General features: G+C 44.5%; 2 protein-coding genes across 8 annotated transcripts; one reads left to right on the top strand and one right to left on the bottom strand.

Annotated features, from left to right (window-relative positions):
- Positions 1-11,982: 11,982 nt before the first annotated feature.
- Positions 11,983-20,022, top strand: HSD3B2 (hydroxy-delta-5-steroid dehydrogenase, 3 beta- and steroid delta-isomerase 2). 2 transcript variants are annotated; one of them, NM_001308637.1, is made up of 4 exons: positions 11,983-12,013; positions 12,198-12,350; positions 16,082-16,246; positions 18,794-20,018. In NM_001308637.1, the coding sequence occupies exons 2-4, from the start codon at positions 12,206-12,208 to the stop codon at positions 19,603-19,605; spliced, it is 1,122 nt and encodes a 373-aa protein (NP_001295566.1). In that variant the 5' UTR covers positions 11,983-12,013; positions 12,198-12,205; the 3' UTR covers positions 19,606-20,018.
- An 11,321-nt stretch (positions 20,023-31,343) lies between these two features.
- ZNF697 (zinc finger protein 697) lies at positions 31,344-65,116 on the bottom strand. Of its 6 annotated transcripts, XM_070268448.1 has the most exons (6): positions 64,908-65,116; positions 60,265-60,382; positions 59,609-59,782; positions 57,363-57,408; positions 37,648-37,928; positions 31,344-36,229 (listed from the first exon to the last, which is right to left on the bottom strand). In XM_070268448.1, the coding sequence occupies exons 5-6, from the start codon at positions 37,889-37,891 to the stop codon at positions 34,821-34,823; spliced, it is 1,653 nt and encodes a 550-aa protein (XP_070124549.1). In that variant the 5' UTR covers positions 37,892-37,928; positions 57,363-57,408; positions 59,609-59,782; positions 60,265-60,382; positions 64,908-65,116; the 3' UTR covers positions 31,344-34,820. The 6 variants fall into 6 exon arrangements, with proteins under 6 accessions (XP_070124549.1, XP_023497094.1, XP_070124551.1 ...); XM_023641326.2 differs by having other exon boundaries at positions 59,609-60,382; XM_070268450.1 differs by lacking the exons at positions 57,363-57,408; positions 59,609-59,782; positions 60,265-60,382.
- Between the last annotated feature and the right edge of the window lie 6,466 nt (positions 65,117-71,582).

The following is a 71,582-nucleotide window of genomic DNA, read 5'->3' as shown; positions in this document are numbered from 1 at the left end:
CCAGGAACAGGAAGCACAGAGAGCACCAAACAAGAAGAACCCAAAGAAGCCCACATCGAGACACGTTATAATTAAAACATCAAGAATTAAAGATAAAGAGAGAATCCTAAAAGCCACAAGAGAAAGGCAACAAGTAACACACAAAGGAAACCCCATAAGGCGATCAGCTGACTTCTCAGCAGAAACTACACAAGCTGGAAGGGAGTGGCATGATATATTTGAAGTGGTGAAAGGAAAAAACCTGCATTGAAGAATACTATACCCAGCAACATTATCATTCAGAATGGAAGGAGAGAGAAAGAGTTTTCAAGACAAGCAAGAATTGAAGGAGTTTATCACCACTGAACAAGTCTTACAAGAAGTGTTAAAAAGACTTGTTTAAGTGGAAAAGAAAAGACCACAAATAGGAATAAGAAAATTATTAAATAAAAAAAATCATTGGTAAAGGCAAATATACAGTAAAGGTAGCAGATCAATCACCTATAAAGCTAATATGAAGGTCAAAAGACAAAAGTACTAAAATTATCTATTTCCATGATAAGAGGTTAAAGGATATATACAGACAAAATGAGGTTAAATACTACAAAGCTGCAGTAATCAAAACAGCATGACACTGGCAGAAAAACAGACACACATATCAAAGGAAAAGAACTGAAAGTCCAGAAATAAATACACACATCTATGGCCAGCTAATCTTTGACAAAGGAGCCAAGAACATAAAATGGAGAAAGGAAAGTCTCTTCAATAAATTGTCTTGGAAAAACTGGACAGCCACATGCAAAAGAATGAAAGTAGACTGTTATCTTACACCATACACAAAAATTAACTCAAAATGGACAAAAGACTTGAACGTAAGACCTGAAACCATAAAACTCCTAGAAGAAAATATAGGCAGTACACTCTTTGACATCGGTCTTAGTAGCACCTTTTCAAATGCTCTGTCTACTCAGGCAAGGGGGAAAAAAGAAAAAATAAACAAATGGGACTACATCAAACTAAAAAGCTGCTGCAAGGCAAAGAAAACCATCAACATAAAGAAAAGACAACCCTCCAACGGGGAGAAAATACTTGCAAATCGTATATGCAACAAGGGGTTAATTTCCAAAATATGTAAAGAACTCATACAATTCAACAACAACAACAAAAACAACCCGATTGAAAAGTGGGCAGAAGATATGAACAGACACTTTTCCAAAGAAGATATACAGATGGCCAACAGGCACTAGAAAAGATGTTCAACATCACGAATTATTAGGGAAAGGCAAATCAAAACCACAGTGAGATATCACCTTACACCTGTCTGAATAGCTATAATTAACCATTATAATTATAATTATAAATATATAATTATAATTAAGAAATAACAAGGGTTGCACAGGATGTGGAGAAAAGGGAACTCTCATACACTGCTGGTTGGAATGCAAACTGGTGCAGCCATTATGGAAAATAGTACAGAGATTTCTCAAAAAATTAAAAATAGAAATACCATATAATCCAGCTATCCCATTTGGATCAATATTGAGTATTTATCCAAAGAAGATGAAATCAACAATTCAATGAGATTTATGTATCCCTATGTTCATTGCAGCATTATTCACAACAGCCAAGATGTGGGAGCAACCCAAGTGCCCATCAATGGATGAATGGATAAAGAAAATGTGGTATATATATATATATATGTGTGTGTGTGTGTGTGTGTGTGTGTGTATACACATACATACAGTGGAATACTACTCAGCCATAAAATAGACAAAATTGTCCCATTTGAATCAGCATGAATGGACCTTGAGGGTGCAATGTTAAGAAAAATAAGCTAGACAAGACAAACACCATATGCTTTCACTCATATGCAGAAGATTAAAAAAACACATAGATAAGGAGAACAGATTAGTAGTTACCAGAGAGGAAGGGGATGGGGAGAGGTAAAAAGGGGTAAAGGGGCACATATGTATGGATAAAAACTAGACTATTGGTGGTGAACATAATGCAGTCATATAGAAAGTGATATATAATAATGTACACCTGCAATTTACACAATATTATAAGCCAATATCACCTCAATAAAGTCATTTTTTTTTAATCTGTAACAAGAGACAAAGAAGGGCACATTATACATGATAAAAGGAAAAATCCAACAAGAGCACATAACACTTGTAAATATCTATGTGCCCGACATAGAAGCACCTAAATACATAAAGCAATTATTAACAGACATAAAAGGAGAAATTGACAGTAACACAGTAACAGCAGGGGACTTTGACACTCCACTTAGATTAGTGGATAGATCATCCAAAACAAGTCTTCATAAATTTAAGGAGATTGAAATAATACCAAGCATCTTTTCTGACTACAACAGTATGAAACTAAAAATCAACTACAAGAAGAAAACCAGAAAAGCCACAAACATGTGGAGATTAAACACAATGCTATTGAACAACTATTGGGTCCATGAAGAAATCAAAGGAGAAATCAAAAAGTATCTGGAGACAAATGAAAATGAAAAATGACATATCAAAATTTATGGGATACAGCAAAAGTAGTACTAAGAGGGAAGTTTACAGCAATACAGGCCTACCTCAAAAAACAAGAAAAATCTCAAACAAACAATTCAACAATACACCTAAAGCAACTAGAAAGGAAGAACAAACAAAGCCCAGAATCAGTAGAAGGAAAGAAACAATAAAAATCAGTGTGGAAATAAACGAAATAGAGACTAAAAGAACCATAGAAAAAAATGAATGAACTAAGAGCTGGTTCTTTGAAAAGATAAACAAAATTGACAAACCTTTAGCTAGACCCACCAAGAAAAAAAGAGAGAAGGCTCAAACCAATAAAATTAGAAGTGAAAGAGGAGAAATTACCATGGACACCACAGAAATACAAAAGATTATAAGAGAATACTATAAAAAGCTCCACACCAACAAATTGGATAATCTGGAAGAATGGATAAATTCTTAGAATCATACAACCTTCCAAAACTGAATCAAGGAAAAATAGAGAATCTGAATAGACCGATCACTAGTAAGGAGATCAAAAGAGTAGTCAAAAACTTCCCAAAAAATAGAAGTCCAGGACCAGACAGCTTCCCCAGTGAGTTCTAGCAAACATTCAAAGGAGATTTAATACCTATCCTTCACAAACTCTTGCAAAAAACTGAAGAGGAGAGGATGCTTCCTAACTCATTCTACAAGGTCAACACTACCTTAATACCAAAACCAGACAAGGAAAACACAAAAAAAGAAAATTACAGGCCAATATCACTGATGAACATAAATGCAAAAATCATCAACAAAATACTAGCAAATCAAATACAACAATACATTAAAAGGATCATACACCATGACCAAGTGAGATTTTTTCCAGAGATGCAGGAATGGCTCAACATTTACAAATCAATCAATGTGATACACCACACTAACAAAATGAAGAATGAAAATCACATGATCATCGCAATAGATGCAGAGAAAGTATTCGACAAGATACAGCATTCATTTATGATAAAGAAAAAACACTCTGAGCAAAATGGGTACAAAAGGAAAGTACCTCAACATAATAAAGCCCACATATGACAAACCCACAGTTAACATCATACTGAATGGTGAAAAACTGAAAGCTATTCCTCTAAGATCAGGAACAAGACAAGGATGCCCCACTCACCACTGTTATTCAATATAGTATTCGAAGTCGTAGCCAGAACAATTAGTCAGGCAAAAAAAAGAAAAAAAGGGATCAAAATTGGAAAGGAAGAAGGAAAAGTGTCACTATTTGCAGATGAAATGATTTTACATATAGAAAACCCTAAAGAATCAACCAAAAAAACTGTTAGAAATAATTAATGAATACAGTAAAGCTGCAGGATACAAAATCAACGTACAAAAATCAGTTGTGTTTCTATACACCAACAATGAAACAGCAGAAAGAAATTAAGAATACAATCCCATTTACAATTGCAACAAAAGGAATAAAATACCCAGGAATAAATTTAACCAAAGAGGTGAAAGACTTGTACACTGAAAACTATAATACATCGTTGAGAGAAATTGAAGAAGACATAAAGAAATGTACAGATATTCTGTGCTCATGGATTTGAAGAATTGACACAGTTAAAATGTCCACACTTCCCAAAGCAATCTACATATTTGTCAATGTAAATAACCAGTAATCAATCTATAGATCAAAACTGGGCTGAGTTTAATATATGAGCCAATCCTGAGGACTATCTCCTGGGATAGCATCTTCCCCCAGGGAAGGAAACACTCCAGATAAGTGAGATGTACAGTGTGGTTATATACCATTTTGGAACAAGGAACATACATCAGATATGACAGGAATACTTTTTTTTTTCTTTTAGCTGCAATCACAAGATATTTGCCGTGTGCAGCAGGTCACAAGATGTACACAGCAGGTCAATCTGACCCTGGTGTTTAGGAAGGAGTGCTTATCTGTAAAGAAATGCTGATGTGGGTGGAGGCATTCATCCCTATGGTTAAAGGCAGTATTCCTTGCTTTGGGATACTGTAAGCATTTAAAGCAGATGTACATTGCATGCTTGAAAGACCACGTCAGGCCATTCTGGAAAAGCAAGGCCAAGCCAAATCAGTTTTAAACCAACATGGCTTCCTCACAATTAACTTTTCTTATTGCTTTTCATTTATCCCATCAGATTCAATGCAGTCTCTAACAAAATCCCAATGACTTTTTTCATGGAAATAGAACAAAGAATCCTAAAATTTACGTGGAACAACAAAAGACCCTGAATAGCCAAAACAATCCTGAGAAAAATGAACAAAGTTGAGGTATCACACTCTCTGACTTCAAATTATACACCAAGCTATAGTAACCAAAACAGCATGATGCTGACAGAAAACAGATACACACATCAATGGAACAGAATCGAGAGCCCAGAAATAAACCCACACATCTATGGACAGTTAATTTTCAGCAAGGGAGCCAAGAACATACAATGGAGAAAGGAAAGTCTCTCCAATAAATGGTATCAGAAAAACCGGACAGCCACAAGCAAAAGAATGAAAGTAGACCAATATCTTACACCATACACAAAAATTAACTCAAAATGGATTAAAGACTTGAATGCAAGACCTGAAATCATAAAACTCCGAGAAGAAAATATAAGCAGTATGCTCTTCAACATCAGTTCTTAGTAGTATCTTTTTGAATACCATGTCTCCCCAGGCAAGGGAAACAAAAGAAAAAATAAACCAATGGGACTATATCAAACTAAAAACTTCTGCAAGGCAAAGAAAGCCATCAACAAAACGAAAAGACAACCTGGTGATTGGGAGAAGATACTTGTAAATCATATGTCCTATAAGAGGTTAATATCCAAATATATAAAGAACTCATACAACTCAACAACAAAAACACACAAACAACCAGATCAAAAAATGGGCAGAAGATATGAACAGACATTTTTCCAAAGAAGATATACAGATGGCCAACAAGCACATGAAAAAATGTTCAACATCACTAATTATTAGGGAAATGCAAATCAAAACTACAGTGAGATATCACCTTACACCTGTCTGAATAGCTAGAATTAACAAGACAAGAAATAACAAGGGTTGGACAGGATGTGGAGAAAAGGGAACTCTCATACTCTGTTGATGGGAAAGCAAACTGGTGCAGCCACTATGGAAAACAGTATAGAGATTTCTCAAAAAATTAAAAATAGAAATACCATATGATTCAGCTATCCCACTACTGGGCATTTTATCCAAAGATGAAATCAACAATTCAAAGAGATTTATATATCCCTGTGTTCATCACAACATCATTCACAATAGCCCAGATGTAGAAGCAACCCAAGTGCCCATCAACAGATGAATGGATAAAGAAGAAGTGGTATATATATATATATATATATATATATATATATATATATATACACACATACACAGTGGAATACTACTCAGCTATAAAAAAGACAAAATCGTCCCATTTGCAACAACATGGACGGACCTGTTGGGGTATTATGCTAAGCGACGTAAGTCAGATGAAAAAACACAAATGCCATATGATTTCACTCATATGTGGAAAATTAAAAAAAGCAAACAACAAACACAAACACATAGACATAGAGAGTAGATTAGCAGTTACCAGAGGGGAAGGGGGGAAGGAGGAGGGCAAAAAGAGTAAAAGGGCACATGTGTACAGTGACAAATGATAATTAGTCTTTGGGTGGTGAACACGATATAGTCTACACAGAAATCGAAATATACTGATGTAAACCTGAAATTTATATGATGTTATAAGCCAATGCTACCTAGATAAGTAATAATAATAAATAAGACAATATAATGACCACAACAACAAACTCTTGACCCCACTGGCTTTCACATCTTTTTATTGAGATTTCATGGCACAACTTCTTGGACAGGTTTTTTTGTAGTCACTCTTCACTTCTTTTCATCCGTTCCTCGATGCATTCCAGTTGGACTTGCAACCCAACTTTCCATGGAAATCGCTCTTACCAAGTTATTTATGAACTTGATGTTGCCCAAACCTGTGGTCAACTATTTTCTTCATTGCATTTGATGCCTCAGCAACACCCAACACAGCTGACCACATCTTCCTTCTTGAAATACTTTCTCCGCTTGACTTTCATAATGCCATACTCTCCACCTGCCTCACACCACTCCTGCTCAGTCTCCTTAGCTGGCTCCTCCTCCTCGGTGCAACCTCTAAATGTTGTTATGTTTGTCCCAGTATTCAGTCCCAAGGCTTTTCTTTTATTCCCTAATACTCTCTCCCTATAGAATACTCTCTCCCTATAGAATTTAAAAATTATTGTATACTTCTGTTTCCCAAATCTACCTCTCTAGGACTGTGGCACAAGAAGCATAATTGTCCTAAAGTGACCCAAGAGTTTAACAAGGTAGCCAAGAAGGGGGATCCCTTCTCTTCAGGATGAGGGACTATACCCTGAATAGCTCCCTGTGGAATCAGTGGCTTTCTCCCCCAAAGGGAGGGAAACACTTCCCATGAGCCCCACAGACTCCAGGTGCTGGGCAACTGACTTTCCCATACAACTCTTGTAGACAGCTGGCACTCCAAATCCAGACTGTCTGGCACCAACAGCATGTGAGCTCCTCCATTGATAAAGCTGCTTTCTTGTGCTTACATGATACAAAAATAGAATAAAGGAGGCTCGTGTCCCTATACTGGAATGCAGACACACACTTTCAGCCCAGCAATTTCCCGACTACTTATGCATCGGTGGAGGATGGAAGGATGGGAAAATCACACTTTCTATTTTTTGGCCGACCCTTGGCCTTTGTGTGATTTCCTAACAGCATCTTATTTAACATGCTGTATCATGTGGAGCAATTCTTCCCAAACTCTGATGCCAACTGGCAGTGACCCAGATGAGTTCCACCTGACATAACACGCCCTGACCTTCCCTGAGCACGTAGACAATCCAATTGTTACAGCACCATTTGTTTGAAAGATTATCCTTTTCTCCCACTGAATTTACTTGGCACCTTTGTCAAAATCAATTGACTGTATAAATTTAGACCATTAACTCACACCACATGCAAAAATTCCCTCAAAATGGATCATAGACCTAAATGTAAGTGCCAAAATTATACAGCTCTTAGAAGAAAACACAGGTGAAAATCTTCACAACCTTGGGTTAGACAAAAACAGAAATGCTAGATGAAAAAAAAATTGAAAACCTCAGACTCCATCAAAATTAAAAATGTTTGTGCTTAAAAGACGTTATTAAGAAAATGGAAAGATAAGCCACAGACTGGGAAAAAATATTTTCAAATCATACATCTGTTAAAGCCACTCGAATCCAGAATATAAAGTATTCTGACAATTCAACAGTAAGATAAATAATCATTTAAAAATGGGGAAAAGATTTGTAAAGACACTTCACCTAAAAGGTATAGGTATAGGAATGTCCAATAAGCATTTGAAAAGATGTTCAGCATCATTAGTCCATTAGGGAAATTCAAATCAAAACTACAGTGAGACACCACTTCTTACCCACTAGAATGGCTATAATAAAAACGATGGACAATAGCAAGTGGAGGATGTGAAGAACAATGTTGAAAAACTGAAACATTCACTCGTTACTGGTGGAAAACACAGCCACTTTGGAAGTGTTCAGCAGCTTCTTAAGTCAAAGAGAAATTTACCATGTGACCCAGCAATTTTTCTCCTAGCTCTATACCCAAGAGAAATGAAAACATATGTCCACACAAACACTTGCATATGAATATTCATACCAGCTTTATCCATAATAGTCCCAAAAATAGAAACACTCAACTACCCATGAATTGCTGAATGAATAAACAAAATATGATATATTCAGACAATGGAATAGTATTCAGCACCTAAAAGGAGTGAAATACTGATACATGCTACAACATAGATGAACCTCAAAGGTATATTATGCTAAATAAAAGAAGCCAGATGCAAAAGACCATATGTTGTGTGTCTCCATTTATACGACATCAAGAAAAGGCAAATCTACAGAGTCAGTTGGTCAACTAGAGGTTGCCTAGAGCTTGGGAGTGGGAATGAGGAGCAGCTGCTAATGGGCAGGAGAGATCTTTTTGGGGGTGATAGAAATGTTCCAAAACAGGATTGTGGTGATGGTTACACAAGTCCATAATTTTACTTAAAATAGTTGAATTATACTGTCAACGAAAATAATCCATAACCAATCTATAAATGAAAATTTGGGCGAGTTTATTCTGAGCTTAAATCTGAGGATTATAACCCGGGAGAGTCTTTCCACAAAGGAACAGAGCACTCCAAAGAAGTGGGGGTATACAGGATGGTTATATACCCTCAAAGAGTATGTTTCACATATGATTGAAATGTCCCTTTTACAATAGTCACGAGGCTGCTCTGTCAGCACAGCGATTGATGGAAACAGCAGGTAGGTCTGCTGCCTCGGTGAACACAGCAGGGTGGCAGTCTGTTGTCTCCAGCTGAGTGGTCACAGGTGAGCGCCGCAATCGGTTCCCAGCCTAAAGAAAGATGCTTAATCTTTAAGGAGACGCCAACATTGGGAGGGGGAGAGAAGTTGCAGCTTTATCTCAAGGGCCTTTGCTCTTGCCATAGGGAATCTCTAAAGCAGATATACAATGCATGCTCAACGGCCTCGGTCAGGCCCTTTTGGAAAGACAAGGTCAGGCCGAATTACGTTTACACCAAACGGCTTCCTCACATACTCCAATATATCCTATTACTTGCCATTTTTATCTGTCAATACACTTAAAATAAGTGAATTTTATGGCATGTAAGTGATATCTCAGTAAAACTGTTTAGAAATAAAAGAAAGGTGATATTGTGGCCCCCATCAGCCTTGCCCTTTCTTTTATTTCTCACTTTCCATAGAGTTTATATTTAGCAGCTTCACTCAGAGACTCTGAACTCCTATCCTAGCGGCTTTTTAACTGAAGGCAATTCCCACTCCCAGCAGCTGGGGGAATGAGTACTCCAGTCCTGAAAGGGCTGGGGGATGTGTGTGGTTCACGTAGAGCATCACTATAGCAGGCAAAGCTCTACGATGCACCTTGGTAGTGACAAATAAAAATGGCAAGTAATAGGATATACTGGAGTACGTGAGGAAGCCACTTTGTGTAAACCTAATTTGGCCTGACCTTGTCTTTCCAAAAGGGCCTGACCGAGGCCGTTGAGCATGCATTGTATATCTGCTTTAGAGATTCCCTATGGCAAGAGCAAAGGCCCTTGAGATAAAGCTGCAACTTCTCTCCCCCTCCCAATGTTGGCGTCTCCTTAAAGATTAAGCATCTTTCTTTAGGCTGGGAACCGATTGCGGTGCTCACCTGTGACCACTCAGCTGGAGACAACAGACTGCCACCCTGCTGTGTTCACCGAGGCAGCAGACCTACCTGCTGTTTCCATCAATCGCTGTGCTGACAGAGCAGCCTCGTGACTATTGTAAAAGGGACATTTCAATCATATGTGAAACATACTCTTTGAGGGTATATAACCATCCTGTATACCCCCACTTCTTTGGAGTGCTCTGTTCCTTTGTGGAAAGACTCTCCCGGGTTATAATCCTCAGATTTAAGCTCAGAATAAACTCGCCCAAATTTTCATTTATAGATTGGTTATGGATTATTTTCATCCACAGTAGCCTCGGATAGGGCTCCACAGGTCTCAGCAAGACCAAAGGCCTGTAGGTAGTGCTGATAGCTTCAGAGAACAAGCTGCTACAACTCGGTGACCAAGGTCAACCTTTCCTAAGCAAGTGTGTTTGAGGCATTGGGAGTCAGGTCCCAAATGGGAAGTGGAGAATGTCCACAACATGGGGAGTGGGAGAGACACAGTAGGCTGTCAAACCCAATCTTTGTAGAGCACTGACTCCCAACAACTGCAGAAAACGTTGTTTTCAAGTGCATGTGGCATTTTCAGCAAGATAGACCATATGCTGGACCACAAAACAATTCTCAATAAATATCTAAGAATCAGAATCATATAGAGTATATACTCTGACCACAACAGTACTAAATTAGAAATCGATAACAATAAGATATCTAGAAAATCTCCAATTTTAGAAATTAAACAGCATACTTCTGAATAACTCATATCAAAGAAGAAATAACAAGGAAAGTTAGGAAAAATATTTTTACCTGAATGATGATAAAAATCCAATACATCAAAATTATTGGCTATAGATGACACAGTGCTTAGAGGGAAATTTACAGCTTTAAATGGGTGTAGTTGAAAAGAGGAAAAGCACAAAATCAATTATCTAAGATTTGACCATAAGAACGTTGAAAAAGAAGAGTAAATTAAACCCAAAGTAAATGAAAGGAAGCAAACAATTTTAAAAAACTAATGAAATAGAAAATAGACAATAGAGAAATATAACAGTAAGTTTTTCTGTACCCCATGCACATAACAATTTCAGATGGATTCTATATTTAAATACACATCCAGAACCATAAAGACTTTAGAAGAAAAAATTAGGAGAATATCTACGGGAATAAAAATCAGAAAGTAGTTGCTTCCACGGCAGATTGTGGGGCAGGGGTGGAAATTGACAGGGGGCAGGAAAGAACTTTCTGGAGTGAAGAAAATGTTCTATATCTTGTTTTGGGTGGTGGTTAAATGGGTGGCATAATTGCTAAGGTCCATTGAACTAAACATTTAAGATCTGGACATCTTAATGCTTGTAAATTACAATTCAATTTTTAAAAGTGGAGGAAAGACAGTATCTTGAGGAACTTATAGCGGTGGTGTCTGGGCAGCTCTGGGGCACAGGCTTCAGAAGCATCCACAGCCTCTTCAGTTCAGGCATCTGCTGCGAGTAGATTTGCAACCAAAACATGGGGTGAACACAAAGGCCTATAACAAGAGCCACTGTGGCCCACAACTACAGATCCCTACTCTCATTATTCAGGCCATAGAACTAGGTGGTTATCACTAGACAGCTTCCCTGAAGGAACCCAGAGTTCTCCAGGGGGAAACGGAAACTGAGGTTCTGGATATATTGGGTTGGTAAGATAGTCACTTCCTAAAAATCTTAATCACTCGAGCTGCCACCATTATCAATTTCTAAACTTTGCAAGATGGCAGCAATGTTTCAAACGACTCTGAGAGAGGAGACAACGGGCTAAAGTGGATTTTCCCCCCAGATGTATTTACTGCACAAGGCGAAAATTCACATTGCATTGGGAGATTTCTCCTGGTCTAGTTTAAGTTCACAGATTGTGGATCCCAGACAGCTAGCACCAACTGCCTGGTGTCCTATAGAGGCTAGAACCAAGAGTCTTTATTCACACTGTGACCTTGAAGCTCACTTTCTTGTCCCGTGCCTCAGAAGAATGAGAGATATAAGCTAAAGCTTACCATTTTTCTTGGGGGGAGGAATGCTGGAGGAGGAGCGAGGGTGGAGGTGAAGAGGCTGAGTCAGAAGGACAATACATAAAGCTCCAGTTCTGCCTTTGGGAGATAAGGAGACCAGAACCCAGGCTCTTTCATCTGGCTTGTGACACTCTAACAGGTTAGAGCTTCTGCTCCGGGGCAGTGACATGGGATTTTTGCAAAAATGCAGCGAAGGGAACAAAATGAGTTTTTGTGAGCCTGAACTACTTGATCTCTCTTTTTAGCTCTCTCCAGGGTCACTCTCTAATCCAATCTGCTTGCCTGCGTTTTCTGGTTCCTGGCGAGCATTTCTTGTTACTCAGGTTTACCCATGGCTGGGTGGAGCTGCCTTGTGACGGGAGCAGGAGGCTTTCTGGGTCAGAGGATTGTCCGCTTGCTGGTGGAGGAGAAGGAGGTACAGGAGATCAGAGCACTGGACAAAGTCTTCAGACCAGAATTGCGGGAAGAGTTTTCCAGTAAGTGAACTCGAGTCATGGGTGTGTGGCTCCATCTTAAACCCTGCATAGGTGTGGTTGTGATGGGGTGGGGGTGGTTCTTGTCTAGGGGATTAGAGAAAGTTGTAGCCAAATCAAAGCTAATCCCATGTCCAAAGTCATCAGAAAGGAAATCACAGATGGTGGGTATGAAAGACACTGAGTAGGTGTCAGGAGATTAGATTCTGGCCCTGATCCAGAACTAGAGAGGGTGACCATAGGCCAGCTACTTCAGCCTATAGGTCTCTTTTGTTCTCATCTAGAAAATCACATATAGGTTCTCTCCTTTGTCAACAACTCTTTAATGTTCAGAAGATTTTTGACTTGGCAATTACTGTGCAACATTTGCAAAGGGCAAGCAAATGCCATTAGCCTGGAGACCCCACCAGCAGGTCCCCGCTGCTCTTGATGGTCTTGGTCTTTTCACGGCTTCAGTTAGCATCTCCAGTGAAGGTGAAACAAAACGAAGTGAAGGTGAAGCTGAACGTGTGTGTGTGTGTGTGTGTGTGTGTGCGCGAGAGAGAGAGAGAGAGAATCAGAGATAGTGAGAAAAAATAAGAGAGAGAATTAGAGGGAAAGAGAAAATCGGAGACAGAAAGAGTGAGAAAGAAAGCATTAGAGGAAGAGAGAGGGAGAGAATGAGACAGAGGGAGGGGAAACTGGAGAGGGTGCATGAGTGTACAGGGCAGGAGCCAGAGACCGAGAGAGGCAGCATGAGTGGGGACATGCCTCAAGTGGAGTCCCTGTACATCTCTTTTTACCATTTGTCTCTGCTCCTCATCACCAAAAGGAAAGTGACTGCGGAATTTACTGTAGCAGCTCATTGCGCTTTTCCCAGATTGCTGCCCCAGTGCAAATGCAAAAGCTGGATTGATGGTATATTTTCCAACTTGTTTCACCCCCAGATCCTCAAAATAACCCTGTGAGGAAGGTAGGAAAGGGGTCCCACCCACTGGGACATGAGGCAATCGGGATCCACATAGGTAAAGTGACTTGCCGAGGCCCTCCGATTAATGGGTAGCAGAGCCCAGAACACAGCCCCATCACAGAGGCCCTGATCCCATGGCCCTAGGACTGACTCTTGGCAAAGTGAATCTTCAATCTCTCCCATTTCTCCCCTGTGTGCCTCCAAACCAATTCCCTGTCCCCCTCCTCAGCCCTGGTGGACTGGGTATCTACAGGCAAGCCATGGCTGCCCAGAAGTCGCCCCCTCCCCACACAGAAGGCCCCCACCTGCTCTCTGGACCTCCTCCATTGCTCTGCTCTTTTTTCCTCTTCTCTGACCTCTTCAAACATCCTATTTTCTCTAACCTCTGCTTCAAGAGTGTCTCTGATAAACAAATTCACAAATGATCAGCATCAACTCTTTCAATCCTTCCCTTCCAGCCATATTTGCAATCTGACAGCTGACGCCCAGAAAGGGGGATGCTCAACCTACAGGAACAGTTCCCCAATGTGACAAGTCAGGCGATGTCATGGAAGGGCAGAACCCTCTGTAAAGAACATCATAGAGAATCCTGACAGCGTTCTTTCTGTGCCTAGCACTGTGCTAAGTGTTTTACACGTGCTGCCTCATTTGCTCCGCATAACAACCCTATGGGACAGGTGACATTATCCTCCTTTCTTTAAAGATGAAAATACAGGCTCTAAGAGGCTGTCTTAGTTCATTCAGGCTGCTATAACAAAATACCACAGGCCAGGTAGCCTAAAGACATCGGAAATTCATTTCTCACCGTTCTGGAGTCTGGAAGTCCAAATTCAAGGCAGGGTCATGGGCTGCTGAAAGTGCTCTTCCTGATTCATAGCCTGCACCTTCACGCTGCATCCTCACACGGTGGAAGGGGCGAGGGACCTACCCTTGCAGAAGCTAATTCACTTGTTCGAGGTCCCACAGCTGGAAAATGGCAAAGCTGGATATGAACCCAGGCAGTCTAGCTGCAGCATCTGTCCTCTTAACTACTAGTTTGTCTAGAAGCTTCTCTCTGGACCTCCCTCCAACCCACATCACACAAGCACCTGCATATTCAGGATAGGCAAAACACTTGCCAAGTCCACAGAGCCTTAGGAGAAGGAGAGAGTGTGGCTCCACCACTGAGGCATCCATAGTGCCCCCTGCTGGTTTCTCTGCATCCCTGCAGACGAATGGAGTAAGTCCTTTTCTTGGCTTTGGACTTCTCCCCTCTGGACATATCAATTCCTTTGAGCCATTCTGTCTGAAGTTAGCAGCAAAGGAGAGGCAAAGGAAGAGAGGGAGGAGGGCAGACACAATCAGAGAAAATTCTACTCTCCTGCTGATTCCCAGCTGCTTCTCCCCTGCCTTTCTCCCACTTCAGGGCCTTCTTGGAGTTGTCTGACAGCAGGAAGAGACTGGGGGCAGAGCAAACTTGGCAGAGGCTTAAGGAGAGCAGATGGTTCTTCCAAGTTGTAACCCAGGAAGGAAATTCTCCAGCCTTGAATTTTTCACTCTGAGTTCCCCTCTCACTGTTCTCTGGCCTCCATTGCCAATTTCAGTTGAGTTGACTTATTCTTCCTCTGCCTCAGAAGAGTGCCAGTCCTGCATCTGGGTGACAGGGGAGTGTGAGCAAGGCTTGAAGGCAGGCACAGGCCTGAATCTATGCTAGAAATGTGACTTAGATCTGCCCCTTAGCTTCTCTGAGCCTCAGTTTCCTTGCCTGTAAAATGGAAATCAGAATACCCATCTCACGAGATACCATGAAAGGAAATCAGAAATCCATGAAGGTTGAGCACAAAGTACAAAGCACAAAATAAGTGTAGGGTGTTTATCCAAACTGCACATAGCACAGCTTTTATTCCATGAGCTAATCTGAGGTGATGAACTTACAGGCAGTGCCACTTCCCATGGACTTCAAAGGAGCCGAAGACCCTGAGGCTGTATCCGCTGCCCTTGGCTACATGGCCAGAATGTCAGGTCCTAGGTGGCTGACTCATTTTCAGCGCTGATATCTGCTTTTGATTATTTCTAATCAGAGTTTTTCAGTTAAATCCATCATTTGGCCCCATTCTAAATTCCCTGTTAATGGCTCCACTATCCTCCTGATCACCCAAGTGAAAAACTCGGGCTGACAGTGACTCTTCTGTGTCCTCTCAGCCCACCTCCAATAAGAACCAGGACCTGTCAAGGGAAGGTCTGAAAAGTCGAACCTTCTGTATCTCTCCCCTTCTCTGCTTCCACTGCGGGAACCTTGGTTCTGGTCCTCCTCGTCTGAACTTTGGCACAGGCATTCTGATTAATCTCCTTGCTTTCTATTATATCCCACACACAAATCCATTTTATATACTGCGGCCAGGCTTATTCCAAACCCATACACGATTCCTCATTCGCTATTGAATCAAATTCAAATTCTTTCCTCTTATATCCACTCTCCACAATCACCCTACTCTCCTTAATGAATTTTATGAACTTCCCATGAGTCTCTTTAACTGTTTTGTGTTCCAGGCTCACTTGACTCCTCACTGCTCCAATTCTGTTTTGGGAATGAGATGGGGTAGAAGCAGATGTTTGCTCTTCCCCTAAAAATGCTACGCATTCCGATTTCTGTAGCTTTCTTTACCTGTTCCCTTCATGGAATGTGTCCCCGTGCCCAACCTTCCCCAAGCCTGCCTCTCCTTAGAGACCTGGGTAAAATGCCACCTTTATCAGGAAACTTTCAGATCCAGAAAGCCTTCCAATGACCTGACTCATGTTCACACAGAACTCCAGAGCAAGGTCAAGCTGACCGTGCTGGAGGGAGACATTCTGGATGAGCAGTTCCTGAAGAGAGCTTGCCAGGGCGCCTCGGCTGTCATTCACACCGCCTCTATCATCGACGTCACGAACCTCTTTAACCCACAGGTCACCATGAATGTCAATGTGGAAGGTACAGTATCCTGGGGAGCAGATGGAGTGAGGTGGGCAAAAGAGGATGGGAAACAGGATAAGAAAGGGGAAGAAACCCCTATCACTGAACACCTGCTGAGCTCTGCACCAAGTGCTTTTGCTTAGCAGTACAAACTAAGAGATTCAAGGCTGCCATCCTCAGTGTTTTAAACGGGGAGACTAGGGCTAAGAAGGGCGAAGTAACTTGATCAAGGTCCCAGGGGTAGAAGAGGGAGAGCTGGGATCTAAACCCACCCCTGTGGACTCCAAAGGTCATGGAAGCTCTTTCTACTGTGACTCCAGTCAAGCATTGACTAAATTCCAACCTCAAACTCTTGACATCCAACCACCTCCTGCCTCTCCTGGGCTGGAAGCAGACCTTACAGGTGCCTCCTTAGCCGTCATTTTAGCCCTTCTGTGTGACTCTAAGGTGGTTGTCACACAGTAAGGCCAAGAACTAAGAGCTCTGTGATATGAGGTGCCCCCAAGTCAGTTACAAGTGATGAGCCACAGCTCTGGGCCCGTTTCCTTCAGGCAGGACCCCCTAGACAGGATCGCCAAGGGTAATGAGAGCATCTAGAGCCTTCCTGCTCACCTGAAAGAAGGATGCCTCTCGAGGATTCCTCTCAAAGCTGGTTCACAGGGGTCTGGCAGTACAGAATTATCCAGCACTTTCCTTCTCATAATACTCTCTTAACAATAATAGTCTCCCATTAACCATAATACCATTTCTTCAGCTCCACAGTGGGTCTACTATTAAAGAGTAGTTCCTGGCCAGGTGCCAAAGTACACCCTCCTTAGATCCCCATCCCATAAATGCCTGGTGGCTCTTTCGGAATTGAGGCTTTCCAATCTACTTTAAATCTAGACACATTCACTCAAGGGATTAGCTTAAATCGTTTATTAGCTTGCCATGTAATCTCATCACTCCGATCCCTGGAGGCCAGTCTCCCCAGTACCACAGGACCCCAACCCCCAAGCCCATCTGTCTTCCATGCCCTGCTCTACAAAGTTAGTCTACTCAGAGACTCCTTTTCTAAAGCAGCTCATTGTTTTTGGGTTTCCGGCCTAAAATAACACAATCTCAAAAAAGGCCCTTTTGGGGGCCGGCACTGTGGCTGAGTAGTTGAGTTCGCACGCTCTGCTTCGGCAGCCCAGGGTTTCACCAGTTCCGATCCTGGGGGCAGACATGGCACTGCTCATCAGGCCACGCTGAGGCGGCATCCCATATAGCACAGCCAGAAGGACCTACAACTATGTACGGGGGAGCTTTGGGGAAAAGAAGAAGAAGAAAAAAAGGCCCTTTCTGGTGTCTACTGAGCCACGCTAACACTGCCAGAAGGGTGCTAAGATTAACCAGTTGTTAGTTTTTAGTTCCTCTCTCATTATTCCTACTGTCCAAAGCTCCCAACAGCAGTGAATTTGAAAACCCTAAGAAGTGTTAGCAGCATCAGTTGACTAAAACCAGTATCACTCTCAGGTTTAGAAAATTCTTCACAACGATGGTCATTTTCCCCTCTGCAGGCAAATTAGCTCCAAATTTTCTCTGCCTCTAGATTTAATAAAAAATAAACAAAAAAACCACGAGGCTGTCTCTCCTGAAAATAAATTTCACAAAGATCTTAAAAGGGATTAAGAAATACAAGAAATAAAAAATAGTAATGAAGCTTTGCACAGGAAACTCCTTTCTTGTAGGGAAAGCACTCTGCATTACCTCTATGAGCTAAAGTCCTAGCCAGCGAAGGTATTACCACCAGAGGGCGCATTCCTCTGCCCGGTTCTCTCAACACACAAGGCCAGGGCAGGGCTCTGGAATGCTAAGTAAGAGGAAGGTTTGTCCCCACTACTTTTCATACCTGAGTACATGGAGTCACAGCCAGAATTAGGAGTGCGCTTTGTAGAGAACATACAATCAGGAATGGAGTCTGGATCTCCAACTTCTCCCCATAACTCACCAATCATTTGCTCAGTGACTCTCAAACAAGGTCCTTGTGACAAAGTTTTATTGGTCCTCAAAAAAAGAGAAAAATACAAACAATTCAATGTACATTTAAGAGTGTATAACCTATATACAACTCTGTGTGTGTGTGTGTGTGTGTGTGTGTATGATATGAGTCATTCAACTGTCCTCTTTTATCTAAGGACTAGGACTGCCCTTATTCTGAGAGTATGGCCTCCTAAGTTTTTTATTTAAAATAATCTTTCTTTAATGAGCTGGTAGGGATGATAAATGATAATTTTTTAATGTCCTTACGTGGCAAAATATAAAGTGGCAATCCTATGTCTTTTTCCAAAATTACAAGTATACACACAGGTCCATGAGTCCATCCAAAAGTCTAGAAATTCTTGCTCTCAAGAACCCAAATGTCAGTCTCTTTACATTTTTGCATTTTTCCTATGGCTATAGCACAGTCAGATCTCAGCCAGAATGCATCCTGATCTGCAATAACCACCTCACTTGCAGGGATAGTGGGGGAAGACAAGGTCTGTAGGCATGGTTGGCCTTTTGGGTTATTTCCTGATACTGACGGTGTGCTCCCCTGGGCAGGTACCCAGCTCCTATTGGAGGCCTGTTCCCAGGCTAGCGTGCCAATCTTCATCTACACCAGCTCCGTAGCGGTGGCTGGGCCCAACTCCTACAGGGAGATCATCCAGAATGGCCATGAAGAAGCACATCTCGAAACAAAATGGTCCTCTCCATACCCATACAGCAAAAAGCTTGCTGAGAAGGCTGTGCTGGCAGCTAATGGGTTGCCTCTTAAAAATGGTGGCACCTTATACACTTGTGCCTTAAGGCCCATGTTTATCTATGGGGAAGGAAGCCCAACCCTTTATTACCTTATGCATGAGGGCCTGAACAACAATGGCATCCTGACACACAACTGCAAGTTCTCCAGAGCCAACCCAGTCTATGTTGGCAACATAGCCTGGGCCCACATTATGGCCTTGAGGGCCCTGAGGGACCCCAAGAAGGCCCCAAGCATCCAAGGACAGTTCTACTACATCTCAGATGACACACCTCCCCAAAGCTATGATGACTTAACTTACACTTTGAGCAAAAAGTGGGGCTTCTGCCTTGATTCCAGAATGAGACTTCCCATATTTCTGAAGTACTGGCTTGCCTTCCTGCTGGAAATAGTGAGCTTCCTGCTCAGTCCAATTTACAAATATCGACCTCCCTTCGACCGCCACCTAGTGACATGGCAAAACAGTGTTTTTACCTTCTCCTATAAGAAAGCTCAGCGAGATATGGGATATGAGCCGCTCTTCAGCTGGGAGGAAGCCAAGAAGAGAACCACTGAGTGGATCGACGCCCTGGTAGAACCGCACCAGGAGGCCCTGAAAACAAAGACTCTCTGATCTACAGGTGACATGGATGCGGATGTTAGGAGATGTCTGCTAGACTCTCCCCTTCTGTCTTCAAACAGCAAATACCATGAGCACGAGCCCAGATCCTACTGCCTCTCTTTCACAAGATGCCCACGTTATCGTCTTCCTCTTGCCACTAGAAACTTTCCCAGTCACTCGCGCAGCCAGAATCTTCTGCCCTACCCACCTTCCAGAGGACAGACAAGATGATTTGCTGCAGCTGTTGGCACCAAAGTCTTAGTTGCTGATTCTGAGCTCTTCAGGCCTCTTTTAACTTAGAGTTTTGCCTGTTAGTTCCCGTTCCTTTGTTAAATGCAAAAGCATTTCCTATCTTTTAAAAATTCCTATTACTTCAGACAGCTCAATGAAAAGAATAATAAATGTTTTACTGCCTAACTGCCTAATCTGGAGGAAGCTGTGGTTTATGTGACTACATACCTTCCTCCTTTGCCCTCCATTTCCAGGTATCACCATCTTCTATTTAGAAAAGCAGCATGGAACTGGGGTGGGCAGAAAGTCCAGAAGGAGGACACTAAGATCAACTAAACACCTACTATGTCTAGGGCATGCACTAGATAACTGACACAGGTCACCTCATTTAACCCACACCAGCAACCTGTGAGGTAGGGACTACTATTCCATCAGTAAGGAAACATTCACGGTCGCACTAACTGGTAAGTGACCAGGCTGTTTAAACCAGAAAGACTGACTTGAAAACCCTTAAATTTCTACAGAATCATGAAGCCTGAACTGCCTAAAATTTACAGCAAAATGAGTGGGGTGCCGGAGGGTGGCTGGGTTTGTCAGCAGTGCAATGAAGCTGGGGGGGGGGGGGGGCGATCCTTGGAGAGCACAGTTCCCTTGGGTCACCTACTTCTTGTCCAGTCCTGTGCAAGAGACCCCCTAGAATGCAGAAGAACCCCTGAGTGGCGTCTAGGAGGGTTTGCATGCCCTTGCCAGATGCCTGGGCAGGGGAGGGAGAAGAAGAGATACAACCAGCCTCCACCGCCAATGCCAGTGTCCTTGAAGGTCTCTAGGACACACCTGGATATATGTGTGTTGGCCACTCCAGCAATTCAAAAGCCCGTATTTCAACTTTTCAAATCACACAATGAAGCCACACCGTGGATTCCTGGGAAAGTAAAGGGAACAGGTGTGAATTCCTCTGAAAATTTATCTCCTACTCAGTCCAAAAAGTAGAGTCTACTCCCCCACATCTCCAGATTTAACTCCTTCTCCTCTCTTTCCTCCTCCTCCCCATCTCTCCCTTGCACTGCATCTCTCTTCCTTTATCCTTTTACCTCCGGAGCCTCTCCTTTTGCTCCACATTCCCCTTAATGACTGGTCCGCTTGTCTTTCTCAGTTCCCCTAAGGAGAGGAGACCAATCAAGACACATTTGGGGACTTAAGTGATGACACAGTCATTAACTGAATGGAGGACCAACAGTCAAAAGAAACACTGTCAGGGCCAACAAGTGTGACCTGAAGCAAGTGAGGAGGTGGCTGTGGGGTCTGAGGGTGGGGAAGTGGGAGCTGCCTCGCTCTAGACAGGGGTACTGCCTGTCTTTATGAACCACAGTCACGACAGGAGACACACCCCACATCAAGATGGCCTCTTTCTTACCCAGGAATGGATTATGAATTCTGTTGAATTTGATTACCACGATGGAGATCATTTAAGCATTCACTCTTAAGGAGAAAGGGAAAAAACACTCTGGCCCAGATGAACAGGTTCCTATCACCTTCAAAACCCCAAGGGACAGAGGCTCAGCACCCAGGCACCAGAGTGGAGAGGCCCCAGGTGGTGGAGTAAGGTGGGAAATGAAACACTTCCTTTCTTCCTTCCTTCCTCCACTGAGCAAAACAGAAAAGTCAGCACCTGTCCAGCTCTTGTCAGGTGTGCACACCTTGTATGTTTATGCCAATAGCGAAGGAAGGAAAGGAGGAGGGTGGGGTCTGGGACGGACGAGGGCCCCTCAGAAGCCTTTTTGCCTAGTGAAACCCCATACCTATGAACCCACCAGGGCAAATCTCACAGGGAAGAGAAAGCATACGGTCGCCAAAGAGCAAGGGGAGTGGCGTGACCAGACAAAGAGGAGAAGGATTTGACAGCTGGAGGTCTTATTCAGTTAAGCATAAAGGCGTCCGAAATGTTTTGACCAACAAAGCCGGCCATCCTAACACCGGACACAGGAACTGACCGCACGGGGAGGTCCCGGCTGTGCACACAAGCCCGGAGTGCACCGCAAGGGAAGCACCGCACGGGGGCGGCAGAGGCTCAGAGGGAAGAAGGAAGCCACCCCACTTGGACCTGCCCTGCCACCCGCCCAACCATTAAGTGTGAGCGCGCAGAGTATGCGGTAAACAAGTGAATGAAAGCACAGGTAAGTGCCCAGCCACCTGCCTGCTCTAGGTAGCTTGGCCCACCCTCACATATAGGAAACTACTTAAGTCTGTGTCACACTTTATGTGAATATCCATGCTTTTTTCTGCAGAAATTTCTGTATATTTAATTATGAGATGCTGGCCCAGATGCTGCTAGGGATGTTAGGTAATATATGATATACATGCTTATTACCTTATTAAAATCCGAAAGAAACTTGAGTTCCAAAACACATCTAGCTTCAAGGGTTTTAGATAAAAGATTGTGGACCTCTAGCAGCAGAATTATGTGCCAGGTATTGCTCTAAACATTTTATATAATAATCCTCAAACAACACTCTAAAGTAGGTACTCTTATTATCCTCATTTGACATATGAGGAAATGGAGGCGCAGAAAGATAAACAACTTGCTCAAGGTTATTCAGCTAGTTAGTGGTTCAGTTCCAATCTTATAAAAGCTTTTTGACTTCGAAGAGTTTATATGAAAATGGCAAACTCACATGCCTACAGGAGCCAGACACACATATATAAATGAAGCAGCCTGGGGCTAAGAGACCTTAGGGAGTGGTGGGGAGTGTGGTGTGCTGGAGAGCATATACTCTGCCTCCAGGAGGCAGTGGCTATGGAGCCCATGCTGATTCATGTTGAAATGCACTCCCAGTTACCAGATCTTCTGAGTATTCCAGGAAAGCAAAAACTTCCCAATTTTTATATGAAATCTTTTTTTTAAAGATTGGCACCTGAGCTAACAACTGTTGCCAATCTTCTTTTTTTTTTTTTTCTGCTTTTTCTCCCCACATCCCTCCAGTATGTAGTTGTATATTTTAGTTGGTGGTCCTTCTAGTTGTGGCATGTGGGACGCTGTCTCAACATGTCCTAACAAGTGGAGCCATGTCTGCACCCAGGATTGGAACCAGCGAAACCCCGGGCCACTGAAGCCAACTGCATGAACTTAACCACTCGGCCATGGGGCTGGCCCCCTATATGAAATCTCTTGACCTAAATTTTAAAAACAGTGTGAAGACCAGCTCTGAGAATAGGATGTGTGGGTTAGTGCTCAAATTGCATATGTAATATTTTATTTCTTAAAAAGTGGGCGGCGAGGTATTAGAGTCAATCTGTTCTTTCTTGGTAATAGGTCCCAAGTATACATTATGTCATATTCTGTACTTTTCTGTATGTTTGATGTAGAATATAATTTTTTAATTAATTAATTTTGCTAAAAAAAAAAAAAAAAAAGGAGTGCAAACTAACAAAACACATCTGCAGGCTGGACCCAGGCCTGAGTCTTCCAGTTTTCCATCTCTGCTCCCAGTCCAGTGGGGGAGATAAAATATGAGACATGGTAGGTACTGTACACAGTAAAATGTGCTAAGTGCCATAAAAAAGCCAAAGTGCTTCTGGAGGATCCAGTCTGGGTAGGGCACTCAATGGATCCCTTGCATGTGGGCTGGATATTGAAAGATGGGGAGGATCTCAACAGGCAGAAATGTGGGGGAACATATTCCAGGCAGAGGCAATGGAGTCTGCAAAGACACAAAGGAAAGAGGAGTCATTTTCAGGCAACTATGAGACCAGTGTGGACAGACAGAGAGCACAGGTACAGGGGAGAATGGAAGACACACCCGGAAAGATACGATGGGAAAAGACCAGGGTCACCTTGGGTCACCTCTAGGTGATACTCTGCCTCCTTCTTGTTTCCCCTCAGAGCAGGAATTCCATTCCCCTTCTAAAGACCATTTGACATTTAACTACTTCACATGTAATATGCCTCACCTTCTCTGGAAAATTAGACTCTTTCAGGGAAAAGAGCCTGTCTCCATGGCCCCCCTAGCAACAAATATTAATAGTCAGGCTAAAGAACTTAGAGATTATTCAATATGCATGGGAAACCATTGAAGATCCTTGTTCAGCTGTCCCTGGAAGATGACTTTGATAGCAGTGTGTAGGATGGATTGGAAGAGATTAAGAGGACACTTCAGAATCTAGGCAAGAAATAAAGGCCTGATTTATGAGTGTTAACAAAATGGGATGCAGGGGGCAGATGAGGCCAGGCTAGGCAGAATGGACAATACTTTAGGAAATGCTTGAGTGGGGTCACAGCTCCCCCATGCACCCACTTTCTCAAGTCAAAAACCTGGATGTGACCACCTCCCCACTCTCCCTCCAGCCTGTCATTCAGTCCTACCAGATTCACCTCCAGAATACCTCCTGAATGAGTCCTCTCCCTCCCTGGACATAGCCTGGTTCATCTTCTTCATCTTTATCATCTTCATCTTCATTATCTCTGGCCTTGCCTCCCTGCCTCAGAGTTGTCCATGAAATCCATTCTCAGCAGTGTTGCCAGAGTTGTCCATCCAAAATAACATCTGACTATGTCACTCCCTTTCTTAAAACCATTCAGTGGAGCCTCAAGACTCTTAAGATAATCTTGAGTACCTTAGGACAACATATAAAGGCCTCTCAAGATCTAGACCCTGTCTACCTCTCCAGACTGAATTCTCGCCAACCACTGCCCTGTCACCAGATGCTCCAACAACAGGCCAAGACATGGAGCTTCCTGCACATATCATGCTTTTACATACTCCCATGCCAATACAGGGTGTTCCTTCTTCTGAGAGCTCGCCCACCTCTCCTGCCAGCATATCCTTCTCAACTCCTTACTCACTTTCCAAAGCTTCTCATTTTATCACCTCTCTGCCTTGTGCGTATCTAACTGCAGGGTAATTATATATTCTGCTTCCTTTGCTATGCTGTCATGTCCTTGAGGGCAGGAACTCACCATTTCAGCTCTGTGTCCCCTGTTCCTGACATAAAGTGGAGACATACATGGACGGACAGATAGACGGATAGATGGATAGACAGACAGACAAAACACAAACAAACTGTATTGCTGAGATGGGGCGGGAAGGGAGTCAGGGAGGCAGAAAGAATGACAAAGGGAGAAAGAATTCTTCAAGGTGTCAACGAACCTTAAAAGGTTGGATCATCATTATGAGAATCAGGAAAAAGAAGGAACACTGGGGGTATAGGGGAGAAAAATGAATTCATTGGCACTATATGGAGAGTGAGTGAGTAAGAGGAAGAGAGGGAAAAGACTTTTATGAAGGCAAAACCTTGCTACCAAGATTTTAAGAGGACTGGAAATTAGATGTAAAACCTGAAACAATGTAATGCCCAGAGTTTTTATCCTGCGAAAATAAGGAAATTCTATTTTTGAAAACTGAATTCAGAAGAAAATCTCCCACTCCCTTATGCAACTCGAAGTGAGGACAACTCAGTCCCTCTGGCCACAATGAGGGCTTCTTAAAGCACCAGGGGCTCCAGGGAAGATCACGGGAGTCCTTCTCCTTTATCGTGGCCCCAGATCCCACACGCATGCCATGAGCGGGGAATGGAGTCAGTGTTTTGAGGCATGAAGGAGGCTCATTATGACAGAATGGAGGGGGAAGGGAGGACTAACAAAAAGTGGATTGGCCACTGTGTCCCCAAGGGCAGGGGGCCCTGGGTTCAGTTGCAAACTCTGGAACAGTCACTAGTCTGTTCTAGAAACCTGAAGCTCCCCACCAATTAAGAACACAGTCTTTCCTCAAGAAACAGAAGAACCTGCACCAGCAAACTCAGCCTTGCTTCCAAAGTAGGTGCTGGCAATGGGGGTGGGCACGAGCTGGGCTCCGGGCCTGCCATCACTTCAGCATGGACCCTAGCCATTAAGGCAAGAAAGTCCTTCTCATGGGCTGGGATCGAAATGCCTCTTTGCACCAGCTGGAGTCTGAAAAGTCACTGGTGTCATGATGAGCAGGGAGGGTCCATGGGCATATGACCTGTGTGGTCACACAGGGCCCCGGGCCTGGCTTAAGGCTCTGCTACGGGGCCCCATGTTTCATTTTGCACTTAGCCTTGCAAATTATGCATCCAGTCCTGATTATGAGAATTTCTTCCAGCAGTAGGCAACACAACTCTCACTTAATCATAGGCATATGGGGGAGGCTCCCTGTCTCCTCCAGGGGAGACCAAAGTGCTGTGGAGTTCAAATTTTAGAGTTAAAAAAGGCCCTAGAGACTCCAGCTTTTACCTGTGGGCTCCTTCCCTTCCCCCATTCCACAAACAAGAAAACTGAGGCCCGAAAATTGATGTGACTTTCCCAAGGTCACTCAACCACTCAGTAGTGCAGTTAGGCTAGAACCCAGAGCTCGCCACTCTGCCGCTCAAGAACACACTAGAATCCCCATGGTGAAGAAAGGGGAAAGTTTGTAGGAGGGGGCCCAAGGCCAAGAGACACAGACTTTGAGGAGAAGCACAGTGCATGCAGCAGGGAAAACTGTGTTACAGCTTCCACATCTTTCGCCATCCCCTGAATGCATTCCAGCCACACCGAGCTTCCTCCACGGCCGCTCCCGCCTGCAACGCATTCCTGTTCCCTTGGCATCCTTCCCTCTGCCAACGCCTCCTCATGCTTCACGCAGCACCTCCCTCAAGAAGTCTCCAGTCTTCCAGGGGTCGGTGAAGTGTCCCTCCACTAGGCACCTGTCACAGTCCAGGGTGGTTGCTTATTAACTCATCTGTCTCCTCAGCTAGACTGTGGACTCTGGGAGGGCACCACGGGGACCCTGTACCGACAACCTGTGCACAGCTGTATCCCTATGTCTGACCCAGACCGAACACTCCATCAATACTTATGGAAGGAGGGAAGGAAGACGACGTTCTTAAAGAAAAGGACTCTGGACCAGAATAAACAGGATTTTAGGGAGTGGAGTGAAGGTTGTCCAAGTACAAGTGTCCCCTAAGGGAGACAAAGTTGGACTCCACAGCCACCTGTAATGGTGACCTAATATTTGCAGCCCTGAGAGTGCAGTGCTGGAAGCGGGTAGGGGAAGGCATGGCCTCCTGGAAGCCGAGAAGGCACAGAGCCAGGGGGCTGCCCCACCAATGTATTTGTGAAAGAAAAAATAGGGATAAGAGAGAACTTTTGGAAAGAGGGCACAGGGCAGGCTTACCCAGCACACCAGCTGCCTGAGCCTTCTGTGGAGCACATACAGCCCTGACCCTCCCACTCAGCTATGGAATGCGGGTCCTGCATGAACAGAGACAGGCAGGCGCTTCACAGTACAGGAACAAAAGTGTATGTGTGTCGGGGGGTGCTGCTGAGGAAGGGGGATAGGGAGGGAAAAAGAGAAGAATATTCTCTCATTTTAGAAGCAGACAGTTTCCACAAATAAGAGTGAAAACTCTGGGTTCTCTTTCAATTTTGCCCTCAATGTAAGGCAAATTCCTTTGCTTTCCTGGGTCTGTTTACTTACCTGCAAAATGAAGGTAGTGGGCCATTTCTAAGATCCCAGGGATACTGGGCAGCTGTAAGTTGGTGCGTATCCTCTGGCACCTCCATACTTCTGCAGCTAGCCTTCATGTAACACAGCCCTCCCTTCGGGTATTTGTTTGTTTATGTGAAGCCAAAGCTGAGAAAGTGGTTTCCTAGCCCTTTCCCAGCTCTCTTGGCACCTGCACCTCATCTATCAAGGAGCATATTACCCTTCTAGTTGTGGAGTACCAAGGCCGTAGACCAAGGAGGAGCCCACCAGGTATCAGTCCCCTCTCTCGTCTGAAATCCCATGAAGGCTGACCTGCAGACGCCAATGCAGATTTAGACAAGTTCTTGTGTCATTCTTGCATTAACCTATGGATGTTTCCCAGGTAGGTTTTAAGTTCTTTGACAATCACTAGACATTAGAGTGGAGAGTCAATAGAGGTAGTATCTCCTGAAGAGGAAACAGAGGCCCAGAAAAATCTGAGCCTGGCTCAAGATGGCAGCCAGTGAACGCCAAGCTCTGTCCTCATCCTTCCCAGCACAGCACACCTCAGAGAGACGGCAGGACTGGTTCCTCCTTTCTTCCTCTGTCCCTGGGAAAGTGCAGGCTGTGGCCTTCCCCCCATCCCATCCTCTCATCCCCCTGCCTCAGGAGCTGGAAATCCGAGAGGATGCAGTCCACATGCAAGCAACTGCCTCTCTTCTCCTTCTAGGCTCCTAGGACCTATGATACAACACAACCACTCTGAGACCGCCTTGCTTCCTAACATCTGTACAGCCCCTCAGCCTTCCAGGAATCTTCACATTTGTTATTTTGTTTGATCTTCTCCCCACACCTCACACCTGCATCCTTCCACTGGACAGACGAGGCCAAGATCAAGTCTACCTATAGTGCCCAGCCTAGGCTGCTGCAGCGTTGGACAGTGGCTGTCTGAGTCCAGCGGCCTCTGGCTGTGAAGCATGTCCATGACCCCTACCACGTCCATAAACTTCAACCCAGAGAGCCGCAGAGCTGCTTCAGCCGAAGTCTTGAGATGGTCCTTGTCTACCAAAGTCCCATTTTTACTTAGACACTTCCTAACAGTAGACCTGACATAAGAACGTCTATCCAGATCCCTTAGCAGCCCCTGGCTTCATCAGCCTCTCCAAGGTCACACACTGACCCTTTCCCCCACCCACCAAAGCCAAATAAGGTGGACACTGCCTTATTTGCAGTAGTGATGACCCTGACTTATCGTCAACCAAGTCCTCAGCAGAGAATCTGCTTCACCCTGAGCCTTCGCTGAAGGTACCATCTTGCCCAAGCATAACGTTTGAAGTCTTGGTATTAAGAAATTCTTCCTTTTTCCCTCCCTCCTCCTCCCACCAGGGGCCAAATGCCAAAAGTCATACTTAGAATTTGCAAAACAATTCACCAAAAGGAAGCTGGGTTTGATGTTAGGCAGGAGACAAAATCAGCCTTCACCTTCGCCCTCCTGGAGTGTTAGATTATGTGAGCTTCTCCACCTCTTTCAAACCTGTACCCCCAGCATCAAGCACTACCCTAGGACATGGGCACTCAGCACGTTGACGCAGTGAACTTATTGGGGTTTCAGCTCCTAATGAACCACAGCCTTGGGGCACGGGGGAGACTGCCCATACACAGGAAATGTGTACGGGATATTATGGGAGCATGTCTGTAGAAGAACCACTCCAGCCCTCGAGGTCAGGGAAGGCATCTCAGGGGAGTATCTTCTGTGAATAGATGACCGCATCGAACTGCTTCCAATGAATCCCTGGTCTCCAGTAACTGGTGACATCTGAAACCTACCAATCCTTTCACTTAGGATGAAACACCTCCAAATACAGGTTTGGAAATGCCAGCTTGAGCACTGCCCATACACCGGTACCTTTTTTCAACCTTCCTAAGCACAGGGCAACTTGGTGTGTGAAATACCTTGCCACCCACCTCTTCAGTTTCCAAAGCTGAGCATCTCTGGCTGCTGGATGAGGCAGGTCACTGGATAAATGCAGAGAGGGCTGTGAACAGTGGCCTGGATCTCACTGGGGCAGTTGGAAATTGAAAACCATTGGAATGTGCTTTGGGTTAGCAGAGGTGACCTTGAAAACACAGGCGGGCACCAGGGAACCACAATCAGCAGACTCGAGGCTCTGACTGGGAAACAGAAACCTGGAGCCCATCAACAGTCTGTTCAAGCTGGAGACCTGATAGGTCTTTCCCTCCAGGGGCAAAAATTAGGAAACAACTTGATTGCCAAGGGCAGCTGAGAAAAGAAGTAATGCATGGAATTTTGCTTTGTTAAATGAGCCAACACAGGGAATAAAGATCATAAGAAAGGGAAGGCAGGCAGTCTATGATTGGTGAAGGCAAGAAGGACCAGCAGCAGCCTGCGATGCCCATCTGACATTATCTATGAACAGCGAAGACAGGCTCTTTCCCTGGCCCTTATCTTTAACTCTTTGGGGAAGGCGTGTGTCAGAGGTAGGCCTACCAAGAGCAGACAGGCAGCAAAGCCCACCGCATCCGACACATGCCCTGTGTAACCCTTAGCAGAGGAGAGGATTTGAGGCTTATGAGTTTTACTTACTGTAATCCTAAGAAAGAAAGCAGGTGCCTAATTGATCCTACAGACTTCTCAACCCTGCATGCCCATTACAATCACCTGGGAAGCCTTTGTATAATTACTTTGTATATATACTTTGTATAATGTACTTGACCTTACCCCAGACCAATTAATCAATCTCCAGAACAGTTTTTTGGGTTTGGGGGGTGTTTTTTGTTTGTTTTTTTTTTTTCAAAGCTCTCCAGGTAATCCCACTGTGCAGTTAAGATTAAATTAAGAAAATCTCTGTTTTAAACTAATCAAGCCTGGAGAATTCCAAGTTGACCAGATACTGTTTCTCTAACACACAGGTGGACAGAGGCCTGCTCTGTACTGAGAAAGGAAGTAATGCATGGAATTTTGCTTTGTTAAATGAGCCAAAACAGGGAATGAAGATCCGAAAAAAGGAAAGGAAAGTAGTCTGACTGGTGAAGCAGCCTGTAGTGCCCATCTGGCATTATCTATGAACAGTGAAGACAGGCACTTTCCCTGCTTCAGGCTGAGCGTCCCTTCCCAGTGTGGCCCAGAAGACCAGGTTTACTGCTACGTCCCCATAGGGCACTGAACAAGTACTTCGATCACTTGGTTTAATATGGTTTTCCAGGTGACACCTACAGTTTTCCCAGGTACCAGGAGCCAGACCAATGTTTGCTTCAAGCCGGAAGAGTCAGGCTTGGGGAGGAATGTTGAAACCACAGAACTACCTGCCTCCTTCCAGGACTAGGACCCAGCATTTGCTGGCCCTCCCCGGCGGGGAAAGGGCTCGTGGACATTCACACAAGGAGGTGGCTGTGGTCATTTAAAGAAAATAAGGTGTTTTTCAGGCTTCCTCTTTTCTCTTTCTTGTGAATCCCTCCTTACAAACTTCGGTCTCGTTGTTTCCTGAGGTTGGGCAGAGACTAGCTAAAAGATACTTGGAGCAAAGGCCAGTCTAGCCGATAAGTTCTGTTCAGTATTATCAGTAGCAATTAAGTTACATTTCTGAGAGCTGGGGGAAAGAAAATACTTTATGTGATTCGGGAATACATTTTTTTATAGATTAGAAATGAGACTTAAGACTGCCTCCCTTCTCCACAGCTACCCTCCCCTTGCCCACAGCCAAACTTCCCCACAGATTGATTCTTGCAAGGAACAAAGACACAGATCTTTGGAAATTAATACCAATGGTATAACAGTAACACATTCCCAACACCTCAAACCACATTAGTGCAAAGTGCTGTGCTGAATTACTGGTCAACATGGGCAGACGGTTTGGACATTAGCCAGTTCCTGGATGATCTAGGATCCAACTGAACGTTCTAACAGAAGTTAGCAAACTTTTTCTGTAAAGATCCAGACAGTAAATATCTTAGGATGGGCCATGTTGCCCCTGTCACTCAACCTTGCCGTTGCAGTGTGAAAGCAGCCATAGACAAAACGTAAGCACGGCTGTACTGGTATGACTGTATTCCAATAAAATTTTATTTACAAAAAGACGCAGTCTGGATTTGGTAGTTTGCTGATCCCTTTCTACCAGAACATTTCTTCCATAGATTGAACTGAATGACATTTAATGGGTGACAAATAAAGAAGAAAGAATGACATGGTAAAAGACGGATATGGATTTAATGACAAATATTCCATATTGGTTGCTGAACAGCAGAATGCTGTCCAAGGAACCATCATTAAATAAAACCACCTGAAAATAAGGCAATTCTCACATACACAATCACACACTCACACAAGACCTGTTACTTTTAGGATCATTAAATTATTCACTATTTTAACAAATAGCTGTAAAATAACATTACAGAGAAGGAAAATGTGCACAAACTTCAGAGACACAGTTCAGATTGTCTATGAACACACGTTCTTAATTTGTACTTTTTCACGTATGTACAGCCTCTTGATCTTGAAGAGACCACATGGCTCAAGGGGTTAACTTCTCATCTTCTCCTTCCAACTCAGAGCTCAAGATTTAATCTAGTCAAGCTGCTCCAGGTTTTGCTCAGTAAAGGGCAGCCTGAACTTGACCAAACTCCCTACGAAACAAATGATACACTTGCCTCCACCATCATTAATAAGCTGGTAGAAGGAGTCTTCAGATTAACATTTTCAAGGGTGAACCACAGTTCACAGGATTTGCTGAAGAAATACTATTATTCTAAAACCAGACACGAGAAACGACCTCCTGAATGCATTTCACCTCACTTAATGCAGGTATGTTCCCTGAAGAATTCTAAGAAAAGTGGAATCACATTTTAAATGCACCATGAGAGTTGGGTGTTGGTGGTTCGACTGTTTTTTTCTGCTAAAGGATTTGCTCAGAGAAGGGATACTTAAGTACTAGCTGACTCTCTTATCTATAGTCATAGAAAGAACGAGAGAGGTCAATGAAATCCAGAGTTCCACTGCCAGTAAATTATCGTACATTAGCTTCAATCTCCTCTACCCGTTGAACTCTTTCTCAAAAGCTGCTGATAGGCAATGTTTGATGCAGACAAGACTGTGCAATAGTATAATGGCAGCAAAAAGCCAAATAACTCATAAAGTGGATAATCAACCCATGAATAATCAAAAGTTGGATGAGATTTCATAGGCACAGACTTGAGAAAACTTAAAACAGCTGGAAGAGGTAGATGTGCGTTTAAAAAACCACAAAGGAATAAGATTACCTACAAATTGGCTATATTATTTCCAGGTGAGTCTTATACACTTGGTATTCAGACTACAAGAGTCAGAATAAATAATGGACACTTGCCTTGCTCGAATTACTCTCGACTAAATGAAAATAAAAAAGAATTAGTGTCTTCCCCAACTATCCATATTTTGAAAACCTATTTGATTTGTGAGTAACAATAACTGATTAAGAGGGCAAGATCAACAGGCATTATATAAGCCCCAAATTCTCAGGATTTTTTTCAAAAGTGTTTTTATAACAACAAAAACATGCTTTCCTACAGTCCCCAAAGAGGTTATTTGCTAGAATACAACTAAGTGATCAAGTATAAATTACCAGCATCCACAGAAAGTTTGCTAAAACTGTAAAAACAAGCTTGTAGTTTTTTTTTTTCCTTCAAGTGTGTCCAACAGCTTGTGAAGATGCTTCCATGGAAAGTACAGGAAAACAAACGCTAGTGAAGAAAATAGTACTGCTTTCCACAACTCTAACTTCTAAAGGCTAACCTACAGAAGGGATTTTCAGCACAAGTAACTGAAATCTATACAAGAGTCATCTAACTACAGCCCCCTACGAGAAATGGAACATATTCAGGACACTCTAATTACATGACAAAGACCAGCTTTGTCAACAAGGACATCTTTGGCCCTTCTAGACTAGCCTTAAGTTTTCCATCAAGCATAAAAATTTTCAGTGTCCTTATTTTACTATATAAATCATAACAGGTAAATCTTCCTAGCAGCTGAGCTGGAGAGCACAAAAGGTCAGACCACACCGCTCCACACCGTCATCACCTCTCTTCAGAACAGCCTGCCACACCCCTGTCCCCAGGCCTCCCCTAAGACAGGGTTCATAATACTGATCCACCTCACAAAGATGTGAGAAACAACTAACAATCATTAAAAAGCATAAAGCACTTTGCAAATATAAAAGTGCTATTTTGGCATTTATATAACCACCAGAAAACATTCATTGCTTGTGCTATTTGGCAATTTTGCATTTACACCTCTCCTTGCTTGTACCTTCCTTGTGTAAGCCTTGAGCTTTCTACTGTGACTCCCTATATGAGAAAAAGAAATTCTACTCAGACTGGAGCCCATCTGGATATGGGTGGAGGTGAGAGTTCAATTATCTCGTCCATTACTACAGAGGGGGAGGGGTACACAGATCTGCAGTGAAGGCAAATGAGACAAAGGAGCTTTGCACCCCAACGTGTCAACATTTGCTTTCCTGGATTTTCACATAAGGCCAGTGAAACACCGAGCTAGCAGACTTTTGCAGCGGGTCACTGGGGCAACTGCTCATGGTGTCAGGTTCATTTGAAACAAACATCAAGCTGACCTGGGAAAGGGAAAGCCACACACAGCTGGGACTGTCCCATTTCCCTGCACTTAAAAGATCACAAGGGAGACCTGAAAGAAATACGGGGCCTGGCACACACACCTGACACCGGGGGCAGGGGGATGGTCATCCACAGAGACCACCTTGACCCAGCCCGAAGCTAGAGTGTTTTATAGAAAGTAGCAAAAGACCATGAGTAGGACGAGGATTTCCCAGGAGATCTGAGAAGCAGTTATGAATGAACTTCTAAACTTCAGAAGTTTAGAAATGCCCTAGAAATGAGGGGGTGTCGCTCTTCTGCCCAGTCTCCCCTGGATGCCTCAAAATAGTAGCTATCTATGGCTCAGAGAAAAGAAGGGAAGAGTATACAAAATGTCCTCTCCTATCGGATTGACAAGGTTCCCTTACTTTAGCAGGACTATAGCCGATGTGGGGGGGATAGAGCTAACAGTGGCTTAACACCTGGTGGGACCAGGATAAAAGTATTCATACCGACTTTTTATCTTACCCCATAACCCTTACTCCAGCCACACCTCTCCTCTGATTCCCACAGGCCATCGCAGCCCAACCTACTCTATTGCCTGACATCTTGTCCCCTACCCTCCCCACTAAAGCCCCTTCCTCAAGGTCCTCAAAGTGTCTGCTCCTCCATGCCCCTCACCCCTCTGCCGTGTATTTGAAGAACTCACCACGCTCAAGCACATCTCCCAAATGTTTTTTCATTGAGGAGGCGGCAGGCGAAATACAGCACCCCAACTCCTCCGACTCAACCCTCCCCTTCAAGACCCCCTACCACCAAAAGGCTCCCCAATCACTCTCAGATTGTCCCTCCCGCCCCTTCCCCGTCTCCATAGTTTGTCCCCAAGACATCTACTCCCCACATGCTCCCAAGAGGGCAGAACCCTCGGGCCCAGCCCTAGCACAGGTGCAGCTTCTGGTGCTGCGCGAGGTGCGTCTTGTAGCGGAAGCCCTTGCCACAGCCGGCGCATTTGTGCGGCTTGTTGCCGGTGTGGATGCGGCGGTGGCGGATGAGGTGCGAGCTCTGGATGAAGCTTTTGCCACACTCGATGCATGTGTAGGGCTTCTCGCCCGTGTGCGTGCGCTGGTGCTGCGTGAGCGTGGAGAAGTCGCTGAAGCGCTTCTCGCACTGGCCGCAGCGGAAGGGCTTCTCGCCCGTGTGCACCCGCAAGTGGTTCACGAGGTGCGAGTTGCGCCCGAAGCCCTTGCCGCACTCGCGGCACACGTAGGGCCGCTCGCCCGAGTGCGTGCGCTTGTGCGTGAAGAGGTGCGAGCTGACACTGAAGGTCTCGCCGCACTCGGAGCACATGTAGGGCTTCTCGCCCGTGTGCACCCGCTGGTGCTTCACCAGGTCCGAGCGCCAGCTGAAGCGCTTGCCGCACTCGCCGCAGCCGTGCGGCTTCTCGCCGGTGTGGATGCGCTGGTGGTTAGCCAGGTGCGAGCGGCGCACGAAGCCCTTGCCGCACTCGCCGCAGGCGAAGGGCCGCAGCGCCGCCGCTCCCGCGCCGCTGGCCGCCGCGTGCGCGCGCCGGTGGCTCAGCAGGTGCGAGCTGAGGCTGAAGGCCTCGCCGCACTCGGGGCACGGGTAGGGCTTCTCGCCCGTGTGCAGGCGCCGGTGCTTGAGCAGGTCGGCGCGCCAGCTGAAGCTCTTGCCGCAGTCGGCGCACAGGTTGGGCCGCTCGCCCGTGTGCAGGCGCAGGTGGTTGGTCAGGTAGGTGTTGCGGCTGAAGCCCTTGCCGCACTCCCCGCAGCGGAAGGGCTTCTCGCGCGGGGGCCGGGCCAGCGCAGGCCCCGCCCCGAAGCCCCCCGCCACGCCCACGCCCATCATGCCCACCACCGCGCCGCAGTCGCCCGCGAACCCAAAGGGCTCCAGGCTGGCCGCGGCGGCCGCCTCCGCCAGACAGTGAATGCGCTGGTGCTGCAGGAAGGCGGCGCCCGGGCTGAAGCTCTCCCCGCAGTCGGGGCAGATGGTGGGCGCGTCCATGATGCTGGCCATCAGGCTGTCGAGCTCCCCGAGGTCCACGGCCATGGGGTGGTGCAGCCGGCGAAAGCGGCGGTGCGCGGGCTTGTCGCCCCGGTGCCGAGTGCCCAGAGACAGATGCCGCCTCCAAGGAAGCACGGCAGGGGACGGCTGCGCTGCTTCCTCCTCTAGCCGGTTCTCCCCAGCACTCTCCTCCTTCTCTTCAGGGGGGCTCCGGGATATGCTGTCGGACTCGGACAGTCCTGGGAACATCGCCATCTCAGCTACGCCAGGTTGGTCATCCTCTTCCTCGGGGAGAGCCCCTTCTTCCTCACTCAGCAGCCCGTCTGCAACAGAAAAGGCGGCAGTGGGGGTGACTATATTTGACGCTCACAAGGTCAACCCAGGAGAAGCCAGTCTCAGTAAGAGCGTGGGCCACGGAGTAATCTCTGCTGTCTGGTGCTCTCAATCTCTTTCCAAGGTCCCCACGATTCCTTCCCACCTGGTGCTTCCCCGGGAAAACCTGAGGATCAGCGTGCTCCGCGCTCCAAAACCTGCGGAAAGCTCACTCACCTGCCCCTTAACACTCCAGTTCTTCGGGCACCTGTCTCTGGGCCTAGGCCCCACCCACGGTACCTGAGGCTCCGCTCAGCAGAGCCATCTGAAGACCCCCTGCATCAGACGGTTAAGTCTGGGCCAGGTGGGACTCCGTGGGATCTCGGAAGACATTTGCTCACTCTCAGAGCTACCAATGCCTTTCAGGGCCCTGGCCTCAAAAGACAAGTCCACTCCAGCCAAACACAAGAAAAGACCACCTGGCCTAACCAGGCCCTACACTAATGTGATTGGTCAGTCTGGAACAGCTTAAGGTGGAACAACAAACGAAACACACCCCAACTTAGGGGCTTTACTGTGTAAGGGGGGTAGGGGTAGCGCTGTGTAGGGAAAAAGAGGAAGCCGGCCCAGCTTAGAGGCTGATCCAGAACACACACCTGCCTGTCTCTGGCTGCTTATCCCCAAGCAGAGGGCACTCTAGAGAGTTACTGAGATAAGAAAGACCACGTGCTTGTGTGCACTGCAGGGGAGGGCAGCAGGGAGTCAGATGTGTCACATGGGAAGGAACGTAACCTCACAGTCCTGGCCATAAAGTATTTCAGCTCATTTCTGTCCCCAAGGCATGTGCAGAGAAGGATAAAGCAACAAATGTCTGAAGGTGGATGGAGGCCAAGCATTTACTCTTTCCAGGTCAGGAATAGCAAGGGTTTTAGTGGAGGCCTTGGGCACTCTTGGTATTAGCCACATGAACCTGGGCAAGTCACTGACTACTGAGTTTCCTTATCCTCAAAGGGAGATGCTGACTGTACCGGGAAACATCTGGATACCTTGTCTGCTCAGCACTACGCTAAGTCAGCCTTTATGTACAGCAACTCATCTAACTCGCCCAATACCCGGATGAGGCAGGTTCTGATATTACCTGTGCTCCCTCCTGTGTTGTTACAAGTGTTCATTTATAGCGCTATTCTGTATACTGTAAAGTGCTGTGCCAGTGAGTTACCCTCTTCACCCATGTTTACCAGCCAAGCCCACCTCAGACTGGACCGAAGGAAAGGATGTTCCTCAGGCTTAAGGTGGTATGCAGTCTGCTTAAAAGTCTCCTCTACAGAGCTCCCTCACCAAGAATCCTGCCCTCTGGTTATAACTCTACAGGAGCTAGAAATAAATGTGAGTGGGGCAACATCCATGGAAATTCCAGCTCTCTCCTCACCTGTGCAGATGTCAGACACTAGTTCCCTCTCCTCTGAGTCCTCTCTTAGAGCTTCATCTTCTGGGCTGGAGGCCATCTCCTGCTCTGGGTGGCCTTCTCTCTTGTCTGCGTCCTGTGGATTAGAGCCTGTTCCGCTTTCTTCTGGGTCCTCTTCCCTGTCTTCCAAGTTCTCAAAATCGGAGCCCATCCCTGTGTCTGCTGAGTCCTGGGCTTCACACAAGCCCTGTTTGTCTTCTTGTTCCATCCGGGAAGAACACGACAAGGGAGGTGACCAGGGGTGCCTGCTCCAGACAAAACACAGATAAAGGTCACATCAGTCTGGCTTTGATTTCCATGAAAATAAGTGGCACAATCCAATAACATGTACAGCATTCCAAGCCCCAGATGGCAAATCTCTGCTCCACCTCACATTTTAAGGTAAAATAGACTGAGCGCAAAGGAGGTTGGTCTGGGTGGTGGAGAAACAGTGGCAATTCATTCTAAGGCTACATGCCAACAACTCTCACTGGCCTACAATTTGATCCACTTCCATCTATGAAGTGCGTTATTCTGTTAACATGGCTTTCCAGCTTTATCAGTGGGGTAACAATGGTATTCCCATTTTACAGCTAAGAAAACTTAAAGCTCAAAAAGAAGGCCCTGCTGGCCTGTGGCTAACTTGTAAGCAGTAAAGAGGGGATAAACCAATTGTACTACCTCAGAGTTCCATGTGTTCCTCACTCTTATTAAAGCTTGCTCTCCGCTAAATGTATACAATTTTTATTTGTCATTTATACCTCAATAAAGCTGGGGAGTAGGTGTGGGAGGAAAAAGCTTGCTCTCCTCGAGCCCACAGCAATCTTGTGCAGATTTTAGCTAATTATGAGTGGGCCTCTAAAGAGAAGAAAAGGAGATTGAAGACACAAGAATAAGAGAAGCATCAGTATGCTGGCTTCTTACTAAGACCGTGTCACCAGCAGCAGCACCAACGTGGCTTTGTGGCGAGGATCTGCTGCTTTGCTGTGAGCAGTGAGTCAGGGTAATGCAAGCTTTCGGAGGGCAGCTGAGGCTGGGTGGAGATGTAGGGACCCTCTATATTAGAAACCGTCTCTACAGCCTTATTACATATTTTGCCTTATTATAGCCTTGAATCGTAGAAAGCACTTAACAGGAACATACCCCTGGCATAATCGGTAACCCCTCTAAAGAACAGGCCAAGATGTGAATTGTAGGGAGAAAATGACATCAGAATCCTAAACCTTTTGTAGATATCAAGTTTACATTTCAAATTTAAAGGGGCCCCTGCCAAGACTGAGCAATGGAGCCAAAAATAATTTACTTCTGCCATCCATCACTCCTACAGCTTTAGCTCAAGGCAGCAAAGCAGTTTATAGGTCAAGGATCTTGGACCAAGACTTTGAAGTGTCCAGCTCTCTCTCTGCCTCTGAAGCCCCGAACAGGACTTGCAAGAATATGTCTGAGCAAGATGCCCCTTCCTTGGCTGGGAGTTTTTCCTGCCTCTGTAGAGAGGACTTCCCCGGGGGCAGCCCTGGGGCAGCCCTGGCTCTGCAGAGACTTCGGGGTGGAAAGCAGGAGTTACAGGCAACAGCCATTCCTGCTGGCCAGGCCAGCCTTTCTCTAGAGCCCAGGGCAAGTCAATTAACCTCTCATTGTTTCAGAGTCCTCATCAGTGCAAGGAGGATAATGCTACATAACCTGTCTCACAGGGAGGGTGTCACAAGGAAACATTAAAAAGCACTTTGAAAAATACAGTGGAGAGGAACTGATACTCTGAGTTTTACAAACGGGGAAGACATATTATTTCTCTTTTTAATGTGGAATACATACATTATTTCTCTTTTTAAGTCCTGATGCCATTCCAGCACACCTCAAAGACATGCCAGCCCCTCTGTAATTTTGGCAGACTAACCAGCCTAAGCGGCATATCATATCCTTTCTCCGAGATGATGATGTACTCCCTAGATTAGAGTGAAAAATCAAGCCTGTCCCTTAAACGTCATAGGAAAACGGCTGTGTCTGAGGCTGGTCACTCAATAGTGTCCTGGAATGCAGCTAAGTTCCTTTAGCGTGTATACTGTTTGCTAGGTTTCAAACAGGATTAGGCTGAAGGAGAAAAATCCCCTTAAAGCCATAAACCTTTTAAGAGCTCTATCCCACAAGGGATTATTGACCTCAAGTCCCTTCTACCCATCACTCTTGCCTCCTGCAGCTCAGACTCTGTGGACAAGTACATCCCTCGAGTCTTCATATGTAATACACCCTGAAGGTGGGGGATGGAGAGGTAAGAGTAGAGTTTTCAAACATGTACCTACTGGTTTACTAGTGGCTAAAAGCAGTGCAGGTGTGGAGGGGAATGAAGGGGTACCTAATCAATGGTTTCTGCCAATCTATGACCAGCAAGAAGAATTTTACATCTTTAAGTGAAGGAATCAATTGTGTCACCAGAAACTCATAAAACTAAAATGGCAGGGTATGGTGCCCAGAAGGGTACAGAAGAGTCTGCGGCTCTCCACACTGAAGGGTGGGGTTTAGGGGTTCACTCTCGGAAGCAGAGACCAGGGTTTTACCTGTAAGCCCTTGTAAAGACAGCATCTCAGACACAGCAAAAACAGAACTAGAGGACTTTCTGATAGGTGATTTCTTGGGAACCAAGAGATAATTCATACCAGAGATATCAAACAAGGAAACATGGTTTTTCTAGATTTAAGAGGGGAGAGGAGGAAAGAGGCAGAGTCTGAGCTCCCCACTTAGGGCTGGCATATGCAAGTCACAAGTGCTGCCACTCAGAATTAAGGAGGTTCTGGGCTCCCCAAGAGAACATGTCTAGATCCTTATTCAAACCAGGAGAAGGAGGATTAGGTATGCTCTGAAAAAAGCGGGACGCTTCTGTCACCTAGAGAGACACCATTCAGAGCACAACATCTACTCAAGTTTGTTTAAAAATGCATTATGTTAGTGCAAAACTGGAAATCTGCGTGCCCCACAATATGGACTCAGTTCCATTCAGCCATCACATCATGGGGTTCCGGGTAGCTATCGAGTAACAGAGAAGGCTATTTAGAGGTAAGGAAAGGTAGTCACGATATATTATTAGATGAAAACTAGCTGGTTTAAAAATAATCTCATCTTGTTTATTAGTATGTGCACACTAGCATATATATTTACACATGTATACACAGGTTCAGAGAGGAAAACCAGAAGATTGCTAAATTGTTAAACATCTCTTGGCCACTTCTGGGGGCTTTGCATCACTTAATCTTACCAATAACCCAGTGAAGCAGGGTATTATTTTCAACTTCAGAGAGGAGGAAATAGGCAGAGGTTAGGCGACTAGTTCAAGGTCATACCAATCCTAAGTGGCGGGCAGCGATTACACCCCTGCAGTTAGCTCAAGTGCCCACATTCTTAACCAGAGCTGCTGTGCTGTGTGGAGAGAGGACTTTTCCTTTTTGTGCACATCTGTATTTTCTACCATAAAGTTGTATTTTTCTCAGCAAAAAAGCCAACTTTGTTTTTAATGTGATAAAATACATTAAAGGGAAACCTATGCTTATTCTAGAAGCAACAAAAAGGAAGAGAAGGACAGGAGTTGTGATTATCTCAACCTGGAAGACTTAATTTTCAGAACCGCTAGCTAGACACTGTGGTGTCACTGGAGTGTCAGTCCACAGATATCTAGGCACATTTTGTTCCAACTCCTTTCCCACTCATTCTCAAAATAAAAACAAGCACCATGTTTTCTCAGGCAAGGCCAGGGCTGGATAACGAGTGGGCGGCAGGGCACTGTGATAGCTTTGTGGCTAGACTGACCTGGGTTCATATCCTCTGCTCTTCGTCAGCTACTTTACCTTGTGCAAGCGACTTAACCTTGGTGAACCTCATATTCTGCATCCATAAAAACAAGGATGCTGCCACCTACCATGTAAGATTAATGTTGATAAAAGCAGCTGGCACATAGGAGAGACACAATAAATGGTAGCTATAATATTATGGAACTTATGCCAACCTCTTAATTTAAAAAATACACACACCCCCCTTCAAATTGGAGGTCACCTCCTCACAGCTATATTCACCGAGAATGGCCTTTGGCAGGTACAAGCAGAGCTTCCACTGGCCTGGTCTCTAAAGGCCTTTTAATGAACAGCCCACCATATGGAGACAGGAACCAGGAATGGGCTAGCAGCTTAGGGGAGCCGGGGTGAGCCAGAAAGGTTCAGTTCCAGATTGGTTTGGAGACGTTGATAACCCCCATCCTGTACAGAGAAAGTGTAAGTCGAAAGCCGAATGAGGGGCATGCTTCAACCCTGACTTACACCATCTGTAAGGGAGCTCTTCTCCCCACAGTAAGAGGGAAGAGAAGTTTAAGGGGAAAAAAACAACAAACAGAGGTAATGGTGGGAGCAGTCAGGCAAAGATTAATTCTGCATCTAGTTCTAATCATTGACCTAGCGGTAATGGGGCAGAGGCCTGGTTTGGGGCTACCACAGACCCTGCGCAATGTGACTTGGAGTAATTATTTGCCCCCTCTGGGTTTCCGTTCAGTGAGGAGGCTGGGTTTGAATGTGCCTGAGTCCTCTTCCAGTGCATCACATGTCAAGCAGGAGAGTTAATCCAGGGAGGCACCACTGTCAATTTCATCAGCCATTTTCAGCTCTGGCTTGTTTACCACCTCCCACAGCAAGTGTTAACTCCCCAAACACCCACGCCACTACCACAAAACCTTTCTCTTGGATGCAGATCACTTCACCGTGGCATGAGCCAACTTTGCCAAGACTGCTCCAATCCTAGTTTTTAGAACTTGCAATATTTTCATGTCCCTTCCCTCCTACCCAAACCCCCCAACTCAAAAAAGAGTAATGTCTATTACCCTATAAAGTCACTAGGAAAATGCTCAAGTGCCTTCTGGACAAACTCAACCTCATTTGAAAGATGAATAATCGAATCAGTTTGAAGATACTGCTACAGAGAGGAAGTAAATGTGATAAAGTATGTTGAAGGAAGAAGAGAGGGAGAGAAGTGGGGGAAGGGGAAGAGAAGCCAGAAGCAGAAGCAGAATTAGAATTTGACCTGAGTTTATTGGCAGCTCTCCCAATGGCCCCCTCTGGGGCTACCTGCAAAACCTATCCCTTTGGAAGAGCAAGAGCCCCACCACTTTATGGATTCAACCTCATTTCCTGAGAAGGGGTTGGGGCAGAGGAGCACACACCTCTCCCCAACCTTCCTAAAAGATAAACCATCCGCGCGGCATTTTGCACAGGACCCCACACTGGCATGCCACCTTCTGGCCAGAATCGGGGTGGAGTGAGGAGGCACAGGCCCCTGCTGGGAGGCGGTCTCACTGGCACGACCAAGGCTGCCCGTGAGCAGACCGTCTCCTCTGACTCCAGTAATTCCCCGAGGTAACACGGAAGCTCGCCCGCCCTGTTTTACGTGGGAGGAAAACCGACGCTCAGCAAGTTGAGCGCCGTGTGAAGAGCTCCCAGATAGAGTCAGGACTCAACCCAGCGTCTCTCGGCTCCTTGCCACGGCCTTTCCCCCTCCGCCTAGCTCCTGGGGAGGAGCGCGTCCCCCCGCAGCCCCGGGGCAGGCAGTATGGCGGAGCTCAGGGCAGACCTCTCCCCACCCCTCCCCCGGCGGCGCGGGGAGTCTTGTGCCACGGCCACTGCCAGGTGGCCCGGAGCCAGGTGGCGGGGCTGTCCTGTCAGGGGAAGGAAGCAGCCAGGCGGCCGGCTAGGAGCGGCTCCCCCTCGGTCCCCTCCGGGCTGCAGCTCCTTTCTGTCTTCTTCTCCTCGGCAGCTCCCTTCCTTACCTCGCCACAGGCGGTGGCTGAGACCCCGCCTGCCGCCCCGCAGCATCCGAGGCGTCCTGCCTCCACTTCCCACGCCCCCTGCGCACCACTCTCTCCCAAGGGAGGCCTTCCATAGCAGAGTCCAGGCAGGGACGCCTGACTGGGTAGAATGCTGGAAAAACAATTTAAGTCTGCGGTTCAAAAGGCTGAACTCATGACCATAGCTGGGGTCTAATCAGGGATTCCAGGGGGTTAATCATTTGTCAGTCTTCAGCACCAACTGAGTAAACAGTCAACTAGCCTCTCAGGGATCTGGCCATCAGGGTCCTGCCTCCCCACCGGTGAGCCTGTGGTCAGACAGAAGCCAAAGGGCAGAGAAATCCACCTCACAGTATTTGCAGGGGAGACCTCCAGGGAGCAAGGAGAATGTGTCCACATCCAAAGGGTGCAATTGACTCCCCCAGTCACACACCCAGACTGTCCAACCCCAAATGCCAGCCTCCCAAGGGGCAGACTGCTGCATGAGGTGAACATTAATTTCAGACAGAGAAAACCAAAAGATTACTGTAGCCAAGTATTGACCACTCTCCAGACAGGAGAAGCTAAAATAATACGGTTTCCTCCTTGTGGTTACTGCTTTTTCACCTGGAGAGGGAAGCCCAAGTTGAAGAAAGAGAAAGGCTCAAACCAAAGCAATGGAAAAATCAATTTACACTCCCATCGGCCAGAGCTAGTCTGAGACTCCTTCTAATCTCTATGGTCAAGAATAGCACAAGAGTCCTTGGGGTCAGGCATTTCCTGTCTATTGCTTGGGCTGGGGCCCCTCGGTGTGGCCAGAGGGCCTCAGCTTGTCACAGCTGCCAAGCCTTCCCACCACCCCACTCCTCCCGCACAAAATAAGTATTATTGCAATGCTGGGACAGGCTCTAAGTGCCCTCAAAGTTAGACTATCTGCCCTCAGATGAGACGGCACAAAAGCTAAAGGTTTTCATGCAGGCATTTACTCGTCCATATTTTACATTTAACTGATTAGAATGTTCTACCTGATGCACAGAGAATCCTGTTCATGATTTTTTTCTCCGCTGTGTTTGGCATTGTACCACTACCACCACCTATAAACATCCTCAGCTTCTTTTCTTATCTAGCACCTGGCCAGTCCTCAGAAGAATCACCTCCAGATAGCTCCTCAGCAGCGACTCAAGTGCTCAACGTTTGTATTTCATGGAATCATGGACTTGGAAAGCCCTTAGCTCAGACTCCTTCAACAGACAGGAAACTGAGGCCCAGAGAGGGAAAATGACCAGGTCAGAGACCAAAACGCAGTTTGCCCGAAGAGTTATGGCCAGAATCTCAATTTTCTGATGGCCTCTCCAGTGATCTTTCCATCTCTTTAGTATAAAACACTACTTCCAAAACAGCCAGCCCAAAAAACAAAAAACAGCCAGCCAGATAAATCTGGGGCATATACCTTTTTTTTTTTTTTTTTGGTCAGGGTTTTCCAGAGGAACAAAACCTATAGGATGTGTATATATAACAAGAGTTATTATCAGGAATTGGCTCATGTGATTATGGATGCTGGTGAGTCCAAAATCTGCAGGGTGGGCCAGCATAGAAGAGCTGATGCTGCAAGTCCAGTCCAAAGGCTGTCTGCTGGAGAATTCCTCCTTGGTCAGAGAAATCAGTCTTTTTGTTCTATTCAGGCCTTCAACTGATTGGATGTGGCCCACCCCTATTATGGAGTTCAATCTGTTTTACTCAAAGTTCACCAATTTAAATGTTAATCTCATCCAAAACCTCTGTCACAGAAGCACCTAGAATAATGTTTGACCAAATATCTCTGTATCTACTGGCCCAGCCAAGTTGATACATAAAATTAACCATCACACACTGTAGCTAAAAAAACAGCTGCAATAATTCCATCATATGCCAAAATTTACCCATAAAACATCCTATTTTTCATAAAAACCATTACTATATACAGATAGTTGAATGGGGACTCAGGCATATGCACTGTAGAGGACGGCAGGGAAGAATCAAAATTAATATTAATTAAAGATCTACACAGACACATGCGTGTGTGCAGGCACACACCCCCACTGCAGAAAGAGATGCAATTTAATAATCCATTTCACTAAAGGATGAAAGGGAAAACAGACTTAGAATGCACATGGGGTATATGTGGGATATAGGAGCTGTTAACAAACAGCTTTGTTCTGCGAGAGTTAATGCTGGAATCCCATGTTAAGGTTACCAGATGGGGCCAGGTGACCTCAGGAAGTCTTTTTCCAACCCAGATGATTCTGTGATCACCCTTCCACTGGAATGAACAGTCCTCAAGAGAATGTTCATCACAGCAAACAGGGAGAGAGGAGTGCTGGGACCAAAGGGTTCGAGGCATACATTCAGTTGCCCTAGTTTCCCACTGAAGATTCAACAGGAAAAACTGCTCTTCTAATTCTCGGCCCAAAATAACTGTTTGGCATTGTTGATGAAGAACGGCTGGTGTGTCCCAGCCCAGTTCATTTCAGCAGTGGGTAAGTGACACCTCTGTATATAATCTGCCAAGGTGTTTTCCAACAAAGAGAAAGCAAGAATAAAAATGTAGAGATGTCACCTGATGCCTCAATTTTCCTGCCTCATTAAATTTTAAACTCATAGCTAGATTGTTTTCAGCATAAAGTAAAACATTTATATACACTTAAAAGCACCTTTTTAAAAATTACCTTCTTGTCTTACTCTTATTTCCATAAAAATAACAGATTATCCAAAAAAGCCACATCATAGGAAACTATAAGAGACATGATCCAGTTTCTTCACAACAATGACAAAAATGGGAAGAAAAAAAAGAAAGGAGGGAAACCTATAAGTCAAAAAACTTGAGATGTATCAACCAGCCTCAATGTATAGACTTTATCTGAATCCCAATTCAAAAATAAATTACAAGACAGTTGGGGAATTGTGAATGCTGACCACATATTTGATATTAACAAACTTCATTTTTAACGTGTTGGTCCCGAGATTAAGTTTATAAAGAGTTCTTGTATCTTTAAGAGATACATATTGAAATATTTACAGGTGAAATGGTATGCCTGGAATTTGCTTCGTTTGATATTATATGTCTGGAATTCCAGGACAAAGAGGAGTGGGCAGGGATACAGATGAACAAAGATGGCCACATATTGATCACTGTTGAAGTTGGGTGGTGGTATATGTGGTTTTATTACACTATTCTGTCTCCTTTTGTATTTGCTAGAAAACCTACTAATAAAAAGATTTAAAATGGAAAACATAACAAAGTATTTTTTCCTGAAATTTAAGGTTGATTATATTCATTTAAATTCCGAGCAGACCATAATCAAATGTCAGTGACTTCCACAAAAGGATTAGCCTGCTTTTACAAAAGTATGCCAAATCAGGAGTGATTATAGTGCTTAATATTGAATAGAGCCCTGGGAGAACTGAGGGGAGAGGCAGGGGGGTAAAGAGACTAAAGAAACTTAAGTTTGATGATTTTGAGTCATTTTTGTCTTTTTATGAAACAGAGAAATAGCTGTTATGTCCAAAATAGAATCCGAATCCAGTTTCCACTTTCATCTACTTTTATATTTCCAAAGAACCCAAAGAAGGCTGCTGCCACAGCGTGTGCTTGTTTATGTCCACCATTAGTGCAGCAACTCTACACTCAAGACCAAGGGGAAACAAACCCAGCTGGGGTTCCTGGAGGTCGTGACAACTCAACCTGGAGGTCCTCTTGCAGAGGAACTGTATCCCCAAGAAAGTCAAACTAATGAAATGACATGAGTGTCCAACAGATTAAGCACAGTGATAATTGGTCATCCCCAGAATGATCTTCTAAGGGGGTGAAAAATGTAAGCGTGAATGTAGATGAAAAGGAAGATAATACACCAACAACTTATGAAAATACGATCTCCTTGAGATGAACCCTAGCAGGAACAGAATTACTTTGCTAGTCAAAACTGAGAACTTTTAAATTCAGGTAGTGCCCTTCTCAGAGAAGCTCTGAGGATGCCATCCAAATTTACTCACACCACATTACAACAAGAGCAGCTAGAAGGGATCATGCTCCCACTTTATGCTGGAAACCAAAAGCTCGCAGATATTTTCCATTTTAGCCAAGGGTGCATGGTAAGTCTATGGTGCACAGAACCAGTCACAGGACACAGCTTTCATCCGGGAAGTGATGCATCTGCCTCAAGAGGGAGATAATAGTGTCCACGGCTCATTCACAGCTTGAACACCATGGTTCCTAAATCATTCATCAGGCTCAAGCTGTCTGGGTTCCTTACGCCCCTTTTACCTCCAGTTCCTAGCATTTCCTGTAGAGAGCAGCCATACTATACAAACTTATAAAGAGAATAATAGTAATTTTCTTGGGCATGGGTTCTTAGTTTGAGGGCCTTCACGGTCCAAGAACTGCCTGAAACCTTATGTGGATATGTCTGTTGAAATTTTCTTCTGATGCGAAGGCCCAGAGCTTTCCCTTGGACTCTGAAGAGATTCACGGCACAAAAACGAACCAAAGAAAAACCCTATTATAAACCTCCGCTACAGAGGACTCATGCTACATTCCTTATCATAGCATTTCAGAAATCATCCAGAGTGGTTTTAGGGGAGGGGGATAAGAGCAATTTCAACACTACATGCCATGAGATCTTTTGGCAGGCTGGAGAAGAGAAGATACTGACAGTAGCACAGACGAAAATCTCAGTAAATTTCAAATAGAGGATGGAGCAGAATGAAAGACCTGGCAAACGCAACCTGCCTGATCCAGTTTGCTGATCTCATCTAGCACCCTATTTTACAGATGAGTCAGCCAACAGAGACCCAGAAAGGTTAAGTGAATTACTCATAAATACACCAGTTAAAGGCAGACACAAGCCTAAATCACTGGCATCTCAACTTTTGTTCCAATCTCCCTTCTACTCAACCCAACATAGCCTACGGCACTTGCCTAAAACATTCACTCTGGCAATTTGGGCCTCCCAGCATCATCAGTTCACCTGCTTTTCACTTCCTAATCACTTGCCTTATGTGGCAGGTGCACTAAGAGGGAGCTGAGTTGCTCTTCATGCCTCTAACATGCCTTTCCCGGATGTAGCTAATTTATGCAAGTTTGACCCCAAGTTTACGGCTCCCATCAGCTGCTTTCTTGGGCAGTGAGTCAAAGCACATTAGTCAAGCCCCAACCTACACAGGACACAAAATGCTTTGTTAGTTAATCCTTCTCTTCTCAAAGAAAAAAGAATTAAAATCTGGCCGAAGTCACCAACTCATTCCTAACAAATCTTCAATCTTAGCAAGTCATCCTGCCTGCAAATCATAACACAGAAATACTCAGGTGAAGAAGGGGATTCTGGGAGTAACACAAAACTCCGCAATATTAGTATCCCCAGTTAACACTTACCAGTGAGTAAAGAAGTGCACCACCCATGTTCATCCAACATGACCCATTACTACTAACACCGTTTCTCAGATTCACCCTCTTTTCTATTACATCTTTTTGCTTCTGCTTTAATAGCTTTGCATTCTCTGTGTGGGCGGTGGTGCAGAGATGCGCCAGGGGGCAGGGGTAGGCCATCTACAAGCTAAATGTTACTGTAGAGACTATATCCACAGATGAGAGACTCTCACAATTTTTTTGTGTGTGGAACACTTCTTTAAACGATTCCTCATTTTACAGATAAGGAAAATGAGGACTAGAGAAGATAAATGCCTTGTATGAATCCACAAAGGTAGTGAGCTGGGGACACAATTGGGACCACCTTTGACATGACCCAATTCCTTTAAAATACGGTCTCCCCTGCACCGGACTGTCTCCCCATCAGCTCTGTCATATTTATGGGTTTAGTGCTCTGGCTTTAATGACAGCTTCTCACTGGCGCTACCTTCTTTCCTCCCATTTCTCTTGTTCTCTTCCAGACTCTTCCTGATTTTTTTTCTATTGTGATTTTAATTATTTTTCCTCTAAAAAAACTTAAAAAATGTTCTTCAAACTTAACTTCATGTGACCCTCAGAAATGGTCTTGATTTAACAGGTTTGGGATTATTTCCTTTTTTTTTTCTCAGAGAAAACAGACATCTCGTTGGCTAGAAAAAGGCAGTCATTCGAATTAGCATAGACTTAATGGAGTGTTATGGTAAACAATGAATAAGTCCAATCCCTTGGTACAGCATTTGAAAGAAAAGTCATCATAAAAGAGAGAGACACAGAGAAAAAAGAAAACCCATGAAGCATCAACCTGAAGAATCTTTAAGGACATTTTTCCACTCAAACTATGAAATTCTCTCATTAAAAGGGGAGACTTTTTCTTCTGCAGTATCATTTTTGAAACGCTTAAAACAAACTATCAAATTATATTACATTTCCTTCTGCAGTGCTAGTTTTTGGCCAAACGCACCTTACAGGCTACTGGGAAAGGAGGAATAGGTGTCAGCGAGCCCTGATACATTCTAACATCACCACCACACACATCATCTTGCCAGTGAACCCCACGCCTCCCAGGTGTGAGCCATGTCAGCAGACAGTATTAACTGCTAACATTTAGTGAGTTGGGCTCACATCAATATCTGCTATAATTGTCAATCTTCCAAATCCAGTGTCTCTTCTCCTTTGATCTCACCATCAACACTGTAAAGTGCTTGGTATATAATAAGGATTCAGTAAATGACTGCAGAAAATACTACTGAGATGATCTCCTTAGAAATTCTCTCCTTCCTTAGCACCTGCGATACCTCACTGTCCTAGTCCTCCTTGTACTCCACTTGCCACCCTGTCTCCTCTTCTTAACTCCTAAAACAGGTCAACCTTCAAAGTTCTTGTTTACATTTTCTTCTGCCTCTCTCCTCAACCATTTTGCCCCCTCCTCCAATTTTAAATAAACACCTCCTCTGTCCAGAGATCTCACAACTTTGAACCTCTTGCCCCAAGCCCTGACCTGCACTCTAGGTCCACATTTCTAGTGATGCATCAAGCATTACAACTGAGGAGCTCTAATGCCCCTCTGGTCCTGAAGGGCTGCCCCGCATATCACATGGGACAAAGGACAGGAGGCAGCTGAAACAGGGGGGAAAGCACGCGTTAAGGCTTCAGCAGACTTGGCTTCAAGTAGAAGTTTGCGACTTACACACTGCATGCTCCTCCAACAGTTATTCACCTCTGAGCCTTAGTTTCTTCATCTACACAGTGGGAAAAAGCGAGCTACCTTAAAAGGTTGTTGTAAAGACTAAATGAATTTCCATTTGTAACTATCTGGCCCTAGTCATACTGAAAAACATTAGTTCTCTTCCCAAATGTTTGTTACAAATCAGCTCCTCCTGAAAGTGCCCATTTCTGTTAATGCTGCTCTGTTCTTACTCATCAGGCATAAAACCCTGGAGTCAACTTTGACACCCCCCCCTCTTTCAATCAAATCAGTTACTAAATCCTTCCTTTTACTTCTCTCCTTTTTCCCTTGCCACTATCACTGCAGTGGACACTCTTAGCAGTTACAGGCACCTACATATCACCTGCGGATCAATCTTAAAACATAGTTGCCATTCCATTTATTCTCTTGCTCAGAAACCCCTAATTGACTCTGCCAGTTTCCAGGAAAGTGCAAACTCCAAGTCCTCAACAACATAGCCCAAGGCTCTCTTACCTCTCCCTGACCTCCGTGGCTAACCCCAGCCAGAAAAGGTTGCTCTAAACCCCCCAGAAGGCATCCTATGTTTTTTCTCTCTTGCCAGGAGCTCCCCCTCTTGAAACAGCATGATGCAGCCTCTCCTTTCCTTGAGGGAAGCAATACCTGCAGTGATGAAAGAGCCAGACCACCTGTGTGCATCCAGTCTCTAGCTGTGTAACCTAGGCAGGTTGCTCAACCTCTTTGAGCCTTGGTGGTTCCATCTATAAAATGGGGAAAACAGCTGGATCTACTCTAGGATGACTAAGTGCTCAGAAAGAATTATTATTATTTCACTTTGTACAACTCTTTAAGGTACTTTTCCGTATTTTATTCTGCTTCATATTCATTTTTAAAATATAATCATAGTTAGAATAATTTGTAGCTTACTGTTTGCTCTCTCCCTTCCTACCACCTCTCAACTGTAAGCTCCACCTCTCAACTGTAAGCTCCTGCTGGGAACATATTGTTTTATTCACTTTGGTGATTCCTCCCATAATGAGCCCTCAAATAGTTCTTGAAATGGATAAAATTAGGTGTAATTAGTTCTCTCCCTGGGTCTCAAAAAGAACTAAAAAGACCAGGAAATCTAGTGATCTGGCCAAGATCACATCAGGTAAGGCAGAGCCATGGAAACAACCTAGTTCTCCTAACTGGATCCAATAACTTGTCAGCACCAGGAGCCAGGCATGCTAATTATCCTGCTAAATAGGTAGACATGATAGAGTAATGGTGATTAACTTCAAAAGTTACACATACAGAACGTTCTGGAAAAAGAATGTTGCCTCCCTTAGCCAAATGTCAGCACCCCTTGTTTGCACCAAATAGTCCAAGCTTTTAACACTCAGTTCAGCTGTGCAAAAGCACAGAGGTGGCACAGAGCTGTATTTGTGTTCATGGTGGGAAATGCAACTAGACTCTCCTAATCTGACAGGACAACTGCTTCTCTCCCAGCCCTGGAGGAAAGATAGACTAGAACTAACAGAAATTAAATGACGGATGAAAAAACACCAACATTCAACCTTTACTAGTAATTATGAGACTAAATATGAAGTTGCTGGGGGTGGGGGGCGGGAGAGGGGCAACAGGGAGCACAATCGAATGCAAGAGAAATTTGTATCTAACATTAAAAGTATCTATTCAGTGGGCCGAGTGGTTAAATTTGCAGGTTTGGATCACAGGTGCAGACCTACTCCACTCATCTGCCATGCTGTTGAGGCATCCCACATAGAAAGTAGAGGAAGACTAGCACAGATGTTAGCTGAGGGCTAATCTTCCTCACCACAGGAAAAAAAAAAAGGACCTATTCAGACCCAAGTTTATTCTCTGGCAGTTTTCAAGGGTATTGTGTTTTGCTCTGTTTTTCTTACTATGACAAGAAAGGCATGCATTTCTTAATTTTTCTTCTCACTTGATACAATCAGCAGCCTAGAAACCCCTTTTCAGAAAGGTCCAGAATTAAACTATGAGACAAACACAGCAGGCTCTTAAAGAATCCTGTAAAAGGGGTACAAGCTATATAGGAAGTAGGTGACCAAAAATATTTACCAAACTACCAATTCAGTCAATACACACAAGTACCAACTAGGGAGTGGGGAAACAGAAATAAAGGAGTTCCTATATTAACTGCCCCCAAGCTAGTTCAGGCTGTGGCCACAGTCTGGTTAAACTCAATTGACATTTACCTTATTTAAAAAAAAAAAAAAAGCAGAGAGCATTTCTTCAAGTTTATCTCACACTTTGGTTTTTCATTTCTGGGATAAACTGGTTTTATATTAAAATAGATCTGGCACGCATACACTCTAGAAAAAGAAAAAGATAGGAAAAGTTCATACACATAAAAACACATCAAGAGAATGAGAAGATAAGCCACAGGCTGGGAGGAAGTATTTGCAAAAGACATATGTGATAAAGGTCTGTTATCCAAAATATACAAAGAACTCTTACAATTTAACAATAAGGAAATGAACAACCTGATTTAAAAATGGGCGAAAGATCTAAACAGATACCTCACTAAAGATATACAGATGGCAAATAAGCATATGGCAAATAAGCTCAACATCATATTAGGGAACTGCAAATTAAAACAACGAGATACCACTATACATGTATTAGAATGGCAAAAAATCCAAAACACTGACAATGCCAAATGGTGGTGAAGATGCAGAGGAACAGGATCTCTCATTGCTGAGAAGAACGCAAAATGGTACCACCATTTTGGAAGATGGTTTGGCAGTTTCTTAGAAAACTAAACATACTCATACCATACAGTCCAGCAATTTCTCTCCTTGGTATTTTCACAAACGAGTTGAAAACTTATGTCCACCATACAAAAACCTGTGCCTGGAAGTTTACACGAGCTTTATTAAGAATCGCCAAAATGTGGAAGCAACCAAGACGTCCTTTCAGTAGATGAATGGATAAACTGTGGTAAATCCAGACAATGGAATACTATTCAGAGCTAGTAAGAACGAGCTATCAAGTCATGAAAAGACATGGAGGAACCTTAAATGTATACTACCATGTAAAAGAAGCCAATCTGAAAAGGCTACATATTGTATGACTCCAACTATATAACATTCTAGAAAAGGCAAAACTATGGAGATCAGTGGTTGCCAGGAGTTAGAGGAGGGAAAGAGATGAAACGTGGAACACAGAGGACGTGTAGGGCAGTGAAAGCTATTCTGTATGATGCTACAATGGTGGATACATGTCATCATACATTTGTCAAAACTCAGAATGTACAATAGTGATGCTAGAGTAAACTATGGACTTTGGGTAATAATGATGTGTCAACATAGGCTCATCAATTTTAATAAACAACCCACTCTGGTGCAGGATGTGGATAGTGGGAAAGGCTGTGCATGTGTGGGGCCAGGGAGCATGGGAACTCTCTGTACTTTCTGCCCCATATTGCTATGAACCTAAAACTGTTCTAAAAAATAAAGTCTATTTTTAATAAAATTATATATGTATATATATAAAATCATTTCCCCAGCTTATGTAACATACAAGCCTACTCCTTTTGCCACACCTCATGGTAAAAAATTGGCAGTGCCATCATATCAGGAGAGAATCAAAATGAGATATTTTAAAATATAACAAATTGCTTCATTCAACAATTATTTATTGAACACTTACCATTTGCTACACATTATTCTGAGTTCTGCCTTGTGGAGATTACACTCTATTGAAATAATTTAAAAAATCCATTGCTTGCAAAATCACCTACTACTACTAGAAATCACTGTCAATACCTGCTTGAGGGATTATTTTTTTAAAAAAAGAAAAAAACAGATTCTTTGAAATTTACAAAGCTTCCTAAGTGCAAGGGAAAAAGTCAACAATTGGAAATGTGTTCTTCCTATAGTGCCCTGCCTAGGCTATCAAGCATCGGAGATGTGCTAACACCACGAATATACAAGGCCCTGAGAAAGTGAGACTAGAGCGATGTATTTCTTATTAATAGAACCCAGAAAGAATGGTCCCTGTTTTCTAACTTATGGTAACATCTTGATAAAGTTCTCAGAAGACAATATATCTAAGATGCCTCTGAATAAAGAAGGCCCTTTTCCCTTAACCACACACATTTCAGCTAATTAGAGCTGCATGGACAGCACTCAGACTCTACCCTCTGCAGGAAGGAGAGCCTGAAGAACTACACGTGGCCCCCGCACACCTCGCTGGAGCACTGTTGCTAGCCTATGGATGCACAGTGCGTGACTTGCTGAACACAAGCAGGGATCCCAAGAACTGTCCTACTTGCCTTTAAAATGACTAATGTGCTTATAACAACCCATGGCATTGCGTTTATATTGAGGCTTCCAAAGTGCTGTGCGGCCTTAAGTCAGGGAAAGAGAAGGCTCAGTCAGCCTCAGGAGATGATTTCACCCTTGCGGTGGGTAAAAGCATTTTCCACCCGAAGAGGAGAGGCTGCTGCTATCTCTACCATTCCCATTAATACATGATGCAACAAAGCCCAAATCCATATGCCACGCAAATCATGCTACTCTCTGAGATAAAAACAGAATGAATTATCTTCCTACTTCAGCCTTTCTTTCTTCTTTATTTTTTTTCCATATCTGCAGAGGCAGGAAAACCCCTCTGATTTTCTCAGCTATACAGCAAAACAGCCTTTCCTAGAATGATATGGTAGAAGTTGGGCATGATGGAAACGGGGAAGGTACTGAAGCATTGGCCCTGCCCATGCTACCCAGAGGAATAAACACCATAACGATTTAGCACTGATGTTAGTCAAGCCCGTGGAACTCAGAAAGACACAGATTTGCTCTGGCATATCTCCAGCATACTTCTTTTGGCAGTCACGTGAAAAGGATGAAAATTAACTGTGATGCCTCTCCTACAAACTGTCAACATGCAAATAATGTTTCCTGCCTACATTTCTGCATTTTGAGTCCTTACCAATTCATCATCAACTCACAGTTCCTGAAAGCCCACTATATGCCGGGCTGTGTTCTGGGGACACAGTTCCTGCCATTTGCAGGAAATATGCAAATATTCCACATACTCTGGGGCCTTATTCAAGTTTACTCTAATTAAGAAGATATTGAGTCTTAGGTATTTTAGACAATGCAAAACATTAGAGGAGACGCTAAGTGTGGCCAGTAGAGTTAAGAAAGGTTTCCTAGAAGGGGTAAGACTTGGCCTAGAGGGAGGAACAGAAAGAATTCTCAAAGGCTGGGAAAGAAGGAAAAAGAATTCCAGGCAAACAGTTCTGTACCCAAAGGTCTTATTAGGGATTCTGAACCTGGTCTTTCCAACTGATGGCCATGGGAGTCTAAGGGCATAAAAGTAAGGAATTTATGAAAAACCAGTGCCTCTCAGAATGAGATCCATTAGGATGAATTTAGAAGCCCAACACAGTTCCTGGTAGGAAATCTGGAAAGTGAAAGACCTCAGAGGAAGAAAGCATAGAGATCCTGCAGTTTTCTCCCAGGGCAAGCAAAGATATACCCATTCTGAACAGGCTTGGAAGGCAGTAGACCAAAATTTCAGCCTATCTACAATTCAGAAGCTGGGACTTCAAGCAAGTTTTCTCATTGTTAGAATGGAGATAATAATATGTAAATCATCAGACTGGGGCAATGCATGGTAAATTATCTAGTTCAACAGTTGATATATAGATGTTTAATGAACAGTAACTGTTGTTGTCACCATGTAAAAAGGAAGCATGAAAAACAGTCCAGTTAAAGATAAGTGAGGGACTACAAAACTGCAATGTCTTTGGAGGAAAATTTGAGGGTCTGTTCTGTCTTGTACTTTTATATGCTCCATCTTAAACCTGGGAGATTGCTTGGGCTATAAAAATCAGAACCTGATGGATGTCAGCGGCTTAGTTACAAACAGCAGGATGGCCTTTGTGGTGCTGCTTTCAAGAAAACACACCTCACCTTCACAACTGAGGGAAACAATCTCCTTCTTCAGTCCAGGAGCATGACAAAAGTCATGGATTATCCACTTGGGATCAATCTATTCTATACCTGGCCTACAGAGTTTGAAACCCTAGGCTGGCAAAGAACCTATTCAACAAACTTTTAACGAATGTCTTTGTACTAGACACTGTGATAGATCCTTTTAGGGCTTCTTAATCCAGGAGCAAAAGGAAAAGCTCCAGTCTATCACGCACTAGATGCTTTAGATTCAAAACTGCAATGAATTCTCACAGGTCTATGAGGAAGGCTTCATCCACTTTTTTATAGAAAAGGAAACAGATAAATTAACATGCAAGCATTCCTTCAATTCTTTCACTCATTCCTTTGTTTATTCATGTTTTTCAAATACACATCCTTTGTGCACCTGCTAGGTACTAAGCGCAGGGGAGAGAGCTATTGCCCTCAAGGGGTTTACAGTTTGAAGGGGAGAAAGATGAACACCCAACTATCACAAGACACACCAGACATGTGTGTCATCCAAAGGATGTCATACACAGTACCATGCAGATGAGATTAATTCTGACTGGGACGTCTGAGTAGACTTCTACGAGGATGCTACCTCAGCTGAGCGAGGATTTGGAGAAAATAATCAGGGACAGTGTAGAGATGCCGAGCAAGCATAGAGTTCAACCTGATGGAGACACACAGGAGGAAGAACGTCTGTTGCATCTGGGAATGCGGAGCTGTTTGTTGCAAGAATGAGTAGGTAATTTGGGGAGGCCCAGGTCCAATGGAGAACAGCAATAGGTGAGCACTAAATTGCGAAGGACTCTGAATGCCAAAGTAAGGACTTACCTTTGTTGATTACATTAACACTCCATAGTGTGTGGTACTAAGAAACCTGTTAAGGGGCAAAAAAAAGAAGTAGGATCTTAGATACAAGGAAAAGCCCAAATTGCACTGCCACAGGCTCAAGCTCTAGACCTCTTAATGGCACTGCAGCTTTTTAAATTTTCACTCTACATGAGCAGACAGTATCTTCCTTGTCTTAATTTATCCTCTTTGTAACTAACTTTTACCCTTTCTCTCTCCCTTAACTGGACACTAGAAATTAGGCAAACATCTAGATTCTGAGGAAATCCAAAGAGCTTTTCTGGGTGGAGAAGAGGAAATGTGAGGCAACTCCATCAGCCTTAGTCACATAACCTACAGTGAGGTCACCCTCATCACTGCAACTGAGCCGCGTCAGCTGGTTCTTCTCAGTCTAATTTGTTTCCATTCATTCCCTTAATCCTAGTCATTTTTGAAGGCCATCTATGTTTTCCTTTCTGTAAAGTAAAGGGTAGCCGGACTTCCCGTTTATGACTTTAGTTCACTCTGCTGCCATCTTACTCTCTTTGGGGCCCGGCTGAACTTCTGACATCAAATTTCCCCCAACAGCAACCTCCACCTCCAACACACACACACACAGCCGATACATTCCAACTGAGAATCATCTTCCAAATTCAGAGCCTTTCCCCTTCATGTTGCCATCCACATGCCCTCACCCCGGACAGCTGGGTTTCTCCCACTCCACTCTGATCTCACTTCAGAAGTGTCAAGTCTAGAGAAGCCAGTGAAAAATATTTGGTTTCCCCCTTCAAGCCACTTATATAGAGTGCAGGCCTCTGTGCCCTACTGCATCCTTCCTACCGTGAGCCTTAGGTACTCCTGCCTCACCAACCAAGTGGCATTTTTAAAGGTTCATTTGGCTCTTGGAATGTATTTCACATTAAATAATACCCATATGTTGGTTTGTTAAGAGAAGGAAACACTTTGGTACAGCATTAAAAAAAAAAAAAGAACCAGAGGACAAGAGAAGGGAGAAACAGAGGTCCCTTAAGCAAGTGAATTCGGTTAGAGCAGTAACACTTGGGCCCCGTTCAAAGTTGCCCACTCATCCGTCACAGCTCCTCAAAGACTATTAACTTGCTAGCCATTATCCGACCGCCTTTACCACACCCTTGGTCCCCTGGGAGGAGATAACGCCATAGGGGATGCAGAGTATGCATATCACCCTACAGGGAAAGGACAAATAAGCCTGCTCTAAGGGCAGCGATACATCACCAAACTGAGCACAGCCTAGCGCCCATGTAGCAAGGGGTGGTGATTCACTACTGGCTGGGCGGCTAGGAAAAGGAAAATCGTGGAAAGTCCGGGAGGAAGTGGTAATCCAATTCTCAAAGCCTGGCCATAAGGTACACTGGCCATAAGGAACACTCAGCGCCCCCGAAGCCGCTGCTTCCCCCTCAGCCTCTTACTCGCCCTCTCATCCCAACACGCGCTTCACCCGCGCCTCCACTCAGTCCTGAGCTTGGCATTCTCCTTGGGTAAAGGCATCAGCTTTGCCCCACCACCCACCCACCCGCAGACAGGGACATCTCAGGGCTGGGAAGCCTACCAGACTAAACGGCAACTGCTGCCGATCTCCCCACCCACCCATCTTTATTGTGCCATTTGCCCAGGCTGATAGCAGCCCAAACCGCTGGTCTGTCAGGCTAGAACAGATCGGAGAGGAAAAGGAAGGAGCACATTTCACAAGGACCCAAGATGACCCGCTGCCCTTCCTCGGAGTCCCCACTGCCTCCTCTTCAGCCCCATGTGGAGCTCGGGGCGCGGACAGACAAGGCGAGAGCAGCGCCGTCGATCCCGGTCCGCAGCTGCACACAAAGCCCTTCACCTTCTCCTTGCCTTCCAAGCTCCTCCCTGGGCTTCGTTTTTCCGAGGGTCTCGGATGCCCCCTTCGGTGGTCGGCGGGACGGTCCGACTCCCTCTCGCAGCGCTGCCTCCTCCCTAGCGTCTCAGCCTCCTCCTCCCCGCCCCTCGCCACGGACTCCGGCGGGAGCTCAGCCCGGGCTTGGGGGCCACGAGAGTACCCCATGCGCCCGGGGCTCCTGCGTCCCGGGGGAGCGGACAACGGTCCAGTCTACGAGGCACAACTTCGCCCAGCCGTTCCGCCCCCCGCTCTCGGGCGCACACCCCATCCCCGCAGCGGTCGGGTTGGGTCCCGATCAGCCTCATCCCCAGGCGGCTGGTGAGCTCAGCCGCAGCCCCGCTCCTACCTGCGCGGCGGCGGGCGCGGCGAGGAGCGAGGGCACCGAGCGCCCCGGCCCGAGCCCCGCGCCGCGGCGCGTCTGCCCTTGTGCTGCGGCGGCGGCGGCGGCTGCAGCGGCCGCGGGCTGGCTGGCAGACTGGCTGGCTGCCCGGCTGACTCTTCACTGGGGCTTCCTGTAGGGCTGGACAAAGGACATTTCCTGGGAGGAGCAGGGGAATGTTCCCAGCATGCTTCGATTTGTAGTTCCCGGGGACTTCCTGTCACCACAGCAGCGGGCGCCCGGGAGGCAGCTCCGGCCAGACCAGGATCCCGGGACTGGAGGAGCGGCGCTCCCTCGCTCCCTAAGCGCTCTGGGGAAGCGAGCGGCCAGGGGGGTCGCGCCCCGGGCCCCAGGCTGCGGAGGACGCTGGTCCCCGCGCCGCACGCCGGCTGCCGTCCCCTAATTGGGGGCCTGCAGCTGAGCTGTCGCAGCGTGCAGGAGGACTTTTTCCTTAGAAAAAAAAACCTGCGTTGGAAGCGGCTTTTTCTTTAGAAATGAGGAGGGTTAGGGTAGGTTCGCTTTGGTTTGACTTGTTTTTTAAATAGATTTTCTTTTTCTTTTTCTTTTCTTTTTTAAGCCGCTGGAATCCTGCTGGGGGCGGATTAAAGAACTTGCCTGCTCACCAGGAATAAAGGTTCCTTAAGATCTTGACGCTTCATCCTTAAAACCATAAGAGCTGATTGTTTCCAGATCCTGACCTGGTGACATTCGTCTCTGCAATCTTGGCCCTCTCCCAGGCATCTTTTCAAGAAAAGTAATAAAATTAAGAGATTGAAAACAAATTACATGAATTAACTATAAAACACGTGAAACCCCGCGTGCTGCTGAATTAGGAACGTGCTGGACTTTGTGCTTATCTTTCCCTCGTTCACCTTTAGGATTCAGTTTCCTCTGTCCTACAGAAAAGACGTGATGGCCACTGTGTAGTGAGCGCGTGTGTAGGGGTTAGGGAAGGAGGACGTTGGCTACAAGAGGGGAACTCCACTTCCAGCCTATCAAGAGTCTTTAACATCCTCCACAAATTCCGATCTAATTCTGGAACTACATACCCAGGACCCTCGTGGGAAAGTCAAGGAAGAGCCACACACAGACTAAATGACTAAAAGCCTGTGTTCTCTCCCAAGGAGAGATATCAAAATGTAATGAACAGGAGCTAAGGAGAAGTTCTAGGATGCTCTAATTGAAAAGTAATCATATAGGTCATAATTACCTGTCGTATCCACTTGGCATCTCACATTTCAAATGTACATGAATCAGAACATTTGGGTGAGGGGTTTACCCTACATTTAAGAAAAGTGTGTCCGCTTTTCTTTTTTGCCGTAGTTCTCTTTCTCTGGAGATCCTTAACCACGGGAATAACGTGGGCTGGATTAATTTAAGATGTTGAATTGATGAGAAGCATGCAGGTGTAATCACCTACCTCCCAAGAGTGGTGCACATCACTTTGTTGACTGTCCACCTAAATGAATTGTGCTGTGATCCTTGCATTTTCCAGACCCTACAAATTACTGCTGCTTAGCAGTTTGCAGTCTGGAACATTCCAATGAAACTGCCCCCCCTCCCACCCCCAAGAAAAGATAATTGACAATCGTTGTTTGGCAAATCCAGCAACCTCTTCTAGCGTTCAATGTGAAAAGATGATACACGTGCCTGTAGCATTTAACATTGTCTGCTGCACCTGCACTGAAGCTATTTTCTCCCTTGCTTCCAATACAGTACCCTCTCCTCCTCCTCCTCCATGTCTAACTTCAGCTCAAGATACCTAAAATTTCTCTCATCTCATCCCATATCAGACCTGTCCCTTCTCTTTTCTTGCCAACCCAGGTTAATTAGTTACTTTGACAAAGATTTATTTAACACTTGCTCCATGCTAATCACCATGCTAGTCATCACATGAGCAGACATACAATAACACGCAACAGTAAGATATTCATGGTATAACTGCCAGCTATTGCTTACTCTCAGGAAGCTCACACTCCAGCTGACATCACACAGACAATTACTGCACGCTATTAAGAGCTATAACAAAGCCATATCCAGAGGTGTGTGTTCTCAGAAAGTGGTGCTCTTTCCATAAACTCTTCTGTTCCAGTGAGAGCGGGAGTGGGACGGGAGTGACAAGAGGAGGGAACAGAGGCGAGGAAGTACAGACTGGACACTTCGGGTGTGAAATTTGGTTGTGAAGGGGTGGTAATTGGGGCGGAGGTAGAGTCTAAGGAGGGTTTTCTGTTCATGGGGTTTTTATTTGTTTGGTTTTTAAGATGAGAGCTCCTTGGGGATATTTAAATGTTGATGGGAAAAATCTGGGAGAGAGGCACAGGGTGAAGACAGAGGAGACAGAAAGGATAAGGGATTAGGCATTCAACAAATACTTGTTGAATTAACTAATTCCTGCTACATATCATTACTGAAAATGTTGAGGTTGAAATTAATAAACTGCATATTCCCAGCTAAGATCTGCCGACTCTGAGACCAGACAGAAATGACATTCCTTTCTCCCTCGTCATGCACCCTCCCCCGTGCTTGGTGTCCTCAGGGGAAGGTAATAGACAAGTGTGAGAGGAGGGAAACCAGGGTTTCCCCGCTCTCAGAGGACCGATGCAAGTTTTCCAACTTGACAGTAGGTTCCAAAGGCACACAGCAGCTTCAGAAAAGTCTAAACTTTTGAGCCTGTGGGTTTGTGTTTTATTTTCAAATTAAGGAGATTTTTTTCCCTTGCTTTTTTTTTCTGCTTCACTTTGAGGTAGAACAGGTAATTAGTCTCATTCTCACCTTTCAAAAGGGGAATTGAGCCTGGACAGATTTGCCTACATTTATTTGTTAAGCTTTCAAGTGTAATAAGGTGGACATCTGTTGTTTTTCTTACCCTAGCAAGCATCCATCTCCCCTTTTTTTTGGTAACAGCACCTTTGGGGAAATAACTCCCTTCCCACCCTTAGTCCTTATGGTTTAGAGAGGAGCGGAGCCTGTCTCCACCTCCACTTCAGTGGTGGGTATATCATCAATGCTGCCAACAAATCTATTCTATTGCTGTACAAGGGATAAGCTATTAGAGAAAGGAGAGCTGAGAAAAGGGGTGTGTGTGAGTGTCTTTGTGTGTGTATGTGTGTGAAAGAGAGAGAATGCATGCACAAGCAAATCTTTATGATATTGTTTGATCATACCTAAAGCCAAGATACTCCTAGATTTTTATTTTCATGAACCAAAACATTCCCTTTTGGGCTTAAGCTATTTTGAGTTAGGTTCTATCTCTTGTAGCCAAAAGAGCTCTCTACAGCTGGGCATGGCTTATTGCAGTACAGATCCTTAAATGTACAATTGGCTAAGTTGAGGAGGAGTGAGAGTAGAAAGGATCCCTCCGTACCAGGCCAGGGAATTGGAAATCCTTGTGATATGGCAGCCAAAAAAACTAAATGAAATGTCTCAGACCCCAGCATTCAAGGGTGGAGTTTTAGAGGTCTTGATTGACAAATGTCAGGATTTGAGGAGGTTTGGCTACTTGTAGTTTTTATATCTTCTAAACAAAAGAGACATACTGATGTTGAAATTGGCCTATGTAGAAGAAGGGAGAAAGAAATTACAGCCTGCCTAAAAGATGCTCTTTCCGCCTCTAGCCAGCAAACCCAAGTGGTCAAGAGTCAGATCTATTGAGCCATGCTAGGCTGGAAAAATGAAATTCTCTGCCCATTCCAGAGTGACAGTGAAGACATGAAGGTAAAAACTGATCATGGAAAGACCGTCTCTAGGATCTGCATCAAACTCTTCCTGCTGTGCCAGCCCCGCCTGAGGAAGGGAAGAATTAACCCCATTTTAAGTAGGGTGGCCATCCAATTTATCATGCAAAATGGGACAGTTTGGAGTGCTATTAATATTTACACCTGAATGATAGCTCTAAAGCAGGTCACCCCAATTAAAAGAGGTATCCACTAGGACACAGCCATGCATCAAGAGGCCAAGCCGTTAGTCCTCCTCACCCTCAGTTAATTGATGCAGGTTGCCCCTGGCAGAGGTCAAGATGGCTGCCATTAAGCTGAACATGAGAAAGTGACTCAACCCTAAGGCCTTTCCTTAAAAATCAGAAAGCCCCAGATCAGGATCTAGAGTGTGGATGAACTCCACACCTCTGAACTACAATAGCAAGTGGGTGGCTAAAGCAGTTCAGTCTCAAGAAGGGAAACCCTCTCCAGTTCCCATCGCAGTTGAGGTCATGGGGGAAAACACTAAGAATCTTTCTCGAGAGTTAAAATGGAGACAGCTGAACTGACCAAAGAACTCATTTTCTGTGGGACGAGTAATTCTTCCTACTTCTAATTATCAGAATTGAATGCATCCTAGGGGACAGTCTCCCTGCTTATTATTTACCTTTTCCTTTGCTTTCAAGTAAAAGTTACCCTTTTTTCCCCTCTACTGGTTTACATTGACTGTGGGAAGTGACCGAATTTGTAGTTCAGCCATAAGCTGTCAGAAAGAAAGAATAAAAATCATTTAAAGGTCATGGACTCAGAGCTAGACACTTAGTAAGGTTCTATCTCTTTGGAGTGTAGGTCAATGCATTTCCACGCACGTGTAGAATAATTGCATGCTAGTAAGTGGGGGCATTTTAAAAGCCATGTATATGGAAGAAGGGAAGCCAGGAGATTAACTGCAGAGCACAGCTGTTGTTCATTTAATGGCTCAGCATGGACTCCCGCTTCTTCTTGTAACAACACTCTAATTTCCCTTCTGAGGAACCACCCTTCCCTCAACTTTAGTCTTGTCTGGAAGAGGCTGCCACCTTCTACCTCTTCATCTTCCAGCTCCAGGGCTAGTTCCGTAACCCAGGCCTGCCAGTCAGTTCTCCCACGTCCCACAGCCCAGCGATTGGTTCAGACATGGGCATATGACCCAGAAGCTAAGGTTCAAGAAGCCCTCTTTCTCTGTTGGAGTTGGTCATCGAAAAGATGAATCTGAAAATGCTGGAGGGTGTAGCCTGAATGTGGAGTCAAAACAGAGAAAAGAAGAGCAGAGAGAATATGAAACAGAGACAGAAGTTTGTCAGAGGTCTTCAATTCAGCCATCCCTCATCCGCCCCTGTACTTTTCAGTTACGTGAATGATTCAATCCTCCTTGCCCTAATGTTGTTTGTTTACTTATCTAATTGAGTTGGATTTCTGCCTATTTCAACAGAAATAGTTCTAACTCAGAGATTTTGAAAGTTTTTCAGTGTTTCTCAAGGTGAAAATTCTCCGGAAAGAGGGAGGGGAGAAGAAGACAGGGACCGACTCACCTGGACAACAGCTGTCAGTGAAGTGTTCTTTTTCCCTGTTGTTGTGGGTGCCAGCTCTCTAATTCCACCCTCCAGGCTGCTTCCAATTGTGTGTGTGGTAAACTGATCAGCTTCTAAGACTGAAACGACACAGAATATACTGACGGGTCAGTGCCTCACGCTGGGAGAGCTCAGCCATGTTTCCATCCTTGTATTGGTTCTTTTGCTTTAAAAAAAAAAAATGTTCAGCGCTTACAGTTACTGTTTAGCCTGATTCAATTATTAATAGGTAACCAACAGCTTAGTTCTTTGGTCTGACGTTTTGTTTTGTTTTCTGGTGGCATCTAGCTTCTTCCTGTTATGTCCTAAGACTTGTATTCCTACCTCAGAGTCTTTCCTCCTCCAGCGTCCAGAGTCAACACTCCCACTCCGGTCCCAGCCTTCCTGAGGGCAGCTCCTTCCCACCCTAAACCTAGATGTCACCTCCTCATGGAGACCTTCTCTGGCCACGCTATCTAACGTACCCCGCCTTTTTCTGTTAGGCCTTTGTTTTCTTCATATTTGAAGCACTTTATGCCTTTTATTTCTCTCCTGCTACTAGTGTGGAAACCCCGGGAGAGTCGGGGCTATATCTGTCTTATTCATAGCTTTGTCCCAAGAGTCTAGTACAGGGGTCAGCTTTCATAGTAGGAATGCAAAAGATAATTGTTGAATATATTTAATAAAGAAATATTTTTTTAAGTAGCTGAGAGGGGCACCAATGTTCACTTGTGGGCAACTTCTCTTGGATAGACTTTTTTAAAGTAAACTTTTTATTAAAGTATAATGTGTGAAAATAAGTATTTCATTGAAGTATAATGTATTCAGATATTAAAGAATATCTTATTCTCTAGAGGAGAATTTGGGGAAAGGCAAAGTGAGAGTAATTCTCATCTGATAAATAGAAGTGGAGGGAGGAGAAGGGGATGTTCTCACTGGGATTAGCTTGGCTGAGGGCTGGCTCTGAAATAGTCCACCTCCTACGAATGTCCACCTAGCATGAGCACAAGACTCATTTCCTTGCTGGTCTCCGTATTGCCTGGAATCTCTTCTGGCTCAAGAATGGGGAGAGGAGAAAAATAAATTGTGAGTCACAGGAAAATGGAGGTAATACAGGCCAAGTTATCGATTCCACTCACCTCTGTACTCCAAAGACTGCAGAGATATTTAGTTCACTAAGCTTTTGAAATAAATCTGTGTCTGATTTAATGGATAAACTTTAGAAGCTCTCTCTCTAAAATTAGAAGCGGGATAAGGATGCCCAATATATCACTGCTCCTCTTCAACTTGTACTGGAAATCTATGTGAATCCAGCAAGAGAAGAAAATCAAAGGTAGAAACATTAAAAAGAAGAAACAAAACTGTTATTTGCAGATGGTCTGATCAGGTACATGGAACTTATTGTAAACCAGGAACCATCTATTTATTTAATGTTCACAAATCATCTCAATTTCACAAATAAGGAAAATGAGGCTCTGAGAGGCTGTATTTACCTCAGCTTGTTAAGAAGTAGGCATCCGAGGCTGAACTTAAGCCCATGAGGCTAGAAGAAAGAATAAGAGCATTCAGAGTGAGAGTGTGAAGGGGAAAGCCGGGAAGTCCCATCCATCCATTCCCTCATCCATCTATCCATTCATTCAGTAGTTGCACACTTACTGTGTTAGGATATGCCTGCTCCCTTCCGTGCACAATGCTCAGAGCTAGCAGTGCCAAAATGAAAGATGCAGGTCCTGGTAGCAATCTGGTAGAAGAATGAGAACCACATGAGGAAATAACTCTGTGACTGAGCTTGCATAGCAAGCAGTTGGGGCACAGAAGAAAGTGGGATTGTCAGAGATTCCTTTCCCAGTGGTGACACCAGAGCTGAGCCTTGAAGAATAGAAGTAGGTTTTCTGAGTGAGGAGATAGGCACTTCAGGTGAGGGCAAAGACCCCAGATGCTGAAGGGTAGGGGATGAGGCATGATGGTTGCTCAGAATGACAGTGGTTGAGGTTAAAGAAGTAGGCACGGGCAGAGGTCCTTAACAACATCGTGAGCCACGCTAAGGGGTGTGGACAGTGGACACAGCACTGGGGTAATGAGACAGACTGGAAGAGAAATCATCTATGCCGGTAGACAGACTGAAAAGAAAATGGCTCAGTCCTTATGGGTTGAATGAGGGAGAGGAGTTAAACTGCTTTGCTTTCTTTTACTGTGTTTACACTCAACAGCATCAATTATCACTTCCATTGGCATGCTAATTTTCTTGCAATTTATCACTAGTCACAGCTTTGTAGATGGTGTTACCAAAACTTCATCCTATTCTGAATAAGATTGCTTTAGCATGGAGCTGACTTGACTAGTACCTGCAACCTACTCATCAACTTTTCTCTTTGAACATTGTGGCTTTATCACTAGGTTTATCATCTCCTATCAAGCCAGAGGGCCCCCCAATATGACTTCAGTGAAGCAGAAAAGATAAATCCATTATTCAAAAATATTTGCAGTGCTAGGATACAACAGTGAATAAAGTATGGTTCCTACTCTCAAGGAGCTTCTGGGCTTGAGTTGACCAAGCAGATGATATTTAACACCAGAATCAGCAAATACTATATGATACTATGTGCCAAACCTTGTTCTATATGCTTCCATATATGAATCTTTCAATCATTTAATACTCTTGACAACCGTATGAAGCAGATTGTATGAGTCATCCCTCCAAATCCCCCTGCTATTCAGCTTGGAACCCCAGCAGTATACCTCCAGTGTCTGTGTCTTATCCCCTTCACCCTAATGACCTAATAACAATCTAGTATGATAAAAGATATGATGTAGACATGTTGCTTTAGAAAAATGTCCAGGGTGCTACTGGCACCTAACCCAGTCTTAGGAGTCAGGAAACATTTTCTGGGAACGTTTCAAGCTGCGCCTAGAAGGAGGAATAGGAGCTAGTTGGGTGAGAGAGAAAGGGAGGGAGGTGATTCTGGGTCAAAGGAATCTTAAGTGCAAAGACCCAGAGCCTAGAAACAGCTTGGCACTCATTGCAGAGCATCCTGGAAGGCCAAAATGAGGCCAGGTTGAGGGGTGGAGATGAGGGAGGGGAGGAGGAGAAGTATAATTGGATGTCTCAGATCTTAACATTTTAGTGCTAGAAGAAATCACATAGACTAGGCAATGGAACTGAATTCCGGAAAATCCTGAGTTTAAATATTATATCACTTTCAAGGCATGATGCCTTTTTTTCTTTAAAGCAAAATCAGAATCATTTTTTGGATTCATGGATTCATTTAGATAATAAGTCTTAGAAAAGTTTTTCTTATTAATTACATGGAGTTACATATTTAACCATTCATTTTGTTGAAAGGAATAGAATTAAATTAAATATAAGATTACCCTACAGATCAGTTACTACTATGATTAAACTGTCGTTCTTATATTCAACATATATTTACTGAGCACCTCCTCTATATCAGGCCTCGTGTATGGCACCAGAGGACACCTCAGTGAAGAAGACAGGTCCTTGAGCTTGTAGTGTGCATATTTCAGCATAGCCTGATTATCTTAGAAAGTCTGAAAGCATGGTTTTCTTTTCTTTTTGTTAAAGATTTTATTTTTCCTTTTTCTCCCCAAAGGCCCCTGGTACATAGTTGTATATTTTTAGTTGTGGATCCTTCTAGTTGTGGCATGTAGGATGGCGCCTCAGCATGGCTTGATGAGCGGTACCATGTCCGCACCCAGGATCCGAACCGGCAAAACCATGGGCCACCGAAGTGGAGCACGTGAACTTAACCACTCGGTCACCGGGCTGGCCCCTGAAAGCATGGTTTTCATACTTATAGAATGTATAAGGTTTTTTTGTCCAAACACGCAATTTTACAGATAAAGAAACTAAGGAGGTTATGTGATTTACCCAAATTCATACATTTCAATGTAGTGTGGTGCTGGGGGCTTGACCTAGAGTCACATCTTCCAGACCATTGCTCTTTCCGGTAACACCCTATTGCCTTATATACTCTGAACCATGAGTTCAAGAACAGAGTTGGACAAGAAGTCAAGGGGTGCTGTAAGTTGAGATTCTCAGTGGAGTACTTCTTTTTGTTGTTGTTGTTGAGTTCATAATAGTTTACATCAATGTGAGATTTCAGTTGTACATGATTTCTTGTCTGTTATACACAAGTGCTCCCCTTCACCCCTGTGCCCACCCCCCCACCCCCCTTCCCCTGGTAACCACTGAACTGTTTTCTTTGTTCAAGTATTTGTTTATATTCCACATATGAGTGAAATCATCTGGTGTTTGTCTTTCTCAAACTGGCTTATTTTGCTTAGCATAATTCCATCTAGGTCCTTCCATGTTATTGTGAATAGGATGAATTTGTCTTTTTATGGCTGAGTAGTATTCCATTGTGTATATATACCACATCTTCTTTATCCAATCATCAGTCGATGGGCACTTAGGTTGCTTCCATGTCTTGGCTATTGTGAATAGTGCTGAAATGAACATAGGGGTGCATATGTTACTTTGGATTGTTGATTTGAAATTGTTTGGGTAGATACCCAGTAGTGGGATGGCTGGGTCACATGGTAGTTCTATGTTTAGTTTTTTGAGGAATCTCCATACTGTTTTCCATAGTGGCTAAACCATTTTGCATTCCCACCAGCAGTGTATGAGGGTTCCCTTCTCTCCACACCCTTTCCAACATTTGTTACTTTTAGTCTTAGTGATTATAGCCATTTTAACAGGTGTAAGGTGGTATCTTAGTGTAGTTTTGATTTGCACTTCCCTGATGATTAGTGATGTTGAACATCTTTTCATGTGTTTATTGGCTACCTGTATTTCTTCTTTGGAAAAATGTCTGTTTGTATCCTCTGCCCATTTTTTGATCAGGCTGTTTGTTTTTTTGTTGTTCAGTTGTGTGAGTTCCTTATATATTATGGAGATTAACCCCTTGTCAGATACATGATTTGCAAATATTTTCTCCCAATTGGTGGGTTGTCTCTTTGTTTTGATTCTAGTTTATTTTACCTTGAAGAAGCTCTTTAGTCTGATGAATATCCTCAGTGGAGTACTTCTTGACCAATCTAATATTCTCCCTCCTCATAAGATAGCAGCCTACACGTGGCCAACGTTATCTGATTTACAAAGATATTTTCTCATTTCCTTATCTCATTTGAGCTTCAAGTGACCCTATGAGGTTGACTCTGTAGAGATGACTATCCCCAAACAGATGAGGAAACTGAGTTTTAGAGTTGCGAGGACATGCACAGGGTTACAAATAAGAGCCAGAAGGGCAGAGTCAGCTCCTACAGGCCTCGATCCACAGGGACACGAAGACAGCCCAGGAATTAGTCAGAGATTCCGTGCCGTTGAACTCAGCTTTCTACCAACACTCTCAACACAAGTGATGAAATGTGAATTGGTTCTATTCCCACTCAAGAAGGAAGTGTTCTTGGATAAAATATAAAAACACTCCCAGGGCTCCAGATTCATCGTAGTTGACATTTTCTGTGATATACACATGCATGTTTCTTGGTGTAATCAGAGTCCTAGCCCAACCCCAAAAAGACCTCAAGCTGGAAGCTGAATTCTGAAACCTAACATCGTATGGGAAATCAGAGATTTTTTTAAACATAAATTTTAATCCCATTAATATGCCTCCTATGAAGTCATCTGGTTGGAAATGAAAATAGAAGAGAGAACAAAAATTATAGAAATGTGGTAAATGTTTTATTGGCATAAAAGCCAATAAATGCAAAACAGAAAGGAAACTTTAAAAATATATTCATATAGATTACACCTGTGACATATGAATGCATTCTTGCTATTAAGGAATTGAATAGTTATATATTTAGATGAAAAAGAAAAAGTCAGTCTTCACATAGTGCTAGTGGTCTTCCATTAATTTAAGAAAAATATTTTTTTAGGAAACATATCCTGGACGAGCCTGTGTTACATATCCAAGTAAGTTATCTCTGCTCTTGGTGAGTGTCAGTGACTAATGCTCTCCAGTTCTGAGTGCTGGGAAAATTGTGAAAGGAAAGACAATCCCAAATAAGTAAAACATTCTGCTATAGTTAGTGCATACAACAAATCCCTTATTTGAGCATAAAGAGAGATTTTTATTAATGGAAACAATCATCAATTTTCCGTATGCCTATTAGAGAATATTAATTTAAAGAGACATCAAATTATCCAGGGTCTGGATCTGCCCCTTGTGGCCTCGATTCATTGGCAGAGGCTCCGTTCTTTCAGTCCACAGTATTGGAGTTTTTTCCTCTAAATTCTTTGCTCCTTCCACTATCCTATTTTCCCACCCCTGTGAATGCGCAGAGTTCTGATGGACTGAGCCACAAAACACTCTCTTTTTATTTTCTACTCTTTACATTGGTTCATGAGATGTTTTGTGCAAGTTGTGGGTTCTGTCTCCCCAACTAGACTCGGAGCTTCTTGGGGCAGGAATCTCCCATGGAGTTTCTCCTCCACCGCCTCCCCCACCAAGTGCCCTCGTTGACTGTGCATAGGGTTGGGTCAGGAATCCTTGGAGGAGTGCAGCCCTCCCCATCTCTTCTAGAGGACTCAGAGTAACTACTCAGCAAACACACGCTCTCGTGACACAGAGTAGACGCAGGATTCATGTTTTCCCAGCAGAGAGGTGATGCTTGGCCAGCCCTTCAGGCCTG

Source organism: Equus caballus, chromosome 5 (genome assembly GCF_041296265.1).
Source record: "Equus caballus isolate H_3958 breed thoroughbred chromosome 5, TB-T2T, whole genome shotgun sequence".
NCBI classification, from domain to species: Eukaryota; Metazoa; Chordata; class Mammalia; order Perissodactyla; family Equidae; genus Equus; species Equus caballus.
The sequence above is the reverse complement of the archived record's forward strand: the minus strand, read 5'-3'. Positions and strand labels throughout refer to the sequence as shown.

Bases quoted from the DNA above. Each gene is read 5' to 3' on its own strand.
- ZNF697 (XM_023641325.2), bottom strand. From the start codon at position 43,569: ATGGAAGGCCTCCCTTGGGAGAGAGTGGTGCGCAGGGGGCGTGGGAAG. The intron at 37,929-43,456 runs GTAAGGAAGGGA...TGTCTGGAGCAG, and splicing joins CAGCCACCGCCTGTGGCGAG to GCACCCCTGGTCACCTCCCT. The intron at 36,230-37,647 runs GTGAGGAGAGAG...TTTCTGTTGCAG, and splicing joins AGTGTCTGACATCTGCACAG to ACGGGCTGCTGAGTGAGGAA.
- HSD3B2 (NM_001308637.1), top strand. From the start codon at position 12,206: ATGGCTGGGTGGAGCTGCCTTGTGACGGGAGCAGGAGGCTTTCTGGGT. The intron at 12,351-16,081 runs GTAAGTGAACTC...ATGTTCACACAG, and splicing joins ATTGCGGGAAGAGTTTTCCA to AACTCCAGAGCAAGGTCAAG. The intron at 16,247-18,793 runs GTACAGTATCCT...TCCCCTGGGCAG, and splicing joins CATGAATGTCAATGTGGAAG to GTACCCAGCTCCTATTGGAG.